At 40.1% G+C, this 71,004-nt stretch overlaps 4 protein-coding genes across 4 annotated transcripts; 3 read left to right on the forward strand and 1 right to left on the reverse strand.

Annotated features, from left to right (window-relative positions):
* Nucleotides 1–29,279: 29,279 nt before the first annotated feature.
* Nucleotides 29,280–31,402, forward strand: LOC137793204 (transcription factor LBX1-like). The gene is made up of 2 exons (XM_068589215.1): nucleotides 29,280–29,884; nucleotides 30,411–31,402. Exons 1-2 carry the CDS (start codon nucleotides 29,557–29,559, stop codon nucleotides 30,902–30,904), a joined length of 822 nt encoding a protein of 273 aa, XP_068445316.1. The 5' UTR covers nucleotides 29,280–29,556; the 3' UTR covers nucleotides 30,905–31,402.
* Nucleotides 31,403–36,818: 5,416 nt separating this feature from the next.
* Nucleotides 36,819–41,392, forward strand: LOC137793197 (centromere protein K-like). Its single transcript, XM_068589206.1, has 10 exons — nucleotides 36,819–36,899; nucleotides 37,080–37,181; nucleotides 37,270–37,326; nucleotides 38,203–38,266; nucleotides 38,527–38,573; nucleotides 38,681–38,763; nucleotides 38,889–38,987; nucleotides 39,318–39,453; nucleotides 39,570–39,623; nucleotides 40,769–41,392. The coding sequence occupies exons 1-10, from the start codon at nucleotides 36,897–36,899 to the stop codon at nucleotides 40,922–40,924; spliced, it is 801 nt and encodes a 266-aa protein (XP_068445307.1). The 5' UTR covers nucleotides 36,819–36,896; the 3' UTR covers nucleotides 40,925–41,392.
* Nucleotides 41,393–41,591: 199 nt separating this feature from the next.
* LOC137793352 (stromal membrane-associated protein 1-like) lies at nucleotides 41,592–48,903 on the forward strand. The gene is made up of 10 exons (XM_068589445.1): nucleotides 41,592–41,899; nucleotides 42,863–42,996; nucleotides 43,457–43,542; nucleotides 43,661–43,736; nucleotides 43,879–43,941; nucleotides 44,060–44,135; nucleotides 45,248–45,378; nucleotides 45,946–46,162; nucleotides 46,729–47,066; nucleotides 48,113–48,903. Exons 1-10 carry the CDS (start codon nucleotides 41,782–41,784, stop codon nucleotides 48,245–48,247), a joined length of 1,374 nt encoding a protein of 457 aa, XP_068445546.1. The 5' UTR covers nucleotides 41,592–41,781; the 3' UTR covers nucleotides 48,248–48,903.
* Nucleotides 48,904–55,853: 6,950 nt separating this feature from the next.
* On the reverse strand, nucleotides 55,854–58,960 carry LOC137792963 (keratin, type I cytoskeletal 13-like). Its single transcript, XM_068588815.1, has 6 exons — nucleotides 58,451–58,960; nucleotides 58,060–58,142; nucleotides 57,797–57,953; nucleotides 57,516–57,677; nucleotides 57,220–57,345; nucleotides 55,854–56,583 (listed from the first exon to the last, which is right to left on the reverse strand). The coding sequence occupies exons 1-6, from the start codon at nucleotides 58,880–58,882 to the stop codon at nucleotides 56,359–56,361; spliced, it is 1,185 nt and encodes a 394-aa protein (XP_068444916.1). The 5' UTR covers nucleotides 58,883–58,960; the 3' UTR covers nucleotides 55,854–56,358.
* Nucleotides 58,961–71,004: the final 12,044 nt, after the last annotated feature.

A 71,004-nucleotide genomic window follows, 5' to 3' on the forward strand; every position in this document is an offset into this window, starting at 1 on the left:
CAATAAAATATAATTATGCAGGTAAAAAAAATGAAATAAATCATTTTTAGAAACTTTCTCTTTGCGATGGGTATGTACCTGAATATTAAGATTACGGCCCTGGCAAATAGTTTTGGTTTCATTTACCAATATCTACTACCAGAAACAGAGCTGAATGAAACTACATTTGCTCAAACTGTTAAAAATGAACGGCTTCAGTAAACAGTTGGCTGGTTACTCTGGATCGGGGCTGCCCAATAGGTCGATCCAAGGTAGTGCGGTTAATCGCATTCCATTAAAAAAAAATAGACTTATTGGAAAGAGCTGGCGCCGCAGCAGGGTGCGGAGTCAAAAATCTGTGGTGGAATCGGACAGTTTTAGGCTGCCTTCAAAATATATACAGGACGTCTGTCTGTGAAATACATTACCATTGATTTTGATATGTGTTATATAAATACAATTTTGTATTATCAACCACACAAGATATGTTTTTAGATTAAACATTGGACTAATAGTCAACAATCGAGCGTTAAGTATTACAACTACACATAAAATACTTTCTTTTTTTTTTACAACACGCACTGTTTGCTGTCAGAGACAATCAGCTCTCTGTTGTGGCGACAGCCAGGCATTTCCTATCATCAGATGTCAGAGCAAGTCGGGATCAAGTCAGACACAAATCTAACCAGCATGCATTGCACACTGCGATCGATTCTGCACAGAACTGGCTCATCTTGAAGCCTATTGTCAATCGGCTCATATATATATACATATATATATATATATATATATATATATATATATATATATATATATATATATATATATATATATATATATATATATGTATATATATATATATATATATATATATATATATATATATATATATATTATTATTATTATTATTATTGTTAATGTAGATCTTTTTGACTTGGTCATAAGTAGCTTGCGAGTCAAAGAAGTGTGGCCACCCCTGCTCTGGATAATCCACAGACGCCACTGTGATATTTTTTCATTTGAACTTCTTTCCATTAAAAATAGTCCCTATTATTGTTTTGTTTCGAGGCCAATCTGCATGATTATAAACCAGAGGTAAGGGAAGAAATGCATTTTTAAATTGCTTGAATTGATCTTTTAAGGTCACAATACAGCATTGTTTCACATTAGCTTTCATAAGCGCTGTGAAGTGTGTGTGCGATAGAGAGAAAATGCACCTTCTGACCTTCCTCACTGTGACCTCCGACCTGAGTCCTCCGCTGTAAATCTTATGCTTTTTTCGGTCTTTTCATCACACATTACCCAAACCTCTGACCACTAACTTATGTGAAGTCCTCGGCACAAGCTGCTGAAAACCTGGCAGCTGCTGGCCTCCTGTGAAGGAAGACCCTCTCCATCATGTGGGTGACACCTTAACTGTCCTGCTCTCGCTCAGTGAGGAAGGCCCCCTGCCACCACACACACACACACACACACACACATACTAAACCACGCACAGCAACACACACACTTTCTCTTGTGGTGGTGAAAGGACAAACACAATGACACAAAGTGCACCCAGTCACTTTCCTTTCTGTCACAGGTGCAAATGTACGTGCATGTGTACCCGGGTGCACGTCCACACAAACGCACACTTTCTAAAACTGTTTCGGTTATTCACGCAAACTGTCTTTGAATCCCAGTTCCCACACCACACACTATCTAGACTAGCAACAGAAACAATTCTCCTTTTGACTCTCTCTTTCACACACACATGAATACACTCGCACACTGGAGCTCCACCATTATGCCTTAATGTACTCTGGCCTGTCCCTGCAGGTGACCTGACCCTTACTGTCCTGTCTGTCAGAGAGCGAGAGCAGCCAATTCAGCCAGATGGCAGCGGAGCAGAATGGCTGCGAACAACAGGCCGAGTTAATATGTAGCTTTAACCATTGTCTCCTCTGCCTGACAATGGAGCGAGCTGGGAGGGAGGAGCCCTCGCTGGAGCAGCAGCTAAAGATGGACTCGACATGTATTCTTTGAGGAGTTCATAAAAACGGAGCTAAAACCCACTTGATTCATCACTGTCTCATTTGGGCAGAAAAGCAAATGGACAGGAGGGGGGGTGATGCTGGTGTGTTCTGTGGGGAGGTTTGATGTGGAGTCAGCGGTGAAAAGTGCAAAAACACCTCAGTTTATTTGCGTCATTGTTAGCGATAATAAATACATTTAGCGCAGCTGAAATGGAAGAAGAAGGTATGTATTGTATTGAAGGGTGAATTTGTTAAAATACATTGCAATCAAATCTTCGCTCCTACAGTGAAGTTTAATCCAAAAACAGAGATCAAAGTGCTTTCTTCCCTCAATAACCGTTGCAACAACGGCCACTAACATCCCCATTGTCAGCCTCTGTTCCTTGGCGCTATCACTTTCCTAAAGATGAGGGTAATTTTCTATGCAAATGGGCTGCCGTCATTGTCCCCGCCTCGTTAATCTGGGCCTGGGCTCCTTTGACAAACCCCTCTCTGATTGATGAGGCCCTGACAGCTCCAATGTGTGCGTGCATTTTCACAGATTGACATCATCATTAAGGAGCGAGAGCAGGGCCTGAATCACTGCAGATTTACTCCCCCTACACAACCACCACCACCATGTCCTCCCCTCCCACACGCACACACACACACACACACACACACACACACTCACACACCTCGCTATAGCACACTCAAACGCACCAGGCTTGTGTGCATGCAGGACGACACACAAAAGCAGCCCACCATCCGTCTAACAGCTGAGGTTTCCCTTCTGTACCCACAGAGTCGGGCAGGCGGCAGAATGCAAAGCCCTCACTCATTGGCTGCCTGAATCTGTCATGTTGAAGTTAATTGGTGTAGGCTTTAAGCAAATTTCCAGCAGCACCCCCCAGTCATTGCACCACTTGATGGGTGAGCCACTGTCATATGGCACCTATTGATTCACCCAGGGGATGAGATGACTCCCATAATGCTCGCTATGTCAGTGTCACCCTCTTAGAGAGCGGCCGATAGCCTCTTCTCCTCGCTCGTCTGTTGATGTACATCTGAGACAAGAGTATTTTAAATCATGCTTTATTCATATTCATTCAATCTGGAGGGGATCCACAGGCTGGATTTTTAGTGTTTCAATCGGCTAAAGTCCATTTTGGAGTTCATTTGAAAATGGAAAAATCGTTACCTAATCCTATTGCTTTTGCCCGGAGCTACAACATAAGAAACATGGCGTGTGCTGGCAGAGCAGAAAAAAGGAAAAAGACAAGAGACACAAACACTGACTGAGTGGAGGCAGCTGCAGATGAGCAAATAAAGCATTCAATATTTATGACTGAAATTAAAACCAGATAAAGATGTCACATATTACCGCGTCCCCGCCCTCCTCTCCTCCCTCCCAGGCCTCTGGCCCTGACTCCGGTGCTCACAACTCTCTGCCTCTCTCAGTGCGAGTGAAAGGGAAGCATTATTCCTTCCCAGCCCAATGTCTTCAAAGACAGTAATGAATGCAATGCAGTGACCCAGAAAATGGACTTTAGAGAAGGAGAGGGAGAAAAAAAAGCAATCTTGCGTTTGTGGCGGAGCATTATCACTTTACTCCCCTCCCCTCGTCCTCTCCCCTCCTGGCCTGGTGTGTGCGTTTATATGTGTGTGCGCGCGTGTGTGTGTGTGTATGTGTGTGTGTGTGTGTGTATGTGTGTGTGTGCGTGCGTGCGCGTGTGTGCACCTGCTATTACATGTGTCTCCAAGGGCCTATGTGCCTGAGTGTGTTCCTGTGAATTTGTATGAGTGTGCGCACTTGCCTCTGATCGTGTGTGTGTGCATGCATATATATATATATATATATATATATATATATATATATATATATATATATATATGTGTGTGTGTGTGTGTGTGTGTGTGTGTGTGTGTGTGTGTGTCGGTGGCTGAGCTGAAGTCTCCATCAAGAGGGAATGGGCTCGGGCTGACAGGCAGGCCCATTGTGGGGTTAATTAAACACTTCAGGTTTAACACCCCGTCCCTGTCGTTAACCCAAACACTGGCTCATCACTCATTCCCGCCACACTTCAGTTAGAGAGCGGGGAGGTGGGGGCGTGGGGGGGGCAGGAAAGGAGGGGGACAATGGAGATGTCACTGCGGGTGGGGGTGTGTTGGGTGACATGCGGGTATCTGAGATGGTGGAAGCGGTGAGAGTTTGTATCAGAAACAGTCTTTTTAAGTGTTTTGACAGGCATAGTAAAAGGGCCCATTATAAACATGAGCTGGTATAACTAACCAGTATCTAATTTACCTTGCAGAAAAACTGCCAAAGAAGGAATCTGGCATCAGTGTTTCATTAAAGAGCTTGAGTGATTGCAGTTACATCTGTATGGATCGAGCTCCAGTCCCAGATGTTTCATCTAAACTAAGCCCACAACATTTTACACCGGCTACAGGAACTTGTGTGCGGCTTGATGTGATTCCCGTGTTCGTAATATAATAGTCGCATTGTGATAGAAAATACAGATGGGTAACTGATAAAGTGTCGTAGAACGTCTCTGAGATCCAGTGGAGGGACGAACAGCATTCTTCGAAAATATATTCCCTCATTTTGTGTTTTGTTGATGGTGGAGAGCGCTGACTAGAGGCCCCTCTGCACAGTATGACTTTGAGATGAGCGTTGACAATAATGAGAGAAATGTGGTTAAATCTTTGCTCGTCGGCTCCTTGGTTGTCTTTGCCAACCAAAGACAGTCTGCGTCAAAACTCTCATGTGACTGCAGATACAAGCCAAATGTACAAATCAACAAATCAGAAAATGACGCCAGCTCAACATTTCACACAACACATGCAAAATGATAACAGACGTTCTGGCTGCAAAGCTTATTTTTAAGATAATTTCATGTGACTTGGTGGCGTGCCGGCTCCCAGTTACTTTTTCTTTATTCTGCATGCATTAATTGCACAATCTGACACACTGATGTGCAGCCCGACACAGATTGCTATCACGTTTTCTTCAGACGAGTCTCGCACAACATCATCCTTGTTGTCACACTGTCGAAAGGCGCTGCAACACTTTGGTCAAAATTGGGTTGAGATCTGCAAAAGCCACAGGATGTTATTGATATACTCATCAAACTATTCAGTGACCTCTCGTATCCTGTATGGAAACATCTGAAATCTATTTCCTCAATCAGCAAGGGAACCTGTAAGGATTTATTGATCCTTACTCTCTTCACTGGCTTTAAGCTCAGATGGTATTTTTGTGCACCAATTTGACTTTATTTAATTTAATCTGAATAAAATGTCAGTTGTTGGGATGTCTGCGTAGTTTTCAGGCCGCTTGACAAGTTTAACCTAAAGACGTCTTAAACTTTGATTGCTGCAAATTTGGTCAAAAATACTTAATATTAATATTTTTAACCCAGGATTTTAAACTATGTTATTAGGGGCTTTAACAAATATGTTAAGTGTTTTCCTTCATTTTGTCCCACATCTCTATCTGATATTAACATGAAGATCCATTATTGTGTCAGAGAGAGGAAAGCACTAGCGTCCGCATTTTTACTGCTTTGAGGTCATGTACAACAAGATACAAAAACATATAAAACGTAAGGATAACTTTAGGAAAACTAAGATAGAAAATGTATGCACTACTCTCTTTGCATCTTGTATTTCACATCACTGATTTCAACCAATGTGACCTTAGATAAATATGTAGTGATGCATTGGTGACTCTGGTCATCTGTGGGATAAAGTACTTCTGTCTGCAGTGTAATGGATCCTCACACCACTAGGTAGCAGTAGTTTACACCACTGACAACTTAACCAGTACACTCAGTTAGCACAGAGCAGTCATCAACTACTGAATGCATTAATGTGTGAAATAGTGATTTAATTAAGTTTTAAGAGCTTAAAAAATATGTTTTATAATGACATATCTTTCCCAAATACATGAGCAGCTACTGTTAAATAAATAAGAAATGAACGAGGCAAAATTGGGTTGAAGTCGTTTGATGAATCACTTTTTGGTTAAATGTTTTCAGGATGACACACCTGAATATTCTTGAATGAGAAGTTTATTAGAGCTCATAGATTACAGATTATTTCATTTTTGGTAGATGAGTTACCATTGGTGTTGTTACCACATAACTGTCTTTCCCTTTAATGCAAAATACAATGACACAAAGTGGAAATGGAGTACCACTTTCTAAAATGCATCCTATATACCAGGCTTATAAGTAGAAAACAGTGTATTTTTAAACATTGACAATTCGTTTATTGTTCATGCTTTATAGATGGTTTGTAGTGCATGGTGTGAAACATCTCACTGTGTTGTGTTTATCTTTCTAGCTGGTATTAATGCGGTAAATGCTGGTAACTCATTAATGAATATGTTATGAAATGGCTTTCTGACTTTAGAAAAAAGGCATTAAGCCCGCAGTTAAAAGTGGTAATAAGTTGTCAGTAAATGGGTTTTAGTCCAGATTGTCTCTAGAATAATGAGTTTGCCTGCAGAAGGTAGTTCTCACAACCTGACAACCCAAAGATGTATGTCACCAATGGCTTGTAACTGATCTATAAAGCATTAGTAAATGCTTTATATAACATTAATAAAGCATTTAGTCACAGTTTACGTTATAAAGGTGTCTTGTTGGAGAGTGGTACCAGGTATTGCATCTCAAAACCTAAATGCGCGGTATAACCAATAGATTATTTATGTAAAGACAATATATGCAAAAATAGCATTAAAGTTATAGGAAAGCTATAGTATCTCTTTCACCGACACATGTGTAAAAACGTTTTTTTTTCAGCTTTACATGTTCAGGTAGTGAGGCAATAATAAAATAAACTGGGGACTGTAAACAAGTAAATTAATCAACTGAGCCCCATTTCAATGTTCTTCTTCTAGCGTAATTAAAATTAGCCGGGCAGATGTGAGCAAAGCAGGTTTACACGTCTAATTCTGGTATTCCCACAGATTCATTAATGATAGCACAGTTTTTGTTGCCATGTTGTCGTGCGTCTGTATTATGGTGCAGGTTTGGTGAGACGGAGCCTGCGCCCATGATGCAGTCTTTCCATTAGCCATTAGCCCATTAGCCCGTTAGCGCTCAGGCTGTTGGAACAGCTTGAATGTGTGATGCTAATGCTTCAGGGATCCAACCCAAACTGGAGCCTTGGCAAAAGGCCAAACAGGAGGAGTGGTGCAACAACTTCCTGCCCCCCCTCCTTCCCTCCATCCCCTCCGTCCCCCCACCCTTTTCATATTATCACCTCACACTCTTCTCTCCTTGTTTCGTCTTGTTTGTCTGCTGTGAATTCCTGTAAGATGTAAGTGCTTTAGCATCTTTAAGCTACACTTTTCATTGGACGAGCAGCTCTGTTTCATCCCAGTGCCATATGTTAGTAAGCAAGACTAATGAACATGTCTATCCAAATGCGGTGGAGATATTTTTCTCCTTCAGTTCACTCGCCGTTGCCCACCGCAGTTTATCCCCGGTTTGTTTTCCAAGCATTTCTCATAAAAGTGATTTATCAAAAACACTTAATACCGAACTGCCGATGTTTCATCCTGAATGATTCCAAAGGCTGCTGAAGCTGGTGGTTTTTATGGCTCGGGCTGAAAAGGGTACCTCTCGGGGGCATGTTGTGTTAGCTTCTTGTAAAGTAGTAAGACACACACACATACACTCTACCCCTATTGGTGTTGACTGGGGACGGGCGGTGGGGAAATGTCAGGAGGGATAGAGGTCATTGCCTTCCAAAGGGATAAACACACATTCCACATGGCTCCCTACTGCGTTATCATTTACTGCCCTATCGGACACGTTTTGCCGACTCTGAATGTATTTATATTTATAAACATATTCTTTATTTATTTTCTCCGAGGCCACTGGCGGAGGAAATGATAGTGAAATCTAACATTTGGAGAGCCATCGTGACTGCCAGGATGCAATTTGTGTTCCATCTCCGTGGAAAAAAGGGGGCCGTGATGCCCCGGGGCGGCCATTTCGTTCCCTGCAGTGACATTTTTAACAGGGTGCCTTCAGGACACTAGGGCGCAGCCTGAGCCACGGGCTCCTCGTCATGGCAGACGGCCTGCGCACCGCACCGTGGACACACTGACTGTCTTTCTTTAGTCTGACTCAATATGCATGCAGGAGCAAAGTTGGCATCGAAAAGGCTACGAACGCGGCAGAGAATCTCTATGGGCTCAAGGGATTTAAGGGTCATTCTCTCTGTGAGTGTGTCTGTGTGTGTGTGCATTTTGTCGATGGTTTATAACTTTCGTGTGTAAATTAGGCGAAGTTATGTTCTTGTTTTAGTAGCAGTCAAAAACTCAATTCATGAAACCAAACACCCCTGATTATACGGTTGATCTTCCCATCAGCTCAAGATGCTTTGTTATTTTCTTTGTCGCTTCTCCGTGTTTCCGGCGTCTGTAAACAGACCTCCATCAGTGGCCAGGAGACTTTTTACTGTCTGACTGCTTCTTTTCATTAACAATGATCTATGCCAGTGTTGTGTGAGTTCCCTGTTCTTGCCTATATTTATCAAAGCAACATTAGGAGTGTATCAGCATCAATTTGCCATCATGAAGCATGGAGCTGCATTCCACTCATGTGTGACCATTATACTAATGAGGTTAATGGTTCAGCTGTGCTTACCATAAGATGGATGCCCCCCAGTGGAACCTGCCCCTTTGTATGTGTGTGTGTGTGTGTGTCATGTGCATCTGTGAGCGTGTCGGTGTGTCTTTGCTTTTCAACGGTGCGTAGAACGGAGGAGCAAGTGAAAAAAGTTTGGGTTCTTTTCCCAACAAAGAGGCTTGTGCATCAAGCTCTCTAAGCTGGAGCCTCGTTATCAGTCGAAGCTACGTATGAATCTCTTCGTCGTCCAGAATTATATTTGAACTTCACAAACTAATGTGATGAACTAATGACTTCTTGTAGCCTATTACAAGAGGGCGGATCACTGGTGTCTATTTTTTGCTAATTACAAATGGTAAAACCAGTGAAGCCTTTTATAAGCTAGGATACTGTTTATGTCCTGCCACATGCTATTCAGTCTAAAAGTGAAACAACCCTCAGGATTGAGATTGCACCATTTCTTTAACAGATGGGATGCCTCAGCCATCTGTATTGTTGTTTTTTCTCTCCAGTGTTTTTAATGTGTTTAGGTTGAGCAATGCTCTATCTGACTCTAAAACGGTCTACCTGCTAACTCTTCCTCAGCCTCTTTAAAATAACAACACCGGGGACATTCAGAGATATGAGCCCCACAATTCAAACAAAGTGAGTGGAAAGTGATTAAACAAATAAACACCCTTGTTATTGATTTTAACGTCTCGACATAAACAATTACGAGGGCTCGCATTTGTTTGTTTTTACTTTATTTCTAATTTCAATTTCTACATTCACAATGGTATCGTGGGCCAATATTTGTTTGCACACAACCCCAAAACCACAGTATTGCTTCTTAATTAGATTTACAGGATATTAAAAACACAGTAGGTGCTCCTAAACGATGATCATTGGAGACAGTGCTGAAATAGCAGGCTATCATACATCTTTTTTATATTGCTAGTCGAACCGTAACAATATCTGTTTTTGTTTTTATAAATGTATTCAATTACCACCAACAATCTCCCAAAATATGAAAAATGTCAAATTAAGAGCGCAAATTTGGAAATACATGCTGCTGACTGTTGTCAATTTGATCATCTTCAGAATGGCGCTTTAATGAACAAAGCGAACAAAACGTTGGCCTCATTTACTGTTAATGCAGTCAAATGCTTTTTCTCAGTGGGTGCTGCCCAATAAGCTGAGGAGAGGAAGGGCATTGGGTCTCTGGAGGGGTACAACTTTAATTGGATGATCTGAAAGTCCTTTCTACCAATTCCAAATGTAAACAAGGCATGTCATGGCACATCTAACACCAAATTAAGAAATGTCCCGAAAATGCCTCTAAGAAGTTTAATAGTGTGTGTGTGTGTGTGTGTGTGTGTGTGTGTGTGTGTGTGTGTGTGTGTGTGTGTGTGTGGAGTGGGCGGGTGGGGGGGGGGTTCTGTCTTTCTTTGTTTGCTGTTTGGGCAACACAAAACCACAGATTGTCTTTTTTTCTGGAAAACAGTAAAGCAAGAGGAGATCAACTTAAGGCAGACCCAATGCAGATCTTGACCTCCACACAAGCACAAATGTCACTGTATATTTTTATGTTTAGTTTAGTCTATAAAATGTCTTACAATTGTGAAAATGTCACAACTCTCCGGAGCTCTGAGTGACGAGTGTTGTTGCACCATGAGTCCAAATCCAAAGTTACCTGATGGGCACTGACATAAAGGGAGAAGTTGTAACTCCTCTGTAGGAAGCTAAAGCACATATTTAACATGTGTGCTCACCAAAATACTTTAATTTAATAAATATACTACTACTACTACTACTACTACTACTACTACTACTACTACTACTACTACTACTACAAATACTACTCAACTAGTTGACTAATCATTGATTACTCCATTACTCCATAATCCATTTATCTGAACAATTATTTGTTTTATGTATTTCATTAATGTAGGCAGACATTGTGTTTTAGTCAATTAAGTAAATAATTATGTATTTGATTTATTGTTAAAGTACATTATATAAATTATTATCAATATTATTATCAATATTATTACCATTGTTATAATTTGTTGACGTGATTGTCAGAATGATTTTAACATTATATGAGACATATATTATAGTGTCCCTCAAAGAGCCTTGCTACATGGTTATATATATATATATATATATATATATATATATATATATATATATATATATATATATATATATATATATATATATATACATATATATATACATATATTTAAACCATGTAGCAAGGCTCTTATTAATTAAGGGAAAGACAATAAACATTGTTTTATCAGTAAGCATGTTTTGCCTGCCTCACTTATGTATCGCCATTTTATAGATTTAAAATTACTTTTGACATTTTCAAAAATGTAATTATTGGGGAATGTTGATAAATAATGATAATGAAGATACAATCACTTCATGTTCGAGCCTAACGTTTGAAATGTCACATTACTTTGCTGTAAATGCTACATCTGGAAAGTAGATCTGTACAACAGCTCGTGGAGTACAATGCTACTGTAATATAAAACAGTCAATGAAAAGCAAGTTTTAACCTCACATGACAAAAGATTGAAAACTTAAAAAAAGGAATTTAAACAGGCTAACAAATCTTCATACTTTACTTTGCCTCTTCTTTTATGAATCCCACTGACACAAACTTCAGTGCTAGTGACTCATTAACTAAACAGTAAGTTCTACTGTTCTGATATAACTTATCCACTTATAGCAGAAGAGCCTTTAATGGCACAAAACCACAACAGCAGAAAATGCTCTATAATCAGTTAACCACCAGCTGCATGGCTAATTTTATCCTGGAGGCATTTAGCACCAATGATGCTGAATTTAAATTTGAGATTATTTTTTGTTGTTTTTTTGACATTCCAGTTGTCATTTGTACTTCCGTTTTCTCTCTTCTCTGTTCACTATGCCACAAAAGCGCAATACAAACTTCACAACAAGAGATACATGTTCAGTATTATGCGTTAGAGCTGTTTACGTCCCTTTTGTGTAGCAGAAGATCTGTCCGCTTGCAGAAAAACACTGGTTACACTAAGGATAACAACAAATGTCTCCCGTGCTGTTGTGTTGCTATCCTCGTCTACATATGGGTGATAATATTGGGCCTTTAAGTTTGTTTCCCAGTGCCTCAGCGAATGTGTTGAGGAGCTGAGCTAAAGAGTGCTGAGGCAGTGAGTTAGCTTAGCCGACCCTTGGGCCTTTAAAGCTGCTGAGCACAGCACAGCACTTTGCACGCACACACACAGACACACACACACACTTACACGCAGCCCTGATAGCACATAAAAAGTTTTCAACCCCTGAAAACACTCGTGTATGCACAGCTCCATCTCAGCTGAGTAATTTAACAAGACTTATATCAACGTCTCAAGGATGTGAAATATGCAATCGACAGACAACCAATTGTACAGGAAGAAAAGTGTTCCATAAAGTTCACGCTGGTGCCTGGTTTATTGGCTCTTTTAGGATCAGTGAAACTCATAGCCAATGGGAGCGCTGCAACACAGACGGCATATTAATTCATCGCTATTCGTTAGGACCTCCGCATGTGCTAAAGATGGTAATCTTAAGTAATTTGTTAGTGCTGCATCGGCGCTTTGACTTTTTAGAGAGCTACTTGACAGCAGCGTTAGCCCCTGGGCTCCCGTCTCGGAAAAAAAAAAAACGATGCTCCAATTTGCAATTCATACACATTGGGGGAAATGTTTAATTCCATGGCCGTTATTCAACTCAGTTCATTAATTAAAGAAAAAACGCTACCATTCTCTTCCCTGCTTTCCCGCCATCTTTTTGATGAGCTTTCTTCAGGAGTAATTGAGTCCGTTAATTAGACAGAATTAGGCTCTAATTATTCCAAAGGCCCAGTGCCGGGGGAGAGAAGAAACCAAATGTGCCATATTTCACCGCCTCGCCACTCCAGCAGCTCTCACTGAATCCCCTTTAACTCTCTTTGATGTCCTCTACACCACCGGTTTCACAGGAAATGGATTAGATATCAGGCCCCTTAATTCTGCCGCTCTGCTCAACAGGAGAGCTCTTTTGACATTTGTGCTCACTTCTGCCTGATTTCAAGCCGGTGCTGCAGTAAATGCATTTCATTATAATGGGGTGTTTTATTTTCTCCAGCTCAGTCTTTATGTTATATTAAAGGGGAAGGGCATCCGTCTTGTTTATGTCCTCCCTCGGCCTCTCAGTCAGTGGCGGTCCTTTGCTATATCACATTTTTACGGTCTTACCTTAAAGCGTCCCTTTGTCACGCAGAGCCTTGGATTTAAAGATACCGAAATAATCCTTTTCAGCAATATTCAAAAGATAAGCCGTCTATGTGCATTGCACATCACTGCTGCTGTAGGAAAACCTGGCCATTCTGCTTCATGAATGCTCTAATCTCTTGTTTTGTCTTTATTTGTACACATTTCTGCAAGATTGGTGCCTTGTGTGTGCGAAAAAGAAATTACGCCCACACATATTTTGTGTGGGTCTGCAGTGGTCTTATATACACATAACTTATTTTGAATGTTAACACCTGTTTTCGCAGCGTGATTGTTTTTTTTCCTAATTTGTGAAAATCTGATTTCTTTATTATTAACACAGACAAAATGGAGTAGGCTTATTCTTACTTCTAAATGTAAACATCTGTCATTTAGGGATGTTTAAACATTCCTGAAGCTCAGTCAAGAAACCTTGAAAAGTGTTCACACAAGCCTCGTAGTCAGCCAGCTTTTTCTCTAGTGTAACTATTGATTTTAACATCACAAATTGAAAGATACTCAAAAAACAAGACATCGCAGTCTCTGCTCACTGTCCTCCCTGCTTCCTTCCTTCTGCATTAATCCAATGCTTTATTAATGGCGTAATATTGTCTCCGGTCTCTACCCATTCACAGGCCAGACAGAAACAATGCTGCTCTTTAACATAAAAACATCCAGGACACACATGGAGCAGCCCCGTGCACAGCTGCTTTGCCAGAGTCTCTCATGCAGATGTTGAATTGGACAGACCACCCTGAAGCACAGGGACGTACGATACAACGAGTCAGACTGTCGCCAAACCTGCCGTGATGGATCGGCCCCTCTCTCATGCCAACTACGACAAGTGAGGGATGGCTCGCTCCCATTGGTCCAACTCCAAGCGTTAATGGTTGTTCCCAGATTGTAGCATGAAAAGGCCCTTTAGCTGCTCTCATAAATATGGTAAAGAGGCAAAAAAAAAATAAGACTGATCCATCACAGGAGTTATGAAGGTTTGCACACACATAAGCTCAGAATATTACCACTGGAGATGTTGTAAGGAAGAAAAATACAATGATAATCGTTGATAGTAAAATAAAACACATTGTTGTGTAATTATAACTCAAGTTTTCTAATTAAAAAAATGATGTGATCCTTCCCCCTGAGTCAAACGATTACAGTGACGCTTCTATATCAGCCGTTCATAGTGCTTTGATTCAAGCTTTCCCTGATGTTCAAGGGTAAAACTGTCGCCTAGAATGAAAAGAGCCATAAACCAAGCATTGTTCAGAGGTATTTTCCTTTATTTTCTGATGCCAGATCCTGCATGTTATATGAAATGCCCCCGTCGTATTTTTCATGGTGACAGCGCCATAGCTTACTCTAAAGGGACTGGGGTTAGTTTATCCTCAACTGGTGTATTACTCTTTGAATGTCTCTAAGTTAAACTGCTGGTGACAGCTTATCAGTCAACGTAATGCACAATGCCTCTATGTGTACGGAGCAGGGGAGTAATTCAATATCCCTATATGATTCAAGGCAAAAAGAGGGAAAAAAAGATTTATGTCTCCGAAGGTGGCAAGGGACATTAATGTTGGCGGAGTCTGAACTTCCCGCAAGAAAAATGTATCCCAGACATCAGTCTTCCATTTGTAATTTATTCTAATATTAAATTGTGTTTACCAGCAAAGACAAATGGAGAGCTCAAAGACATGCAAATCTGGGGGATATCGGGGATGGGACAATAAGGACAGTAAATAATAATATTATTTTCACTATTTTATTCGTTTAGAGAAAGAACATACAGTTCATTTTTTCCGCTGAGAAGTTGTCCCTTGTTATTCCTCTCTGTTTGTTTGTTCGGCGTGTTCATTTCGTATTTTCTTTGTTTTTGCACCTCTGCTTGGCGCAATCTCTCTCCTTTTAACCATGAAATCCCACCATCATGACCTCTGACCTGCAACTAAGTCCTCTCCCTACCACCAGCCGGATAATAAACAGTGCGTTTAAGGGAACACATCACTGTGGAGTTGTGTGTGTGTGTGTGTGTGTGTGTGTGTGTGTGTGTGTGTTGGTGCGTGCCTGCACAACTTCATATTTCCCTGTTTGCATTTCCTCTGTTCTGCTGCATGTAATCTGATTCAAAACTTTGCATGTGCATCCACCAAAAAACTGTTGACTGAAATAGCACATGGAGGCCGAGCACACATGCCGACAAACAGCACACCAGACTTCTCCATCACTCCCAAACGTGAATTTTTGACTTTTTTTTATCCGTGGCACCTTAGAGTTTACGAGCCGGGTCAAGCTCATTGGAACGACCTTCTCCCCTCTCACGATTTCTGACTCAAGAGGAGAAGCGATAAGAATGGGGCGCACTTGTTTGGAAAGCTGCACCTGTTTCGCAACATGTATGACACATAAAAGCCTGATTATCTATTTTCACATGCAACTTATGGCCGATTGAAATAGTCATGCAAAACTACACCAAGCATAGGATGAAGTTTCAACTTGATCCAGGACTTTGATGATTGGTTTACAATTGTTTGCTGATGATAATCTCTAAAATCTTTCTGTCGTAATCCATTAATAATAAAATGAACAGAAAATAATGCACTAATGTAATTGATTTCATGGCACTGCCTTCGATTAAGGCACCTTAAAAGCAATTAAAGCTTAGATGTATTTACTTAAGTTGATGGCTTATTAGATAGTGAATAAAGGATTAATAATGGCTTATGATTTTTTTTCCCCCTCAATAACTAATTAGCTTCTGTACAGAATATCTTCTATAAAGAATAGAAGATATTCTGTATTTTTCTTACTTTCAACAAAAACCATAAAGAGACCAAAAGCACCAATGAATTGATGACCAATGAGTACTGTCCATGTGTTCAAGGAGGCCTCAATGAGCTGGTGACACAGTGCCACAGACAGACCGGAGAAATCAGAAAAGTATAAAGGGACAAACTAACACATTAGAAATGTTGGTCTTTTAATGGCAATTCTTTATTAAATTAAAAACAATGCTATCCTAATCCATTATGGGTTTTTTTTTTGTTCCTCAAAACAAATAATATGTATTTGTAAATGTTAAACTGAGGATTTTGGTCAGGTTGTACTGCAACTTTTTTCAAGAAAGCAAATTGTCTAGAATAGGTTTTTTTTATTATCACAAATTAGGCTATTGTTTTAAATGCCTCATTATAATAAGTAATATTAAGTTAAATTATTAAATGATTTAATGCATTGCTTTATTCACAGGAAGAAAACATTTTATTATGTAATGTTCTGTGTCGAAAACATGAAACATTCCCAACACAACAACAGGATAAAAAAAAGTAATTTGGCATACTGTTGATGCAGCAGGACACACGCACGCGAGCACGCACACACACACACACACACACACACACACACACACACACACACACACACACACACACACACACACAGGCAAAAGCTTCAGTATGCAGGGGTTTGTAAGCACAGCAACACTAGCTGCGTGGTTTCTCTGAGCAGCTGATGAAACACAGCCAGCCTCCACCTTTTAGAGTCAGTGATGAACTCCACCTAATCCAGTTGGCTAGCTTCCCTTATCTAAACATCTACAAGTGTTACTGACTAAACTAATGCCACCTAATAGCCTGTGAAAAAAACACCCAGGCTCATGTTCTTTAAAGTGGACATTGTCCAATTGCAAGCCATTTAAAATAGTCGTATCTCAAATGCACATTGTTTGCAAAGGACTTTTTGGAGAGCATGCCTGAAAGGAAAGCAGATACGTTCTTAATCCAGCTGCCACAGGAGCATCATTAATTCCTTTAATGAACCTGTAACCTGAGAAAAGTTAACCTGTGAACTTGTCATCCTGAACACACATTTTGCGGTGATTCACACAAACCTGGCTTATCTCTCATTCGTAAGGAACTGGCAGTGAAGCAGCTTTGTTTTCCGGGGGGATATGAGCGCGCTGCGGTCACGGACATTAGTGAAGGCATTAGCAGAGTGGTGCAGCCAGGCCTCTTCCTGCCATGCAGGGTTATGGTGTCACGCCTTGAGCTCTGATTGAGTTACAGTCCAGAGAGAGAAGGTCACGGTGCCTCTCCAACCCGGCTGCCACTCACATTTGCTCGGACTCCAGAGGTACAAACACTCATATGTGGAAATCACACACGCACCTTACAATCCCTCAAAGAAACCTGAGGTCATTTGAAACTGGGGTGTGTGTGTGTGTATGTTGTTTTTTGGGGGGTGTTTTACAATTGTGCCATGTTGGATCAGAGTGGAGTATTGCAGTTGATCAAACCTCAATACATTTTAGATTATGAATAAAACGTTTACAGAGCGTCAGATAGTTATCTACAACTACCAATCGTGTAACGTTGGCTTTTAATATATAATCAGATATTTAGTCTTCTTGTGATAGTTCATGATTTAATGAAGTACCCAAAACTACTGTTTTTAATGACAATTGTTCGAAGGCTGTTGTCGAGTTTGTAGCTACCTTCTTCTTGAGGAAAAGCATTTGTCGTCAGCTTAACAACCGCTAAAATGAATTCCAACAGTGAAACCTCTCAAATTCCCAAACTCTCTATATTCAGTACATTCAATGTTAAGAGTTGGGTCAAAATATTGTTACTGGTTCACGTCATAACAGACAGGAATTACAAGTATCTAAACGCGAAAATCGTTAATGTTAGACGGTTGTAACGGAGTCTGAGACGTCGTCATGTGCCAACACACCGCTGGCAACACGGCTGTAAAGCCTCTGCTGCCGTTTAGATATAATCCAATAACACAGAATCAGTTCAGCTATTTGTTTGTATCTGCTTTCACTCGTTAACAAACCCTTACAGCTATGTAACAAAACAAATCAGAGGATTTTAAAGTATGTGACTACGGAGTAGCAGCCATGAAACAATGAAATAATGTGTTCACTCTCTGAAGTCAGAAAGTTTTCCTGTGCTTTCCATTCTGCCGACTTTGTGTGAATATAGCCTACAGCTTGGGTTTTTGGTGCTGTGCCACTGTTACAATGGCCGATTCTGAACCTAACCAACCCAAACAACAAAGGCAAGTATTAATAAGAGGCAGGGTAGGCAGGTCCTGAGTTCAAATAATCTGGGAGGTCGAATGACATGTGTTTGTCGCAGGGAGAAAGTATATTTTCTAACAACGAGCATTACGCCGATCAGGCAAATGGGCCTTTGGTCCAATGGGACATTACTTAGACTACTGGTGTTTGTGCATTAAAAGGCCATCGGATCAACGGTGAGTCTTCCAGTTTGTGGCGAGCACTAAAACTGTTGAGGCACTCAGCAACTTTGCCAATAAACAGCTAACCACACACACAAAGATGCGTTATGAAGCCATGTTTTGGTGGAAATATATATGTTTGGTATGGTCATGTGGACGTTTTAATGTATTTTTTTAAAGTGAAATAAGGTTTCTAAACTAAATCCAAGTTGATCTACAAACAAGAAAACTATAAACTTTGGAGAGCCACCTCGATAACCCAGGCAGCCGACAATATTTTAAATATTACTTGGATTGTTGCTAACAAACATGACACTAAACATCTGCATCTGTTCACACAGAAGAGAAGCGTGCAAATTCTCACACTTGCATAGCCGTCTACCTACGCATACACACACACACACACACACACACACACACACACACACACAATACGATGATTGAGTTCTCTACCCTTAATAAACCACTGATTCAGCATAAGTATAACCATTGATTGGTGACTTAATTCCCCATTCAAATTATCATCCTGGGTCCCTATCCAAGGTTGACATGAGCCTTGAGCTTTGGTGCGACTAAATTATACTCCGCTCCCTGCTAGCCACCCCCATTATCTCTCTTTCTCTCTCTTATACTCTTTCACACACACAACCCCCCCCCCCCTCCTACACACACACACACACACACACACACACACACACACACACACACACACACACACACACACACGCACAAACAGACTCCCAGTTCCCCCATCTTTTTCCCCTGTATACCTCTCTCTCAGTGCAGCCCAGGTGCTGATACAAGCAGAAATCCTCCACGCCCCATCGCTCCCAGAACACATACGCACTTACAGACACACACAAGCACACATACAAAGTAAGCACACACAAATACACTCTCTCGCACACACACACTCATGCACACCACCATTCACTTCAGCTCTTCAGAAAAGCCGAGGGGAGGCAGCATTCGTCTCCTCGCTATTTGCTGTGTTAGCATGGAGGCAATATGAAACACAGGAACACTGTAGTTTTCTGTTGAGAGACAATGCTGCTGCGTGTGTACACGTGTGTGTGTGTGTCTGTGTGTGTGTGTGTGTGTGTGTGTGTGTGTGTGTGAGCGTGTGTGTGAGCGTGCGTGCGTGTTTGTTTATGTGTGTGTGTGTGTGAGAGAGAAAATAAGAGATTATCACTGTGATGCATTGGTGGCTGTAGTCTTAAGTCACCCAAGGTTGTGGCCCTTCTCCCTCAATGAGGATGTAGTGGCCAATAACGGCGCTTTGTCAGTCCAAAGACAGAGAGAGTTGAGGGAGACAGCGGAGAAGAGACAAGTAGAGGAAGAGTGAAAAGTAGTAAACAAGAGAAAGGAGGCAAAAGAGGAAGAGGAGTGGATTGAGTCTGCGATTGTCTCTGCTTCATCAATATCCTCTTATATAAATGTCAGCTGTACCCTTTCCCTCATCACTGTTTCACCACCCCACTGGCTTTATCCTCTGGTACAAGGGGAGGGACATCACTCTCTCTCATCTCTCTTTATCGTTTTTCTCCCTCCCCACTCCCTAAATCGCTTCACTCCCCCCCTCCTCTCCCCCCACCCCCCTCTCTCCACTGTGTTCCTTTCCCTCCTTTCTCTCTCCCTCTCCATGTGCCTTCTCCCTTTATCATTCTTTATCTCTCCTTCCCTCCCTCCCTCCTGTCTCTTTGCCTCTCATGGCGATGCGTCACTAGCCTGCCCCCATGAAACAAGTCAATTTTCTGCCAGCTCGGCGGATGAATAAATCTCCCTGGCTCTGCTCAGAGCGATGGGGATATTTATCTAAGTGGAGTGTGTCCTCCTCGGCTCAACGCCACTGACTTCTCGTCGAAGCCCTCTCCCTCCCCCCTTTCCCCCTTTTTTTTTTTTACAGGAGAAGGAAAAGGAAATGGAGAAAGCAAAATGAGCAATGTGAGAGGTAAAATAAAGCACAAGAGAAGGGGGGGAGAGAGGTGGACATAGGTGATGAGAGGACAGAAACAACAAGAGCATCGTGAGGAGAGAGATAGGGAGAGAATTAGGAGTTGAAAAATAAAAAAAAAAAGGTGGACAGAGAGGGAAATAAAGGAGCTGCCTCGAACAAAGCCTATAAAGCAGCAGCGCAGCGGAGAAGTGAGGCAGGGGCATTAGTCGAGGCTGCTCGGGTTTAAACGGCAGGAACAGGCACAGATCTGGATGAATGGCAGCCCTCTTCCTTCAGGCCACACTCATCTGTTGGGGAGAGAGAGAGAGAGCGAGAGAGAGAGAGAGAGAGAGAGAGAGAGAGAGGGAGAGAGAAGCCGATTATTGGGCTCGCCTGTGAAAAATACTGCATGGTGACACGAAAATGAGGACACAAAAACAGGAAAAAGAGAGGAAGAGGGAGAATCATAATCATGATTGATAGATGAGGACATATTTTTCCCTCCATAATAATAATAATAATAAAAAAAGAGCTAGGCAGGCAGCAGTAGTAGAAAGCAGATGCTGTGTTGCACTGATTAGCAGGATAATCAGCACAAGGTGAATTCATCTGGGATCAACTCATACCTCTTAAATTTTTAATGCAATGTTGTATTTTGCAGAGTAACAAGTCTGAGGATTTAAAAAGCGTTGGGCAACAGCGGGGGTGTTTGCAGGAAGGGGGTGATGTTTGCTACTTGCCACAGCATTAAAGCAAAGTAAATAGCTCATTACCATTCATTTTTAAAGTGGACTGTTAGTGTAATGAATGCCTGTGCTATCTTCTCCCGGTCCTCCTCCTTCAATATTAAGAAGAGTAATACTATCTTTCACGCTAGATAAAGTGCAAGCAAATATTTCCTTCGCAATTAAAATGGTCAATTTTGCTTATGCACAACGGGCATCATATAACACAGAGTTTTGGACTTAATTACCCACAATAGCAGTGTGATATATTGAGTATGTGGTTCTTTGCTGGGAGAGCCTGATACAGAACAAGACGCTTTTAATAAACTCATAAAGACAAGGCCAGGCCCTGTGGAGCATATAATGTGTGAGTGTGTGGGAGTGTGCAGTCTTTAATTTGTTTGCACACAAAGATGAGCACCTGCGTCTTCAGTCACACACTCAAAAAGTCACAAATGTGGACTTTTTTATTGTAAAACAAGCTCTCAGTTTTGCATGTTCATATATATATATATATATATATATATATATATATATATATATATATATATATATATATATATATATATATATAGTGTCACTCTTAAACAAACCACTTTGAATTCTTGTGTAACCAACCAACACGGACATGTTTTTCAATTATATCAGGGTTAAAGGTTGAGAAGCTGCCTAACCCTTCTTGCCCGCAGCTTTTCTGTTGTTTACGTTCTTACCAATGGTTGTCATCATCAACACTTTTATGGAGGATGCCATCAAGTCATGTTTATATTGGTTGTAAAATCAAGTGCTGATTCGGTTGAATCTGTCGCGGCAAATTCTGAATTAAGCTCTCACAAATCAGATTTGATTTTTCAAATTAGATAGGATATTAGTATATTTCCCCTTAATTATTTAATGGGTTGGTTCACCCAAATTATAAAAATATTCTCCTGAAAATGTAGTTTGTTGTGCAGCTTGTAAAACATTTTAAAATTGCATTTCACATGTATTCTTTAAAGAAACTATTTCTCAATTGTAATCTCGAGCTCTCAATGTGAACAACTTCCGTTGAAACTATACTTTTAACCAAAGAAATTGTTTCTCTGAAAAGTGCTGTCACTTTGTTTGGCTGATTATCCAGAGTAACGGAGACACAGTTTATAAAAAATGTTTTTTTTTTCCGATGTTGTGATCATCACTATTAATGCTGTATTCATCTAGATTTTATTGGATAGTGGCAGTAATTAATATGTATCTCAAAACTTGGAAAGATAAAAAAGAAACTGCTAGTGTGACTAGATGCTACTAGCTATAACTGAGAAAATATGTTTGTTTGTAATTTTGTAATTTGGGTGAACTAACCCATTAATTCCTTCCACATTAAAGTGAAATTAAATGATTTATTATCACACGGACACACGCAGGCAGCACATATGTTTCTGGCACATTTGAGATGGTACATGTTTAAGAAGGCGCTATATGTTGCACCGTGTGATATTTATGCTGTCACTGCATTGCCATGATGAATGCAGACACTTTTCATTAGAGACAAATGAAAGCTATTCTGACACAATTATGGCAAAAACAATAACAGCGCTGTGTGAGCCTCTCCATGATTGATAATATTGCAGGGGGGGATTCAGTGGTGTTGGGCTTAACCAGGCTTTCCCTGAGGGGTTTTCCCTGGGCATTAGTCAGACAAATCCCTTTGTCAACCTCTCCCCTTGCCATTTTTATTCATAAGTATTTGGCCCTAAGAAAGACATCAAACCAAGAATACAACGAGGGGTCAACATCGTCTTTGCGCAATGTTAACCTCTGCATTGATGAAGCTAATTCACATTTCCTCAGTCCAGCCTACGGGGGTTCGGAGGAGGAGGGAGAGCGGAGGGGGGGGGGGGGCAGAGGGAGGTTGCAGGGTGTGTGTGTGTGTGAGTGTGTGGGGGTAAATGCATGCATGTGTGTGTGCTTGTGCCTCCCTGTGTGTCAGCGGCCACTTTGTAGTGAGTCTTCCTCTTGACCCGGGCCCCTCCACATGGGGTTTGTATTGATAGCGTTTGCTGAAAGGAGGGGAAAGTGAATGTTGTCCGAGCTCATTGGAATGACAATGGGGGCATATGGTTGTATGCGTGTTGGGGTATGGTCATGGCAGCCACCATATTCCTCTGTGCAGGGTTGCCAGGTGCTCACGAACGGACCCACTGGGAGTTGACAAATCATACACAAATGCAGCAGTCTGGCTCGTGGCTCTCCTGCCCACCGGGGGGCTCCCTATAGCTGACTGTCTCCTTATTCCTCTTTCCCTGCTTTCTCTGATCAATATTATTTAACAAACCATAACAAGCTAAAACAAGCAAAACACTTAAGACAACTGTCAAAGCAGTGTCACCATGCTTTATCTGTTTATCGTCCTAATCAGTGCCTCCTACTTTGAACACTGTAACAAACCCCACAGAGAGCAAGAGAATAAAGATAACGTGATGTAGTAGCATCCCCTCCCACACAAAGCCACTTCTTCTGTCATGAATAGTCAGCTCCACCCTAATGACTATTCAATACAGTCTGCAGGCTGCAGATGAACGGCCAATCCACAGCAGCATCTGCTGCGGGCCTAACTCGCCAGACGCCAGCCTTGTAAGAGGGCCATTGCAGGCTAATTGAAAGACAGAGGCCATCTCTCAAAGACAATGTTTGTGTGTATGTGCATGCGTGTGTGTGTGTGTGTGTGTGTGTGTGTGTGTGTGTGTGTGTGTGTGTGTGTGTGTGTGTGTGTGTGTGTGTGTGTGTGTGTGTGTGTGAGAGGGGTGGGGAGAGGAGACCTGACAGAAAGAAGAGTGAGAGAAGGAAAAGAAAAGGGAGGAAAATAATTGACAAAGGATGGAGAGAATTAAGAAAAGGCAGTGAGGAGGAGAAAGGGAGACATTCCTCTCCTCACAGAGAGAACAGCTGACCTGTCAGCATTTGTTCCCATGCCGCCATATTGGAAAAGCCCCTATGGGCATTGAATTAACACAAACCAAACCCACTTCATGTAATTAGAGTGGCCTGGTGGTCTGAGCTTATCTTAAGTACATGTTTGAATTATACAAGCTGCGATTTGGTTAAAAAAAAAAACCCAGACTCTCTAGACATATGAGTGCACAGTTGATGAATGATTAAAGCTTGAGCTCAAGAGATCTTAGATGCGTCTCAGGTTAGAAATGTGGAAAATAAACACTCAGTAATACGTAATAAAATCCAGTTTGATCTATAATTTTACATACGAGTAATCAACGGAAACACACACACACACACATATATATATATATATATATATATATATATATATATATATATATATTTATATAAAAACAGCTTCCACAAATGAAAAACTTAAGGATTGCTGTCATTTTACATACGAGTAATCAACGGAAACACACACACACACACATATATATATATATATATATATATATATATATATATATATATATATATTTATATAAAAACAGCTTCCACAAATGAAAAACTTAAGGATTGCTGTCATAATTCTCCCCAGTTCTCCTCTGGCAGTTTTTATTACCGAAGGCGGTGAATAATTTTCTCCACTCTGGCCACCCTGAATAACACAATCCTTCAGCATCACTGCTTACTGTGTTTTATTGTGCAGTGTAGATGAGAAAGGAAGAACATTCAAATGAAGCACTATCTAGTGCTGCACTATGACATTCATAGGGCAGAGCGGGGATTCATCAGCAGCCTGTGAATATAGAGAGCACTGCTCACTGAGAGCATGTGGAAGTGACTCCTGAACAGATTGTGAGGGGATGAGAGAAAACAAGGTGAAACTGGTTTGGTTAATGGTCAAAATCATATCCGATGGCCACATATGTGTCATTTTAAAGTGTGCTTTCTGTAAATTAGGATTTGCTTATGTTCAGGCTGCGCCAACAACAAGTTTACAGGCCCCAAACCACACCAGTATGATCAGGGGGCGTGCAGCCAGTCTGTTACTGGCTGGCAGAGGAGCAACCGCTCCACCAGGTAAGACACAGGGAATGAATGTCATCGGGTTCAGCTTCAGGTTTCATTATCATCACAGGGAGAAAAACAATGCTGGCACCCTCTCAAAATTACACAACATTGGTGTCAAACTATTTATTGAATGAATGCTTCTTTATAGTATCCATAGCCGTGAGAAAATGTGCATTACTTCAGCCAGAGACCCATGAAAAGGTTCTTTAAGGAGAGAGTAACTCTGCATTACACACTCCCCATGGGGTAACTCCAGCACTTCTTGGGAGGCTGTGCACCTGTTTTTGCTTTTCCCTGCGTGGGGATCCTGTCATGTAAATTTATATACTGTTGTGTTTAACTGAATTTAAATGTTTCTTTTTATTTATGATTGCAGGTTGTATGCAGCATTGGAAGCGTTGTGCAGTGTGTGGAGCTGTCTATGTCTTTTTTACAATCAAAATACAGCAATATCTTTTAGTTTGGCGAGAGGTCGAGTGGAGGAGGGTCTTTTCTTAAGGGTTAGTTCACCCAAATAAAGAGAAAAGTGAATTTAGTCAAGTATAATACTGAACTTGAGTTTTTCAATTTCCTTCTGCTTTGAGCCTTAACTTATTCTCCATTATATTTTACTGGGAAATATTGTACTTATTACTCTGCTACATTTATTTGACGGCTGTAGCTGCGAGATACTTTGTAGATTAACGATTGTATTATTGAATAGGAAGCATTTTTATACAAAAAAGGAACCCACAAAGCAGTTAAAATAAGTTATACCTCAACTCGCTACAACATTAAAATGCTTGTGCTCTTTTAACACTTATATTTTTGCACCTGGTATGCACGTTGTTTGGGGTTTATCCTTTGACATGTTGACACTTTAAAGTTTCAACATCAACATCAGTCCACAAAACAGTCCACATCCTGATCTCACTTTGGTCCAGTTTTTCTATAATCATGCAAAATTGCTTCTTGAATAAAAGAGGGATATATTTGCCAAAGTCTTTGAATCGTGCATCTATGTTTTTGCTAACTGAAACCAAGAGTTATGTTTTACCTCAAGCGAGCTGCACAGTGGCCACCCTGCCCCATGTAGCAATATTATGATAATACATTTTAAAATGTTGTAGCAAAAAAGGAAAAAGTCAAAAAATGTGCCAACTGACAAAGGGATATCACTTTAAATCCATCTCGCTAACGTTAGCCACCATACCAGACCAAATGAGGTGTATTTGGTTGAGCAAAGAGTTTTATAAGTCAAATAAATCCCTTTTTTTATTTTTCAAAAGTCACATCTCTGTAAAGTATTTGTGTTGCACATAATTCTTGCTGGGAGACATTATTTTGTCATCACTGTATATGTTGTGCATTTCAAACCATGCAATGGTCTTGACTTCACAAAAATGTGGTTCTGAATCAGAAGTCTGGGAGGAATATTTGCGCACACAAAACAAGGATTGCATGATACCACTAATGAGAGTATTTATTTAGATTTGGTCAAACTCGCACAGCAAAGAGCTCCCAACCTGAGAGAAACCCGTCAGCTGAGCAGCACAGTGCAGGCCAGGTGGTAATGCTGCTGCTTGTATGATCCACTGTTCCCGCAGCACTGGCACTGCGAGGCAGGAGAAGCCGGGCCGTCAGGGATTTGTCAGAGGCCTGTTATTACATCTCTAGTCACATAAAATATGGCCGCCTCTCCAGAGATCCCACTGCTAGATAAATCCTCTCTCCTCCAACCAGACTGGCCCTCGCGATGAAACCACCCAATTGTGTTCCTCATCCAGTGACCTCTGGTAATGACGTGTGATTTATACAGTACGCGTTTTAAACTGAGAGGCACATCCAAACCCGGCTATCTCTCCCCCCCCCCCCCCCTCTCTCCCCCCCCCCCTCTCTCTCTCTCTCTCTCTCTCTCTCTCTCTCTCTCTGTGTGTTTCTATATCTGGTGTCATGTGAGATAACAGACAGGCCTTTGGGAGAGGGACGACATGACACCCATCTTTGGGGTCTCATAAAATGGCTACAATGTGGATAGTTTCCCCTGCAGCTGTCTAATCGCAGTCTAAGCCTGCAGTGAATGCTGTGTCTCCTCCTGCATGAGGTCACTAACACATATCGCGGGGTGGCACTTTAAGCTAACAGACCGCAGTGTGGAAGGCCTAAATCAACACCTGGTTGGGAATAAAAAGGGGGCTTGAGTTCTGTAAATACATTTAAGTGGCAGATTACAGGAGTGTTGTGAAAATATTTCACCACTAACCCTACTGGATTATCATAACTGCTTTTTGAGAGGTTTATTAATTAAAAATCTTTCAATCAAAGACGTCCACCACAAGCTAGACACCAGTAGGCTTCAGTATGAGTGAATGGTGTAAGAGATAGAGTGGTTCTCTGGACAGCCAGTGACGTGGTTTGTGCTGCACAGTCTACTAGTTTAGGAGATTAAGTTCTGTGTCTAAAGGAGAGCTGAGAGGCAGGCCGTGTCGTTGACCTTGGCAAGCCAGACACAGAGATGATGACACACCTCGACAAATATCTCTCTTTAATAAACAGGCACCAAACACCAGTAACACAGCTCAGGTGGCTGGAAACGCACACATTTTTTGTGAAATATCTTTTAATTTTACAATGTATGCTCCTCTTATGGTACAGCCTGTGTGCTTTTCAATGAGTTTAATAGTTTGGATAATTCAAATTAATTGTCATGTATAATATGATATTAATGTTGTTGTATTTTTAATGCTTATGTGTTTGTTTTAAACATATTGCCTCTTAGACGATAGATATATTTTTTTGCCCTAATAAGTTGCATGAATTAAACTCTAACTTAAACACATCTAAGTAACTTTGAATCTGGATCCTTAAATTGGCCTGCCATATTTTGTTACATTTTTTTTTTTTTTTAATTTAAAAACTGTTTTGTGAGAATAATTGGGAACCTGTAAGAATCTCCCGGCAAATGTTAGAGAAACATGTTCAAAAGCTGATAATATTTCAACACGACATTTAGATGAAGAGTTATCTCTAAAAACATCAGCAAATAAACTGCCTTGATAACCAGATGAAGTTCAACTGGACACAAAACTTCAAAAGCCATTTTCAAGCAAACTGACAGCCAAAGATCTCTTCATAAAAAAACTCATACGTGGTGAAAATGATGCTTTTCTAACCGAAATGTGACATTTGGTTTGAAAGTAGCCGAGAAAAATAAAAAGTCTCTAAGAAACTGAAACCTGTGTTTAATGTCACGGCTAAATGCTTTAGGAGCTAAGTGACTCCAATGTACATGACCTGGATAATTAAATACATACAGCCATCTCACGCTTTTAAAATAATATACAGTATTGGAATATTCCAAACATATAAATAACCCACCAGGCTAAATAGAAATATAAAAATGTGATCATGCATTTATCCTATATCCTCATCATCCTCATCACAATCATCATCATCATCCTCATCATCATCACTATGTTGTAGTTTTTTTCACGCAAAGCTAATCATTGCCATATTTACTTAAAGCATCCTGAACATATATTTTTAAGGTGAAAAAATACGATGTCTTACAATTAAAAAAAAATATGATAATAATAAAAATAATAAATTGCTCAAATTGCCTTCATTTATTTTTCTGCAGTACATGTATCGACAATTTTGTACACATTTTGTAAATTAGATCATACATTCAAACTGAAATGTCATGAGATTAAAAAAAACTACCATTTTCTTTCTTCTGATCGACATTTAAATTGTTTTCGTTTTGATGGAAGAAGAAAAAATCATATATTTTGTCCTGCTGCGTAAATTTGTTTTCTTATGCAAATAGCCTGTCGCCAATTCTTCAGAGCAGCACCAAAATAAACTCATCATGTCAAACCTGGAGGACGCACGGAAATTTGAGAGGAGATGAAATATTTCTCATGATAAAAAAAAAGGAGCCCTTTCTCCTGAGTTATGGCCCGGATTTGGCGTTGCTGAGAGGGATGCATGCTGCTCCTTCCCTCCTTCCCCAGAGGAGGTATCATCAGAGCTGATATATGGCCCAGCTCTACATTACCTTTATAAAACAAAGGATCATCCACGCTTTCGGTCGAGGAAAAAAACTCTTTCTGACTATCATGCGACAGCTAAACGCCTGCGTCGACTTGTCTTTTGCAGCATCCATGATACAAAATAAAAGCATAAACTCCTGCTGAACTAAAAAACTAAGTTTTACACATAAAGTCGCTTAGCAATACGGATAATCATCTATTTCCTTATCTTTCTTGCTCTTCATCGCTCTCTGCTTCCCTTCATTTACCCCATAAACCCATTCTGGTATCTCACCACACGACTAAATTAGACCAAAGATGATAAGAGCACAAAGCATTATAATAATTCCGCCGGGCTCCTCCTCCTTCCAGCCATGCGTCCTAATTAATGGGACACCCCCAGTCGCAAAAAGCCCCGCACTGGACTGCAACATAGTCAAAGAGTGAAAGGGAAGAGGGCGAAAGTGCCACTGGAGATAATTGATTACCTACCAATCAATGATAACTTGTTAGTAATCCTCAACTCTTTGGACCTCGCCATTTTCAGGGAGGCATCTCACTCCTGCGGACTTGCTGCTTCCGAGGATCGACACTCTGAAGACATCCCATTTTGGAATAAGATTTTCTTTTCTTCATTCTCTCCTCGGTGTCTTGGGGTTTTTTGTACCTCCCCAAACTGTTATGTGACTTTTTTCCTCAATAGCATCGCTCGTTTTTAATCGACGACCATTTCAACGAAGTCCTTTACAAACTCTGCGCACAACCCATGATGACATCCAAAGAAGTGGCCAAATGTGATGCAGTGGAGAACAGGAGGCGAAGTCCGCTGGACCATTTGCCGCCTCCTGCCAACTCCAACAAGCCGCTTACCCCCTTCAGCATCGAGGATATCCTGAACAAACCGTCTGTGAAACGAAGTTACACAATTTGCGGAACAGCTCATCTAATTTCGTCCTCTGAGAAGCACCGTCCGTCCAGCATTCCTCTGTCCAGCCGGGCTCTCCTCAACCAAACCTCCCCGCTCTGCGCGCTCGAGGAGCTGGCCAGCAAGACCTTCAAGGGGCTGGAAGTCAGCGTTTTACAGGCTGCAGAAGGTACATCTCCATCCCAAAAAACACAGTTTAAATTCACCGTTTTAATCTGACGCGTTTCACTGTTTTTTTTTTTCCTTCTTATTCACTGGGCTGCACCAGACAGAAAATACCCATTTGGTTTCACCTTGTATTTCAAACCCTGTCATGCAATTATTTCACACAATGTACTGGTTTAATAGCCTGAGCAAATATGTACACGAATTCATATTTTCCCATAAAATGTCAGATCGAACAAAGGCGTGTTCATTTTCTGGGCTGGCCTAAATAAATCGCCACCGCTTTTCTTTAATAATAATCAGGGTCTCGTGTGTCTTGCGCTCAATATTTCCCAGTGGTGTCTGTGTAATATTATTGTAATAACCCGGTCCCATAAGAGCTAAAGGCTTTACTGTTTCACATATAGGATCACGTTCATTGTTATTTTTTGCATTAAGGTCACTTTTACGCACACACTGCAGCGGTGCAGAGGAAGCCCTGCACCTGAAGGAGTCAATGATTTTCACTCGGCCTCTGTCTCTCCTCATAGGCCGGGACGGCATGACTCTGTTCGGCCAGAGAAGCACTCCGAAGAAGCGTCGGAAGTCTCGGACGGCGTTCACCAATCACCAAATCTACGAGCTGGAGAAGCGCTTCCTGTACCAGAAGTACCTGTCCCCGGCCGACCGGGACCAGATCGCGCAGCAGCTGGGCCTGACAAACGCGCAGGTCATCACGTGGTTTCAGAACCGGAGGGCCAAGCTAAAACGGGACCTGGAGGAGATGAAGGCCGACGTGGAGTCGGCCAAGGCCATCGGCCAGGTCCCCTTGGAGAAGCTCGCCAAGCTGGCGGACCTGGAGAAATGCGCCAACGGCACGCTGGGCCACCCGCGAGTCGATTCCCCCAAGCGGGGCGACCCACGGGAGCTCGAGCTTGTTCAGAAACTGCGGAACTCGCCGCTGTCTCCGTTCTCAGACCACACAACTAGTAAAGAGTGTTCAGAGGACGAGGACGAGGACGTGGAGATTGATGTGGATGACTGATGGCGCGGGTCGAGAAACGAAAAGACGATCAAATAAATCCTACCGAGGACTTGTAACTTACTGCTTATATTGTATACCATATCTCAGAACATGTACCAAAATGTAATGACTTTTATATCGACACAGATAGACCTATTCATAGTGAAGCATGAACACAGAACAAGAAATATGCAGTGGTATTTTACAATGTATTCATTAGAAAACTGTTACTTCTTGCAATCAAAGCAATATGGTCTATAATGACATGAGTAACTTATTATTTTTTTACACTGTCGGCCAACACACACACACGCACACACGCACGCACGCGCGCGCACCCACTCACCCACACACACACACACACACACACACACACACACACGCACACGCGCGCACACACACACACACACACACACACACACACACACACACACACACACACACACACACACACACACACATCTGTTCTGTCGCTTTTGCTATACGGCCTATACCCTCACACACCACAATGAAAGTGCTCCAGTTTGTCATATTTTTTTGCATGTAAATGCATGATTTGATTTGTGATCATCTATTTATTTTTACAATTTTTTTTATTTAATTGTTTTTTGTGTTTTCTGTGAGTCAAATCGCAATTGAGTCACTTTTTCACTGCCGGTTCTTCTTCTTCTCCTGCTCCTCATCATCTCACTGGACCCCTTGACTTCACCTTTGGCGTCCCGATGCTGCGGTGCATGATGATGATGATGATGATGATGATGATGATAATCGGAAAGGCTAACTCGGACATTATGCGTTTTATGGGAATGCTCACGCGACGGCGAGAAACAAAAAATAATATTGCGGTGATTTTGACAAGCTATAGGCTACTTTTTAGATTTATTGTTTGGATACAATAGATTTACAGTTATAAATTTGTTATGTTTTGTACACCTGTAAGTGCCTTTCTAAAATCAGGACATTATTTGAACCAATGCACAGACTGTAATGTATATAGGCTACTATGGGAATAAAATGGCTTTTCTGAATATATCTTTTATGTTGTAATTATTGAATTAACATTGGGTTTTTTAAATTGTAGACATAATAGCAAGGACTTTTTTTCTATAGTGAGGACCAAAAAAAAATTAAAAAACACGCTCTCTCTGCCAAATCCGGGCGTGTAAGCCCATCAAAGCGGCCTGTTTAGAGTTATTATACTGAACTATTTTGTTCCTTTGTGTCCTTTTCTAATAGGATGCTCTAAACATTTTGTGGCCCGGAATCTCACATCTCCTTTCACATCCTAAATGCGTATCATGGCTTCTTGACCCTTAGACGTGTTTCTCCATTCGTGGAAAAAATTTATGTGAGAAACACAAATCTGGTGCCGGGGAAAAAAAGACGAGGATGCCACAAAAACACAAAGTTTTGGGCCAGTTTCTCCGGGCCTTTATAGACCTTTTTTGTTCTGCGGGACTGGGCCGTAATTTTGAGCGTAAAGCATGAAAAGTGGGGACAAATGAGCAGCGTTCCCTGATGGGACGAGCCACAAAGGAGCAGGGCCGGTCCCCCGCAGGCAGCAATACTGAGACAAGTGTGTCCCACCGCATAAAAAGGACGCAAACGTTTGGAGGCCATATGGTTTTTGAAATTTCCTCACAAATTTAGACAATTTGATGGATTGAGTTAACCCTCCTTTTAAACAGTTTAACTGGGTGCGAACAAAGGCCATAATGCCTACATAGACTCTCCCTTCATGAGGGCATCTGCGGCTATTAATGTCTAGCCCTTTTCTTTGCCTGGCGTTTTGAACAAGTCAATGAATTACAATGAAACTGCCCCTTTTTTGTGAGCCGCTTGTCTTTCTCTGCTTTTTAGCTCTGGAATAATATGTTTGACTTCTGTCCAAGAAGGTTTTCTAAACAAGAAATGGATTTTGTTGGAAGTGTTTTTAATGTTAAGTAGGGAGCCATAAAGAGTTTAGACTGTGACATTTATGCCAAAGTCTGGTTAGGGAGTCCTTTTGTTTGTTTTCTTCTCATCTCTTTTTTCTTCTTCTGCCTCTTTATTTCTTTTGTCTTTAAGGAGTTTAATGAAGCTGAAAACATGATGTGAGAAAGAGAGAGTGTCCAAAGAGGAACTCAAAAGGCTACCTCCCGTTTAACTCGCTTTGTTCAAAGAAATGATAAGTAGGGCTGTCTTCTTGTGACTTGTTTTATAGTGTGGGCTTGTTCTTTATTTTATTTTTTTTACTAATAATTTAGGACAACCTGAATAAGTTTATAGACTTGCAAGCACTTGATATGGCTAAAGCTGTTGTTAAATCTATTGACAAATTATTCCTAAAATGTATAATTCAGTAAAAACCTAACTTTAATCCCCCTATTTAGCCTTTTAAGTAGTATTTTATTAATTGTTTATAACACATTATAATGCAATTGTAAGCTAATATAATCGTTTATTAATGTATTTGTCAACAACTCAACCTCCATGTGCACTCTTATAATGAAGGATGGAGTATAAACAGATAATTATCGACAATGCAGTAAACACTGTTGTAATAATGTAAAATCTGTTTCATAGGAGAAGTTGGAGTTGTTAACTAATACTCACCATTAATACACATTTTAAATATCTGCATACAACTGCATTATAGTATACATAGTGTGTAACCATTTACGTTTATGCTTATTAATTATGAATAGGGGGTAAAGTCTTGCCTTTAATTTATATTTATTCATGTTTAGTTCATCTAAGGTAACCTCGGTTCCCTCCAAAGAAAAATATATATATTTCCAATTAGATTATTTTCTAAATTGACTTGCAAATATAAACATGTCAATTCAAAACTAATTTCTATAAACTAATTCTTTGTTTTGAGGCGTATATCACAACACTGTGTAGTTCTGTTGTGTCAGCCTATTCTGAAGCGAGCATATTTATGAAGGGACAGAGTGTTAAGGCAGGCTAAGTTTATGGATTTCACTTGCTTATTTTATGAGGGCTTGTCAGGAGGCCCAGCGATAAGTAATACTACAGTCTGTGGGACCACTTCGTCGTAATTAATCTGGAGGTCTTAAGTGTATTTCAGTATTTCACTTCAAGATGGAAAAAATCACTACTTCAATCGTCCGGAAAATTGAAGTTTGATGCATGAGTCCCTACTGAAACAATAGAACAGCCCTCTCTCTTTTCATCTCTCCCCCTCCCCTTTTTTAACACAAGCTCTCTCTCTCTCTCTCTCTCTCTCTCTCTCTCTCTCTCTCTCTCTCTCTCTCTCTCTCTCTCTCTCTCTCTCTCTCTCTCTCTCTCTCTCTATCTCCCTCTACATTATTATTATTTGCACCTTGTGGAAAAGTGTCTCAGGTGCAAAGTGTGAATTAATATCATTAAGGACAAGCTTTTAAAAGCATTAAAAAAAATAAAATCATCGAAATTATCATCAACCATCCAAGTATTATAATTCTTATTCTTATTCTTATTAAATAAGTATTAAAAAAGAAGATCTGTAAATTACTTTATATTTGCCTGGATTGCCTGAATTGCAGAGTTTTAATCATAGCCTTCCTGTGGAGCCAGTTAATACTTCAAACTTCAATTTTACGGGCGATTGAACTAAGCATGTTCCTGACAGAATTGATGTATGTATTAATTTCCTTTAACTGTTGATTAATTAGGCTGCGCTGAAGGCTCAAATGGAACAGTTTGTTTGGAAATTTGCATATTAATCAAATTCTAGTTGATCATATAAATAATCCAGGCTATGTGATCTTTGGGGATGTAGCTTGAAAACATATACCAGGAAATCAGTAAACATGTAAACTATGATGCTGCTGCTGCAGCATGTCCACTGTATTTAAAGCAGACAGTCAGAAGAAAGAGGGTTATCACCATTTAGACTAAATTGTTCATCATTTTGCTGCAACAAATATTCTGCTATTGTTACAACCACAGCAAACATTTATGCTAGTTTGTCTTTTAGATAAAGAGAGAGGAGAGAAAAAGAGATGCCGGATTTTGAACATTTTGAACTTTCAATATGTAAAAAGAAAGAAAAATTCAAAGCATTTCACAGACTGCCGCCTTGTGATGTGGAAGTGTATCTGCCTCACAGTGTTGGTGGCAGCAGCAGCTTCAGCTCACAGGCAAATGTAGTTTGGGGATGATAAATACTGGAATGATACAAAAAATGGTTTTATACATGTTAAAACAGCATAGACACTATGAGTCAGGAAGAAGAGGCTATACAGTAAACTGGAGTTTTATAGCAGCAGAGCATGTCTCCTTAAACATCGTTTGCTGCTTGATGATAAACCACCAAACCAATCCTTTGGTTAAAAGAAATGAGGTCAAAACTGCATTGACATGAAGAGCTTAGTTTTTTTTTCAGCAATGATTCAAATCAAGAAATTAAAGAGAAGTTACATACACAAAAAGGTAATTTGTAGCACATGAATACAATTTATAATATATTATATTACAGACAAATATGGGTGTAGATTTTAGAAAAGAAATAAAGAATGCAAACATTTTATAAATATGAGCTGAGGTGGAAAAGTTACAAGGTATAAGCAATGGGCATTTTCATTTCTTAGTGGCATGGCGCAAAAACACCATAATAATCAGATATATTAATAAATAAAGTCAAATGAATCAGTGGTGTCTGTCAGATCTGGAAGGGTAGATTCATTATTTTAATTAAATGTGTCAAACTACAGTATGCTGGTTATGAACAAAAGGTTCATAACATAGACAAAAAACGCAGGTATAGTGGAAGAGGCAATGCAGATGATGACAAAATTCAAACTCCAGTCAGCTGCCTGACCTCCAGGAGACAGAAATGCAGAGACACCTGCTGGTGTTCACAGGACAGTGTACCCTGAGTGTGTGTGTGTGTGTGTGTGTGTGTGTGTGTGTGTGTGTGTGTGTGTGTGTGTGTGTGTGTGTGTGTGTGTGTGTGTGTGTGTGTGTGTGTGTGTGTGTGTGTGTGTGTGTGTGTGTGTGTTTGCATTTTAGTATAATAAAATGGGTAATTACATACAATTATGAAAAAGTAATACTACAATAAAAATTGATACTGAGTTGATGTTAAGGAATTATAAACAGATTTGATATTAGACACATTGTGCAAGATTTACCATCTAACGATGAGAGGAAATGTAATGTATATTAATCCAAATTGGTGAACACATTAGACTAATATAATGAAAGAAAAACAAATCACTGCAAAACCAAAATAGTCAATGTGTGTGGGGCATATTTCTATTAGATTCTATATGTGTGTGTTTCTATATTCTATGAAGCAGGGATGAGAAAAGCACTGACTGAGTTTTGATCTTTTAATCAGCCAGAGTTAGAAGTATCAAAGCACTCCACAAGTCGCTTTACTTAAATGAATACGCAGAACTATTATCTCCAGAATGTAAATGAATCAACTGAATGTGAATAAGCTCATTTGAACTTGTTGGGTAGTTAACTCTGTAACAAAGTATTTTATTTCATAAGATGGCTAAATACTTTTGTATGAAAAATCTGTAGCTTTATAGTAATGAGCTATCACATAGTAGTGTAGTGAGGTATATATGAAGGGTAAAAAATGCAATGCACTTTCCCTTTCCCTATTTATTTAAATTGTGTTATTTTAACTGTCTACAATTAGCATAATCTTTGCTGTGGCTTTGTTGGAAAAGACCTTGTTGTTTTATTCAAGAAAGAAAACAATAAAGACCTCAGTGCTGAAGAACTGTGTTGATTGACACGGTTTCTGCTTTATGTTGTCCACAATGCCAGATTGGTCATCACAAGCAACAGCTTTCTACTCACTGAGTCGTTTCACCTGAAAAAAAAGTTTAATCTGTATATCAGTTTTGAAGACCGCGCTGAACATGCGCAGACCGGCGCAGCCGCAACGCTCCTCAGCACTCCCCATCTGTCGCAGACGTTACGTCATCAGTATTGGCGGTTTTTTGAAAAAGGAGCGTTTGTTGTTGTTTTCCGTGTTGTGGAGAAAAGAGAGCGAAATTCAGATATTATGGTAAGACTGGGCGTCTCACTTGTTCACAGCAATGTAAAGTGAGATGTTTTCACATTAACTGTCGAGAATAGCGGCCCTGCAATGCCAACTTTTTGTTAATGTGTCACGAGCCACAACTAGCCGACAGCTAATAAAACCTCAAAGTCGCCACTGTTTGTGTATTTCATGTGTCGTGCTCAGGCTGAGGTGAAGCTCGGCGGCCAGGCGACAGCGGAGCTGTCAGAGGCCGCTCAGAGTGAGCTGATGGACCGGTGTGAGGAGCAGTTCGCTCAGCTGGAAAAGGTAAACTAATGTTTAACTAGTCCTTTCCAACCAGTCTCTGCTTGTGCAAAGAAGCTGCAAACCGCAGACCTATTCCTTTGTGTTGCAGCTTCAGAATGAGATTATACTTTGTGAACCAGATTCCTGCGAGATGCCTCAGCAGCAGGTGAGATGATTGCACATGTTCATTGATGATCTTTTCAGCTAATATGTATTTTCTCAACGTTACCTTGAAGTTGCTGTTGCTTTAAATTGCGAACAATATCTTTAAAACATTTTTTTTATACAGCCTTTACTGTACGCATAATGTCCATCAAAGGTTTATACAGAGGCAAGCAAAATAGCCTATTCATTTGACAGTGGAACTGCTTGAACAGCAATAAAAAGTTCATCAAACCTTGCCATTTTAGCACCACAAATTTTGAAAACGTTATGGTTTAAACGGATGAAACTCAATTAAAAATGTGATAGAGCTGTTAAAAAGGCTTTTTCTCAACAGCGGACATAACAGATAACAATGGAATTATGTTATAATTATGTTATAAATGTTTGCAAATTATGCAGCTTTTCAAAGTTGATTCATCCTTTTTGCATCACACATACTATGCGTCCCTAAAGGTATGACATCATAGAAACACAAATACCACACTGCCTCATTGTGACTCGTACTGCATCTCCACTGGAGTTTAGCTGAACTAGTCCTCAGGCTAACATAGCCTGCTTCAACAAACTAGAACCCCTGCATGCTTACCTGCCGGCGCAGATGTACTAACTTCCCGTTAGAACATCACCAAATCTTCCCAAGCCTTGTTGAAACTTAAAAGTATTTCACCACACCAAACTGAGATGATCGATATCCAGTGGAGGTTTTACAATCAGCTGGCTTAAAGGTAGCTATTCACATTTTATAAAACTATTGTTAGCTTGTTTATTTTACATTAATTAGGTGTGCCATTGGTGTGTGTAAATAACTTAATAACTAATCAGTAGCCTTTATAAATATGATGGCATGTGTTTATCTGTGAATATTCTTCTTCAATAGGCAATAAATCGACTGATAGCAACAGAAGCTGAACTGAAGCAGTGGCTGACCGTGGAGCCAGAATGTAAGTCCTATCTTCCCACTGAACCTGTAACAGTAATGAAATATAAGTGCTTACCACTGCAATATAAATACGACAAAATGGTACCAGTTCCTCTTAAATCAAAATGTATTTTCAGGCTTTGTAACTTTATAAAATGTTGTTTCCAAGCTTTCACATCATTTTAAATTGTTATACCTGCTGTATCTACTGTTTGCTATTACAACATTGGCATTTTATGAATGTATTTATAGTGTTTGTTCATTTATTTTTCCTCTATCCAGTGCTGGCATCAAATTCAGAAGTTTTACTTAAAGCTGGAAAAGAGGAGGTATGTCTGTGCTTAATATGTAACATTGAAGAATGTGTCTCATAGAAATTCCTTATTTAGATTCACTTCTAGTTATCCAATCCTTTTTCCCACTTTGTTTTCCTTAGATGCTCAAGCTGTGCTCTGAATTGGAGATGGTTGTTTCTTGCCATGAAGCAAAGAGAGACAAATTAAGAGAAACTAAACAACTGTGGGTACACTTTTTAGTAATATTGTAGACTTTAGAGCATATACACTAGATGTTTCTCATAAGTGAATGGAAGATACGTTTCATTTGTTTTGCTCAGTGTATTGCTCTGAACTTTTTTTTTTTAGTGAACAGAAGTGGTTGGAGGAGAAGAAACAGGTGCTGATAGCTGCCAATGACCATGTTGAACGACTTCAAAGGGAAAAGGGGACATTTTCAGAGCGCAGGTGAGTGTCATGGCGATCACACTAAACCAGAGGAGTTCAAGCTGTGAGGTGTATTTCCAGTAGAGGGCAGCAAAACACATTATTTTTTATCAAAAAAGGGAGAATGTGAATGCATTAACACAAGTACTTGAGTTAATTGTGTAAATGTGCCAGATTCAATTAATTAATAATTTTCACATACAGCTTGGTGGGCAAGTTGATGGCCTTCAAAGAAAACAGACGACAAGAGCACAGAAGCACTCAATCTTACTCAAACTTTACTTTGAAAACTGTACGTATGAACCAAAATGTGTGTCTGTGTGTGTTTGTATTGACATGTGCATTCCACAGTATATTGCAGGACACAAAGGTGAAAATCCAGAAGATGAAGGTCTACCAGGAAAGGTTGATGGAGTCTCTGGGGGACATACTGGAGAAGCACGTCCCTCTCCCTCAGAATGAATCCAGTACAAACAGGAAGAACAAGGTGCAGTGGCCTGTTCTGTGTTTGACGATCGTCCATGCTTTCGCAGCCTGCTACCATACCAAACATGTGCTGTTAGTACCACTGTGCAGATAACCATCTTTTGTTTCTTCTTTCAGAACATTGCCCAGGAGCTAGATGAAGACTTGATTTCACTTAATGAAATTCTTGAGGTGGGTTGTGATGCACTACATAATCAACTTTGATGTCCAATTATGTTTCCTTGGAGTTAAGTAAAAGCAGTATAATTATGATCATATTACATTTTAATACAGTTGTATTGCCATGTAGCTTTTCACTTTAGAATGTATCTTGTTATTTTGTTATTACTATTTTTATATATATATATATATATATATATATATATATATATATATATATATATATATATATATTTATATATATATATATATATATATATATATATATTTATATATATATATATATATATATATTTATATATATATATATATATATATATATATATATATATATATATATATATATATATATATATATTTATATATATATATATATATATATATATATATATATATATATATATATATATATATATATATTACAATACATCAGTGGCAGGCCATGCTTTTCGGCCATAGGCCTTCAATGAGTGAAATATAGTCCACATCAGTGCTGGACTGGGGGAAAAAACGGTCACACCGACCCGCGGAGCCACTCCACGGTGTGACGCGGGGGAAAAAAAGAGGAAACTCTGCAGTTTAACAATGCGCGGGGCCTGACCCACGAAGCCACTTCATCCACCAGCGTGGACGGCTGCAGCACCTAAAACTATAAAAATGTAATTGCTTCTCTAAATATGTTTCAACTTACCCTATATACTATACCATATTGTTTTTGTCAATGACAGTGAATAGTTACATCTTATCTCCTCCCCTCCCGTCCACTTGAATTTGAGGTCTGTAGATGTTTAATAAGGATGTATGGTTGTCATGGTCCACAGCTGTCAAATCTGCCAACTCTCAGTGCTGCACATGTATTTTAGTCAAGTGGTTGTATAAATAATTGCAATTGTCTCAAATTGTCTCCAATATGTGTGAAAATACTTAATGTTATACTATTTTGTTGGCCATGATACAGCAAATGTGCATAAAAAACATCCAGTGTTTGAGTTTGGGAAGGCCCTTTTGTCACGTTATCTCTCTCCTTGCATCTCATTCCAGTGTGGATTGTCAAATCTATCGAATTATATCATTGTAAATACAAACCTGCATACTCTATATAGATTGTATCGCCTTGCACCCTCACTTAACATTAATCTCCCTCTGTACCCCTACAGCTACTCATGAACAAGGTCCTAAATACACCACACGACCCCTATGTAACCCTGGACAACACATTCTGGCCACCGTACGTCGAGCTGCTGCTCCGCTATGGCATTGCAGTAAGGCACCAAGAGAATAACTACAAGATCCGCCTGGAAACCTTTTGTTAAGGCAGTGGTGCATTAGACACCTTGAGTACCACGTATCTCCTAATGTTTTTAATTTGAGTCAAATTGTATAGTGCCATCAACTTGTATATTTATGTTGGCTTGTATGAAGAAGAAGAAGAACTGAGAAAGATATGAGGTTTTAGAGATATAATGAAGTGTAAATTAATACATTTGCAAATTACCCAATTAGGGTTTACAAGTAAATTTGTACAGGGTAACCCTGGGTCATTTAAAACATCAGACTAACATCAGTCTAATTTTTGTGTAAACTCGTATCTTTAGGTTGATTTTTTTAATCTTCAATACATATTTCCTTTGATCCTATTTTCATAGCTTTTCAAGGGCAAGATTGAATGTGAAACTGAAGTTTGAATTTATGACTATATATTTGGGTTCATTTAAAGATGTTTGAGCTGCTTATTATGTTGCTTTTAAAAGCCTAAAGGTACCCAAGTGTTGAATTGTTATTTGTATGTATATATGTTCATTAATAATAAAAATAAACCAAAAAAAAAACACAACTTCTTATCTTTCCAGTCATAATTATTAATGGGGACTGATGGATAAACTTGTACTGCAGATAATTCTTTTTTTTTATCTATGAACATGTAAAACGTATTTCACGCGTAACGTCGTGCGTCAGAGACGTCAGACCCGTCGACCAATCAAACGCATGCGCCGCGTCAGCTTTAGCATTCCTGTGGGCGGAGAGGGGATTCCGGTTCCGGGTGTTTTCACATCTCACTCCGAGGCGTTCATCACTCCGACTATGGTCTTTTAACAGAAACGTAATTACATTTACGACTGATTAAAGTAGAGCTGTTTTATATTAAAGGAGTCCAACTAAAGCCGTCACTATGGCGACCCGCTCGGAGAGAGAGAAGGCCCAGAAACTCAACGAGCAGCACCAGGCCATCCTGTCCAAAATGCTGAGAGAGGAAGACAACAAGTACTGCGCCGACTGCGAGGCAAAAGGTACGACACCCACACTGTCGGTTTTTGAACAATTCAACTTCACGGAGTTCACATTTTCACTCTGAATCCGTCGCGAGAGTCTGCGTCGGTTAGCAGAGCTAACTCGCTCGTGTGTAACTGGCTCGAGCTCGTCAGCTGACATCTCTTCCCCTCAAGCTAAACTAAGTGGCTAACTAGCAAGCTAACTTCTCTAAATCTACGTAAGCCTCCCGCTCTCACTTCATGCCGCCTTCAGCGCTTTGGTCGGGTTTTACAAGCGTTTAACAGACTGGGGCAGGTTCTCCACAGGAACTTGTTTTCATGTTGGGTCATCGGTAAAGAATGCAGAGCTGCCTTTTGGCACTTTAAGTCACTACAAGATCTTGCATGTTTTTTTTTTTATTTCAGAATCAGAAACGTATTATTGCCACGTAAGTTATTACAAACGAGGAATTTGTCCTGGCGGAAGGTGCATCATAAAACACAACAACAACAACAACAACAACAACAACAAGGAATAGTTAACCGTACAAGTGGAAGTATAACATTTGGATAAAAAAATAAGTAAAGATGCAGTAAATAAGTAGCAATGCAAGTAAAATAAAAAAATAAAGGGGTAACGATCAATAATGATTATAATAAGAGTAAATGTAAAGTAAAGTGCACAGAATGAGGTAATGAATGTTGAAGTGACAGGTGATGAGTGAAGTGGCGAGTGACTTTAAATGTGCGGTGTGGACAGTTGTGCAGGAGGGAGAAGGGAAGGTCCAGGGGGAGACGGAGTCAGTCAGTGGGGGACCCGGGCTTTGTTGACTGCTGCCGGGAAAAAACTGTTTGTGTGGCGGGAGGTCTTGGTCCTGATGGACCTCAGCCTCCTGCCAGAGGGAAAGGACTTGAAAAGTTTATGTCCAGGGTGAGAGGGGTTTCTTCACACATCTCTCAATAATCACATCATATTACTGTTGTTGTTTTTTGCTTCATCAGGTCCAAGATGGGCATCCTGGAATCTGGGAGTATTTATCTGCATCCGGTGTGCTGGCATCCACAGGAACCTGGGAGTGCACATATCCAGGGTCAAATCAGTCAACCTGGACCAATGGACTTCAGAACAAATGCAGGTATTGTTTTGTTCTCTATGTACTTTGGTTCAATGACAGAAGACGATGCTTTTAGTCATTATTAAAGTGCTGCGGTGAGACATCATTGGAGATTTATTTCAGCATCCTTTATTTAGGCAAATCTGTTATCTAGTGAAGAACCGCCTTTTCTCTTCAAAGTCTACGACCTGTGGCAAGACTGCACATTTATTATAAACGGGTACTCTCAATAATTTAGCATTGTGCCTCAATAAACTTGGTTGACGGTGAGAGATACAAACTTTTAGTCCCTTGTTTGAGTCAACTTCAAGCATACCTACAACTCCCATAATGCAAATGTATTGGGTCTGTCACTTCGCTGCATTGATGTGGAACTTACCATAACTGCCAGTTTTCACCTTAATGTTTACTGATAACATGAACATACAAGTTATAACTATAGAAATGATATTTCATGAACCTGTCTTCTTTCTTTTTACAGAGTATACAGGATATGGCAAACACCAATGCCAGGCAGCTTTATGAGGCAAACCTTCCAGAAAACTTCAGACGACCTCAAACAGACCAGTATCCTTCACTATCAACAGACAGACTTAAAATAACTTGAAAGTGCAATGCTGTATATACTGACGGTATTCTTTTTTATACTTGTTCTCACCTATCTTTCTCTTAACTCTGACCTAAGAGCTGTGGAATTCTTCATCAGGGATAAATATGAAAAGAAGAAATACTACAGCAAGAATGTGACCAATGGGAGCAGTGTATGTATCCAGTTGTGTTTATACTAAATAGCTAGAATGTACATGATTTTAAAAGTAGTGTACACACTTTTGTAGATGAGTGGCTTAAGCTGGCATCAGTTTTCCTGATGTTCATTTTGAGTTTCTTTTGGGGTTTTTTCAGCCAAAAGATGGTAAGAAAGAGAGGGAGCCAGACAGAGGCAGCAAGGTGTCCTCCTACACCAAGGTAAAGTACTCATTCCTTCATGAGTAGAGCTGTTGTAGGAACATGCTCCTCATCATTTTTTGTCCTATATGAAGATGTCCTTACTGATTTTATTTATTTGAACTACAATTGCTTTTAGAGTGAAGAGTCAAGGCCAGCTCCCAAAATCAGCCCCGCTAAGACTTCAGAACCCTCCGTGAACCTTTTAGGCCTTGGTGAGTATCTCAGCGCTTCATGTACTGCTGGAAAATAAAAAATATTCTGAAATGTGCCTAATAAATGTGCTGACTGAGTCAGAGATATTTATGGAATCCGGTTAAATAAGTTTTCAGCTTGTACTTATTTTCCTGTTATTGCCGGTCCAATAAATGAATGGAAGACTATGAACTCATTGAGCTTCGAGGGTTTGTGGACTAATGGTGCTATTCAATTTCTTATTACTGATTTGTATTTAATTTGACTGTATGTGTGATGGGTTGCCTGTAACGCTTGCTTGGTGTAGCACGCTGTGGCATATTATGGCAGTGATGGTATACCACAGGGCCAAAACATGACTTTCTGTTTGTAGCTTGTGTCATCACCGTAAACTGGCTCAATGTGTAATAATCAAGCAGTTACCCTTTCTCTTGGTTTCTAACAGCTATGTAATATAGCAGTTACTGTGACTGTACATCTGACAAGAAGCAGACAAAACTAATCTGATCCGCTGTGTTATCAATACCGGTATAAGAACTTTAATGAAGTCTGTTGTTCTTTTACGTTGCTGTTGAGGCAGTGAACCACGTAGAACTACAGGTTGTTGTTCATTGATTGATTTGTTTACTATTCCAACTTTCTTTAGATGAGATGGTGATGACATTACTGGCTGAATATGCATGTCTAGGAATACATGTGTTATCACTTCATTACAGCAATTTAATTTACAGTTTAAAGTAAGATGACTTATTTATGCTACTGAGGGGCATCGCACTATTTGGTTTTGTGCTCAATGAGGTAATGAGGGCCAGCAAATATATTTTTTATTGGAATAATTCATTGTGTTTACTGTGCAGGCTGTTGTGCAGCTGTGGGAGGGTCTTAAATGAATAGAGCGATGACACGTATTCTCACATTAGCAAACATTAGCCCTGTTTGTTTTACACACCGTTTCACGGTAATTACATGGGTTTTATTCATGATCTTTCATTCTTGTGAATTCAGATAGAATGTCTTTGGGACTGTTGGCAGTGAGTTATGTCAAAACAGTCCAACACTAACACTTGTTTTCTCTAACTGTGAGCTCTTAATTTATTCCTGTAAAACCAGTTTCTTTACCTCTCCGTCACAGACGTACCGGCAGCTGCATCAACTAACAATGGTAGCACGAGCACAAGCCAGAACAACAATGACCTGGATATATTCGGCCCAATGGTATCCAACCCCCTCCCCTCATCCTCATCTGCAGCTCAGTTTTCTCAGGTAAAATCCAGCAAGAAGTTCCCTGTTCAGATTTAGTACTAATTTCTGAATAATGCTCTGTAGTGCTTGACAGTAATGGTTGTCTAGTTGTACAACTGAAATTAAGTGTGCAGTAGAAAATAAAAAGTAAAATGATAACTCCCAGCATCAATAGCCTACAAGACAGAAACACCAATACAAGAGACGATGAAAGAGGCATAGACAGAAAAGGAATGCAGCTAATGAGGCAATCAGTTGGCTAAACATTTAAATAGGACTGCAACTTGCGTATGCCCGTACGCATTTATTTATACATTTGTCTCCTTCATTTGTTACAACCTTGATTGAGTATAATGGTGATAAATGTATTTTCACTCCATTTATACATAAAGAAAACTGGGAAGACATTCTGTCAAATAGCTGATGGCAGTATGACAACGAGGTCGTAAACTCTAATCAAATGTAGTTGGGTTTAATGATGAAATCTTTTATTGATGATGATTTGTAGATTCGTTAAAAACCTGTGCAGTGCAGGTTTCAAATTGAGTCACTGATGTTTAGTTCATCTGAAACATTTCCACCTATCAGGTGAGCTCCGGTAACACAGCTGGCGATCCGACACAAGCTCGAGCAGCGGGGTCAGTGGGAGGCGGAGCCAGCTCGGGGTCGGGGCAGGGGGACCTGGACTTGTTCAGTGACACCAGTAGCACCACTAAAACCGAAGACACGGCCAAGAAGCCGCTGTCCAAGGACTCCATCCTGTCCCTTTATGGAACCAACAGCATGTCCCAACAGGTGCCCGCTGGTGAGGACGCAAACATAACAATGTGATAAACAACCCAAGTCATGTTCTTGAATTGTAATGTCTTTGAGACATAATCATTCTCTTATTGTAATGTCATTTATATTACATTTCTCTAATCCTAAAGCATTGTTTATGTTTCAGACAAATCTTGATATCACACAACAAAAGAAGTTTGCCTAAAATTGGGAGACATTTTTTGTTTTAAATCAGGAACTACTGATAAGGAGGAGAGACTGCCAATCTGACCAGACATTTAATTAATTCCAACTTTTGCCACTTTACTCTGTCTTAGACTTTGAAAACACCTGGGCTAGATTAACATTTTCCTCACTGAGGTAACGCTGGGATTCATGTGGTGAACAGAATCCATAAGGAGCAAGTAGATGCATGCTTGTATGTCCCAACACTGTCCCTCAGACCTGTTGTAACTTCTTGTCCTAATCAACAGGTTCCTTAAACAAACACACAGCCAAATATTTAACTAGTTTTGGAAAACACTGCACATGACAGGACAGGTGATGCATAACATTTTTCCCTCTGTTTTGCATGTCCCTCTTCCCCCTCAGCTGGCATGTTCATGGGCCCCTCCCAGATGCAGTTTCCTGTCCAGGCCACGGGTGGTTATCAGGCTTTCCCTGGCATGGGCACAGCCATGCCGCCTACAACAGTCATGGGTGCCATGATGGCTCAGAGCGGGGCAGCCATGATGGGGCCCAGTCCGGGAATGATGGTTGGGATGACGATGCCTAATGGCTTCATGGGGAATGCGCCAGCCACCGGTGTGATGGGCATGGCACCGAGGATGATGGGACCACAGGGCGGTGCGTTGCCTGCAGGCATGGTGCCTGCTCAGGGCATGTACACCATCCAGCCTGGCCAGCAGGCTCAGTGGAACATGGGTCAGGTATGGAGAGCCATTAAGCTATGTTGATTACTGCAGCATTGTAGCAGAGTATTTAAAAAGCAACTCTACATTCAATCTTGCTCTGTGTGCATGTAGGCTTGCTTATGGCAAAAATCATGATCGTTTCTTTGGTGAATATTGAGATCACGATTTATTAACACGATTAATCACTGACTTTGTAAACGTGTCTGGAAAGAAAATGTTAGAGTTAAATGCCTCGATCTTATCTGGTGCACTTTGAGAGCAAAAAATGAGACACTATATCTATAATTACATTCAACTATAAACACTTTGGTTGTATATACATGAACGGTGATGACACAGTCAAAAACATGGCACACTCGCAAAGCATGGTAAACAAGATCCATGTTTCAAGACTGCTTCGCTGGGGTTTTCCGACATCGGCACACTGAGGACGGTCAGCTGCCGTTGGCACTTGTGCCGGGAGAATGAACAGGGAGAGAGAGGAGCAGCAAGCACTTAAAGGCGAGCTCAGGGCCAGGGGTGCTGTAAACTAGCATAACCTTCACCCCAGGCCTTTCCAAGCCAACCTGGAGAAACTTAGCCCTGAAAATAATCATTTGGTGCTAATCTTATTTTCATAATCATCAAAAGTCACTGAAATTCAATAAATTGCACAGCCTTATGTTCATATGTGTCTGTCACGTGTGATTTGTTTTACATGTGACCACACCCAGCTAGGGTGATGAATTTCACACAAGTGCATTGTGAAGTTACTACACAGGATGTGGACCAAGCATCCAGCAGCCTACACGGGTATAAAAAATATATGGAGCAGCAATAATTGATTCCTGAAAGGAGACACCCAACCAAGGCCGTAAATGGTCTAGTGAAGAGGTTGTGCAGGAGGAGCTTTGATTTACTTTCAACTTGGACTTGTATTGTTTAGTAGCATGCTTTTACCTCATGTCTCAATCCGCCTTCAGAGATCATGGACTAGTTTCAGGACATGGTTGGGTTTATAATATATTACAATCCATGATGTAATACTCGAGTGTTGACGTAGATCTCTCTCCCATCCTCAGGTGAATCAGCAGATGTCAGGGTTGACTCTGAACGGTGCAGGTGGCCAGATGGCCTTTGGTCAGCCTCCGTCAACAATGGGTGGATGGGCCGCCGCAGGATCTGGCCAGACTCTGAGCACACAGCTATGGAAGTGAGCCTTAGAGCGGGTTGATGGTTGGGCAGAGTAAGATTCAAGGTGGCAGAAGTGCAAAATATATCTTGTGCTGCTTTGCACCTCTCTATGAACTGATGCCCATTTCCATCGCGGACCAGCCTTCCGAACATGAAATTGTATCTCCTTTTTTTTCCTTCTCCCTTTCTCTGTCTCTCTTTCTCTCTATTGTGTGAGTGAATTGGGAGTCATACAGGATTACAGCCTGGCAGTTTCTGCCTGTCATATGGTTTTTGATCATAACTTTTATTTTCCTTTTTTGGAAAAATTACAAGGAAATAACAGTCCCAACAAAAATGATATTGACATATCAGAAAAGCTGCAGGACCAGTTACACGAGCTTTTATTGTATCACTGTATTATTATAAGAAAATATAACATTTAAATGAATAGTATTTAATGGGAGAAGATGGGACTATCAAGTCTGTCAGTACTGCTCCAAAATGTACAGCGCTGTATAACCTTCTTTTAAAGTACTTGTGGTTCCCCTATAAAATTAAAGTCATAATAAATGATTGGCTCTGATGTGTCTTCTATAAATAAATATTCCTGCAGGGTCATTTGTATCACCTATACTTGCCTAAATTCTGATCCAGGATCTCACTTCACCACCGAAACTAACTGACAGTAATATACAACATTAAACTCATCAAATTGTGATATTGGGCCTTTGCAAATCACTCGAAGAGCCTCATAGATCTTAGATTGTTTAAATAATTTGTTTACAAAGGTGTATTGGTCCAACATAATCTTGTCATACGGTTATGTTTGTGTAGTTTTCATGCTGGTCCTGCCCTCTAGATGGCAGTAGTGTGCCTTGGGAAGTCTAGCAGGATGTAAAAGCTTCACAGCATGAATGTGATATTATGTGACATATTTGCAGCGCATTAAAAGGTTTAGCAACTATTTGCAAACAGTCAGCACAGATAGTTGTTGAGGCATTGAGTACTTCTAAAGCTCAAGAGTTTTTTTGTTTTTTTTTGCTATGTCACATGTCTGCTTATAGAAAATGGAACAAAATAAATGTAATTGACTATTTGCATACTGTTGAGTAGTTGTTTCCCTTCTATCAGTGCCAAAACAATTAGCCCCCTTTCACCTAAGTTTGACAATTTTGAAAAGCATGGTAATTCAATTTTAACAAATACAATTATGTGCAACAAATGTCACAAACCACCTGCAAAACAAGTTGCCAGACTGAGTGAGTTTACTGTACTATGACATTTTTAAGGGCTATGACATTCTTTTCTATGAAATACTATATTTTATCATAGTCTTATGATATTTAATAACATACTATACATATATTATTTAGAAAATGGGTCTTAATCTCGGGACCCGCGAGCCAATATTTTGTGGCCCCCTATTTAGTCTAAGCCTTAGCACCTTGTTGTTTTTCATTTTAACAATATGCTCAGTTGAATTTTATATATATAGTATTTAAATATTTAAAAAAAGTTGTGCTATTGACTGAATTCTCTGCATGGACTGTCAGATGTCCAGGTAGAGGTGCTCAATTAATTAGTGAATTATAATAAAGTAATATTGATCAACTTTATTCTTGAACTAATTAATAATATTAAATTAAATCTAAAAATATATGACCTTTTAGTCACATTACCGGATATTGGTTTAGAAAGAAAGGACAAAAAAAAGAAGAAAAATAATAATAGTTTTCTGGCCTTAAGTAATCTGGTTGCCCTGAAGCTTTCATATTTGCATTTTTATTTAAATAAAACACGCTAAACAGAGCCTTTATTCATTCTCTATGGCAACGCTGAAATCTGCAGATGTAATATATCTTTGGCCGCTCGAGGCGCAGTGGAGCTGTTTTGAGTTAGTCTGTTTCTTCAGCATTACCACAGCTGTTTGACCCCTTCTCAGCGGATGTGAAGAGTGTCCAGAGAACGTTACAAATGGGACTTATTGACTTGCATCGCAACAGTGATCTAAAAGCTAAACTCAGAGAGGCACAAGGAAAACCAGACATGACTCGACAACTTATGAGAGAATTGCCTCCATGCTTCCCTGAGCTGACAAAAGAGATCAGTGGGTGATGTGCCTTTTTGGAAGCACATATCTGTGTGAGAGAGTTTATTAAATACAGTACAGGTCCTTGATGCCCATCATGAAGCTGTACTCAGGGTTTCCACTGTGACCTCGATCAGGGCCAATGTGGCTCAGCTGTGTGAGCAGAAGCTGCCAGGCGTCTGGCAAAAAATAGAATAAAGCACAACTGTGTTCAAGGATTGCACTTGTGGGTTTGTTGCAGTTTCAATAAGTTATTAAAAAAAAAAATGTGTTAACTGTGATGAAAATATGTTATGAATGTAAAAGTAAATAAATAAGTAAACTTTCAAAAATATTGCACTGTCTGTGCGGCCCTCTCATGCAATCACAATACATGGGGTGGCCCCAAGCCAAAATGAGTTTGAGACCCATGATTTAGAGCATACTATAACCTTTTTTATGACATTTCTATTTGACAATCTATAATATGACCTTTAATGACAAGTTAAAGGTGTACAATCAATCTGTCAGGCATTTTTCATTTTTATACATACGCACGTGGTGGTCAAACAAGCCAGAAATTAAAAGGAGAGGTAGCTGCGTTAGCGAGAACAAAGCAGTGAAATAAAATATTTTATGATTACATGCATTTTATAGTTGTAATGTGTGTCCCTGTTAGTAAGCAAACTTTAATGGGTTTAATTTGTTAAAGATGAGTCAGGTGGGTGGACAACGTTGCGCAACAACAGGGGCTCCCGGGAAGCTGCAGGGTGCAGGTGAGGGTGCTGTGAAGCTCACGTGGCCGGACTGACTTTCCAAGCCTAACCAGAGGTCGTTTCTACGCACCGCTGCGGAGGAAATGCCCATGGAGAGGAGGATCAAACCAGACCACCTAAAATATTGTGCTTCATTATGAAATATGGCAATATGAAATACTTGTCAGCAGGCCACTGCTGTCTAAGTAACTGATTAGAAATACTGAACAAAATATAGATTGTGTTTGAAGCAGTGGCGAGCCGTCAGGGCCTTCTCCGCTGGCCTAAACACTATCACAAAGTTATAGCTATTTTATTATTTATTTATTTTTCACAAATACACTACATGTATTATAATTATGTTCCCCTACTAGCTTATTTTCTCATTGCACAGCTTCCTCTGTGGCTTTGCCTTCAGCCGCTGAGAATCTGTTAAGAGCGCACAATCGCATTTTTCCTCTATTTCTCTGGTAGATCAGTGGCTTAAACTACATGGAGAGGCCTTCCAGCCACCTACTGGAAAAAAAAACTTATTGTAGGACTCAAAGTCCAACTTTTGGTTTTAGTATTTCTGATACAGCAGGAGACACATGTAGCTGCACATGAAACCACGTTCATGCAGTGCATGACCAGGGACAGTGTTAGACAGGTCGAATGGAGGCATCCTGCCACACACGAGCTTAGTGTGGGGGGTGTTTAAAGGTGACAGTATTAGATTTTGATGTATTTTTTTCTTTTGACCAAAGTGTTAGATTACATATCATATTACATATTACATCAACAAGGTGCAGCACATTTAATGGCACAGTGCCATTTATTTTCTATGGGTTTAATGAGGAGTCTAATCTGTCTAAAAGTCGTCTATCATGTTGACTATAACAAACTCATTTCTAAACGTACAGGGAACCAGCACTTGGTGGCAGTAGTGCATTAGTTGTTTAAAGAAAAGGGAGTTTCAGTTCAGTCTGTAGCCAAAATGAACTAACTCTCACTGGTCTCTCTGTTTGCTGTTCTGTGCCAATATGTGCATATTGTTTTTTCAATTCCTGTCCTATTTGTTTTAATGTATTTTCTAGTTGCCCTTATTACATTTAATCACTTATGAATGTAGCTTGTTGTTGAGGTTTTCCCCTTCCTAACAATGGTTAGAAAGTGTTAAATACAGAGCATCAACTTTATGATTACTACTGCCTTATTAAGGCGCTTTTGTTATATTTGATTATGAAACTTTTGGGCACATTCACATGCAGAATTTGGAAAATCAGAGTCATACTGTAGGTGTTTACAGCCAGTAGCAGTTTTGTAGGGAAAATGTGCCTCACTCTACCTCTGAGCGGTTTGGATCAGTAGTTCTTTCATTGAGTGTTTCTCTCTGGCGCTGTAATAGGGATTTCAACATAATGTATGTCTTTAAAAACACACAATATGTATGTACCCAATGCATGCTGGGATATGCTCCAGCACTTTAAAAGTGAATGTACTTACTTTTAAAGTCACTACATTAAAATGCCACAGATTAAAAGCCCTTTGTGTAAACTCTCTCTTTCACGATAGCGCTGATCGTATTTACAAAGCTACTCAGCCCTGCCCAAGTAAGTCCATCCTGTCTTCAGGATCCTGCAATTGTATGCAGTGTGTGCTTCATCAAACCAGCCTTGCAACTCCAGCCTTTTACCATCCTCCATTTCCAATTTAGAGCCACATGCTTTCTTAATAAAGCAGAAGCCAATGCTGTGTTTATGGTGAGAATGGACTCGCAGGAAGACCAAACTCACAACCGTGCACATGGAAGAAAGTCACATCTATCTCAATCCTGGCAGGGCCTGAAAGCCCCTGAAGTGTGTTTGGTCCAGTTCCACTCTCTACCTCTCAACTGTTCCTACGCCTCACTGCAGCTCATGGGCACAGCTTGAACACTTTCACAGTAAGGTTTGATGCCATACTGCGTCTCAGACCTTCCAGCAAAGAGGTTAGGCATTCCTCTCAGCTTGTGTGTCAAACCTAACACTGCTCCAGAATAGAGTCCGCCAGTCGTGTGAAGAATGTTCCTTCTCTCCACATCAACATTCCTGCTGATATGGGCGTCGGCTTCTGGTTCAACCATTGCAGATATGACTAATACTTAACTAAACATTTCACTGATATGAAAGCTGAAACTAAGAAAGTCCACATGGAACTACAGCAGGCCCACGTTCAAGTGAGCTTTTGACATTCTTCAAAACAGTCAAAAATGTATATATATATATATATATATATATATATATATACATATATATATATATATATATATATATATATATATATATATATATATATATATATATATATATATACATACAAACATACAAAAACTGAAGCAAACAACCATGCCCTGCTTTCAGTTGTTGTGCTAAACTAAGCCCAAACTGGCAGCTTCATATCTAGGATACACATATTAAATTAGGACAAATGTTCTCAAGAAAGAAAATGAGAGTTCCTCCCAAGATTTCAGACTATTTTCCTTCTTTATACAGCATTGATTTTTGTATATGTCTGAATTTTAAAACGCACTGCAGCAATAAACTCTTAAAAAAAACATGCTGTGACTTGCTTACAGGTTTTTAGTTACTGGTTACAGGTTACACACATTGTCCATATCACTGTTGTTTCAATAGTTGCAAGAGAAAGCAGAAAAGAGAAAGAATCCAAAGTATCCGGAACTTGTCATTAATTGAACTGAATTGAACTCTGTGGAAAGTATTCCCAGACATCAGGTACGTAACCTCTTCTTCTTTCTGAATTATCCTTCAGGCTGTCTTTGATGGCAGACAGCCATGACAGGGAGAAAATACAGAAATGTCTGCTGACAAATTGGCGCCGCTCCCTATCATATTCTTTTGTGCAACCACGTGCAGACAGTCTGCCTATTCATGCTGTAAATAATGAACTACTCCGTGTCGGCTTCTTTTGCGTCTTACCCTGATCCCCTTATCTATTAATCCATCATTAACTTACATTTTGTCACAGTTTATTTCTTCATGATGACAAGCTTAATATTACACCCAGAGGCTCCTGAACAAATTGAAGAAAATCCTTTTAATTATGTGGGCGAGGTGCTGTCAATCATTCATAAAACTCACAATAAAACGGATAACTCCAATTAGAAAAAGAAAAAAAAAGGGAAAAAGCAGACAGTGAGCTTTGGAAATCAACCAGCTCTTTAAATTCATCAATGTTAAGCTGCCTTGATGGAGAAAAAAGACTACAATGACGACAAGTAAATGTAGTTCGTTATCAGTTACAGTTATGTGCAGGTCTATTTCACACCCGCGCTGTCATTTTTACAAGATACCGAGTGTTAATATCTGAATGTGTTCAATTTGGACAGAGCCAAGTTTGCACTTTTCCGGTCCTTATGCTAAGCTAGGCTAACATCTCATATTTAGTACACAGACACACAGTGGTATCAACCTTATCATGTAACACTCTTAAAAAAATTAAATTAGCCATATTTCCTTTTTTTTGACGCCGTGCAGTTCATTATTGAACCCCGAATCCACCAGGAATGCCTTTGTTCATGCTAAACTGTTTATTATGATGTCATCATAATCCACATCATATGCTCTGGTCTACTTTTTCGGATTCATGTAATATAGTCTTTGTTGACATGCATGTTCAAAGTATATGAACATTGCTGTGCATATGACCTTCAGCAGTTGTACCGCACTGTATCTGAAACAGAAAAAACGGAAACAAGTATATATATAAGGCATATTTTATACATAGGAAAAGTCTTAAAAATACAAAATGCACAACATCTAAATACATCGAACGTGTCACCATCAAAGAACTTCATGACATTTGCTCTGGACTTTAATGTTAAATTACAAGCATAACTGGAAGGGCTCCGTCATCAACTATCATAACAGTGTGGAAGAGACGCCGGTGTGCAACAAAACAGGTCCAAATATGGGTGAGTGAAGCTCCTCAGAGGGCGGTGGATTTTGCAAGCTGATCCTCTCTATAATCTCTCTCTTCTCCAAAACCGACATTACACCATCATTTGAGAATTATGAACTCTTGACAGGATTTCACTGTAATTTTAAAAGCTGTAACTGCTGACCTGGACAGAGTGCAAAGGCTCAAATGTTACTCTCTCCTCCCCACACACCACACCAACATAACAACTCCCTGCCTCTCTTTCACACTGAACATAACATAAGAACATAACACGTATATATTAGTTCATCATCACCCGAGGAACTGCACCCTACATTTTATCATTACAGCTCATTGGTCATTTGCAATCAATCATCGCTCATAAAGAAGGCAAAGTTCAGTACTGATAGCACCTGTTTCCACACAGACTCTCTTTGTTTAGTCAGTCAGTGTTTGCGTTCCCACTCAGTATTTCTATCCTGAGTCCCGCGTGTTCTTGTTACCAGGTGACATGAGTTACATTGACTTCATGTGGCACTGTGTTGAAAGCCTCCAGGGCAAAGGTTAGTCAACCATTTGGGTGTGTGTTGTTTTAAAAAAAAACTCCTCGGGCCAAGGCCTGAGGCTCATTTATTTTATTTGGTCACAGATGACTCTTTTCTTTTTTTGAGAGCATCAAGTTCAACATCCCTGTGCGGTCATTCCTTAGATTCCCTAATGCTTTCCAGTCCAGAGCTCTTAACCATTGTTCACCTTTTCCTGACAACAACCCCGGTTGTGTAACAGTTCTGCAGCCCACCTCCCAGAATGCAACGTTGCCATGACGACTACACAAACAGAGCGATGTTGTTGAGAAAGACGTCGTCTGTTTTGCTGAAAGATCATAAAAGTCACGAAACAACGCAATTCGTGTCCACTAGCAGATTTATTGCTCAGACAGGTCACACACACTCACACACACACACACAGGGGTTTCTTTTAAAATTGCAAATGTTGTAGATTTTAACACGGGCTTCACTTTTAACATTTCTTAGGTTTTTTCAGTACAGTTTCAGTCGTCTTGTGTATCAGATTTTATTGGTGTGTGTGTGAGTCTGAGTCCAGCTCGTCCTGCCAGTTGGATCTTCTAGCTGGAAGTGCGCACAGTGGTGGTTGTGGTTGTGGTCTTTGAGCCCCCTGTGAAAAAGAGAAGAAGAAAAAAATCAAGTTGGCATGACTTCAGGCTCGTATTTCACTGGCTTTACTGTTATGTAATGTCTCGTAAAACACGTTACGTACCTTTTGGTCTAGAATGAGGGAAAGGGAATAGAAAAGTAGAGGAAAAATGAGTGAATTGACGCATTATTTTCTCGATGAATTGTGCATTTTACTTTAAATGATCTCAAATGGCCATGCTCCTGTATTATTGTGTCTACCTGGTCTCCTCTGTTTCCAGCAGGCTCCTGTACACTGAGATCTCCTGCTCCAGCCTGGTCTTGATGTCCAGCAGCATCTTGTAGTCGTGGCCCTGGGCCTCGATGCTTCCGCGCACGTTGCCGAGGTCAGCTTCAAGCATGTTGATCGTGTTCTGGAAGGCGGCGAGCATGGCGCTGTAACGCCCGTCTGTCTCCGCCAGCGTGTTCTCTAGCGCCCCTTTCTGTGGACAGACGCAAAGAATAAAGGCTCTGATCATCACACACGCAAATTGAGACATAGTTTGACGTTCATACTTGCAAACCTGTTTACTGTAGTAAATCTTTTGTGACAATTTAAAGCTACAGTCTGGAACCACGCCCTGGATTATATGTCTGACAGACACAAAAGCATATCTATTTTCCTAAAGCATTATCTCTTCTTTGTTAGGGAATGATTAGCAGAGGCATATGTGCTTGGTGTTGAATGCATGTGTCTTTTAGCTGTTCGTCCACTGTTATTCAGGAGTATTGTGCTTCCAGCAGGGAGTGTAACATGATTTACTTCAGCTGGGAGATAATCCATGGGAGTAGATTTTTTGGGTTCAACATTCCTTTAGCTTTCTTCAAGCTCTTTAATGTGTTCCAGAAACTGAGCCCTTCCCTCCCTTCTCCACAGCTCCCATCACTCTTATCTTTCTCTCCCTCCCTTCATTCTTTCAATAAAGCCTCTTTCTGTTCCCCTCCCTTATGCTCTTTGGCCCTCTGTCTCTGTCTGTTTCTCCATTTCCTCAGACAAGACAACGATGGAGGAATTTTTGCTCATATAAGGCAAGATCAGTGGGATGTTGAACAGATGCTTTGTTTAGATTTTTACTCACCATGCTGAGCTGAGACTGCAGCTCAATCTCCAGGCCCTGCATTGTGCGCCGCAGGTCACCGATCTCTGTCTTCGACGTCTGGATTGTCTCTGTGCTGCTCGCCACTTCTTTGGAAAGGGTTGTGGACTAGAGCAAGAAGAAACAGACACGGTTGTTAAGAAGATGAAGAAGTCTTGCTGATTAACCGTCTTAGTTCCCAAGATCATTATGTTTAATTATAGGTTAGACATTTGAGGGAGTAAAGCCAGTCATTTGCAACGTGTGGGGTTTGATTGTTTATGGAAAAGTCTTTTCACCTTCTCATTAAACCAGCTCTCCTGCTCGCGGCGATGTTTGTCAGTGATGGATTCGTACTGGGCGCGGATCTCGTCCAGGACTTTGTTGAGGTCTACCTGGGGTGCGGCATCAACCTCCACGTTGACTGTGCCAGTAAGCTGAGCGCGCATTGCTGCCAGCTCCTAAACAAAATATATAGAATAGAGGTCAGCATTATGATCTATTTGCAGCATTTCAAAGACTCCTGATTCATGTTCGCACAGTGCGCATTGATCATTATTATTAGAGTATTGATCATTACCTCTGCGTGATTCTTCTTGAGGTAGGCCAGCTCATCCTGCAGACCCTCAATCTGCATCTCTAGGTCAGCCTTTGTCAGGGTGGTCTGGTCCAGTAGACGCCTCAGGTTTCCAATGTCAGCCTCAACTGACTGGCGCATCATCAGCTCATGCTCGAATCTGATTAGTTTTTGAGAGTAGAGAACAAACATATGAGACAACTGCAACCCTTAACCCCTTTTGAAGATGAAGGTAGGGCCTCAGACATTTGAAGATTCCTGCTTACTTGGTTCTGAAGTCATCAGCAGCCAGTTTGGAGTTGTCAATCTGGAGCAGGATGTTGGCATTGCCGATGGTGGCGCCGGCAATCTTTAGGAGAAGAATAAAGAAAGTTATCAGAGGGCAAAGGCTCAAAAGAGATAATGCAGTGACATAGGATAAAGATTGGTTTGCTATGAATTATACACTAATATGTCAGTTAACTTCCCATGCAGTGCTTCTCAGCTACATCACCTTATGAAGTCCCACAGTTACAACACTGCCATATTGTCACGCATGCTGCCGACACACTTTACTTTGCATGACCCTTTTAACATCCTCCCTTGATAATCATTAACAGCACAACAAACATTTGACTTGTCTGGATTTCAGGTTGCTGGGGCAGTCACTCGCTATACCTTGTCCTTCAGGTCGTTGATAATGGCCCAGTAGTTGCTGTAGTCCTTCTCTGCTGCAGGCCCCTTCTGCTCGTAGTACTCTCTGATCTGCACCTCCAGCTTGGAGTTGGCCGCCTCCAGAGAGCGGACCTTCTCCAGGTAGTTGGCCAGGCGGTCATTCAGGTTCTGCATGGTGGCCTTCTCGTTCAGGTGCCCGGTGCTCTGGTCCAGTGCGCTGGACAGGTCAAAGCCCATGCCGCCTCCCATGCCGCCTCCCATGCCACCTCCATACCCAGAGGAGAGAGTGCGCACGCTGGAAGAGGAAATACGTGGGTTTCCTCTGAAGCTGTATCCTGACACACTGTGAGCCTTGTGGGGAGCAGAACTCGATGTGTAGCTGCGGCTCTGCCTCACCATCTGGGGACCACTGCTGATGCTTTGGCTGTAAAACATGATGCAAGGCTGGCTGGCTGTCTGCTGGTCAAGAGAGAACACGAGGAGAAAGGACCGTTATACAGCTGTGGACTGTAGCAGGACTGTGGAGTATGATAAAGAGTGTCCGGCTCTTGATATAGTGCTGGACCAGGGGCGGGTCTGGCTGGGGGGAGGGGCATGGAGAGGGTAGGAGGGAGTTTTCCTTTACAGTTCAGCCAGGAGCTTGGCACAGCCTCCATTTGTTTTCCTCTCAGGACCAGGGTCCGGTTTCTTTCCACTTCTGTGAGGAAACTGTTATGGAATGTGTGTGTATGTGCTAGTGTGTGTTGCTGCTTCGGTGTTTGTGTGTGAGGCTCTGTTGGTCCGTGGGGCTCTCTCGGAGTGTGTTATTAGTGTGTGCTTGTGTCTCCATCCGCATGAAGACTTGCATTCGCTTTGACATATACCTGCAGTCAGGCCTTGATCTCCACATTCATTTGTATCCTAATGCAAATAGAAAAGGTGGGTTATTGTTTTAACGTCCCACCATGAGTCAACATTTATATTAGGCTGTTTGCAAATAATATCTTTCATCAGTGTGAACCATGATGATAAGACCGCGTTACAGTCAAGGTAATCCAAATGAAACATTTAATCTCACAGTCATGTACATTTACTCACTGGTTTGCAATATGATCATTTGCAGTAATTAACTGTTTTTACGCCAGCAGTTACTAAGAGGCAAAAGAGAATTGTAAGAGGTAATTTGATTGCAATGGCATTGAGGTCGACCACACAATGAGCCTGTAATTACTTAAGTTGTTACTTATTGACAGCTGCATGAAGATTGTGTAGCCTTGAACCACAAACCAGGGTTGTTTTTCATATTTTCAGACAAACCCATTTAAGGGAATTCGTCAGAGTCCATTGTTCACCATATCACACTCAACATCCCCCCTCAGTCCTGTATCCTGTGTGTGTGTGTGTGTGTGTGTGTGTGTGTGTGTGTGTGTGTGTGTGTGTGTGTGTGTGTGTGTGTGTGTGTGTGTGTGTGTGTGTGTGTGTGTATGTGCGTGAGTGCACGTCCTCCACATCTCAGAGTGGGGCTCTGGCAAATTTCCCTGCTCTTTTAGTGTAACATCTGCCGTCAGCTGGGGGGAGGTGACAGAGGCACATTGGGTGACTTCTCAAACGTAGAAGTAAATCATGCTTATTATGTACTGTGTGTATACTCTACTGTATTTACATAAGGCATTTTCTGACTGGAGGAACCTTTTCTTAGTCCTAAGAGCTTCGTTCTAAGAATCCTTCACCTTTTTGTGGAGGAACTGGCAAAGAACTAGAAACTAGAAACAATTGTTGTTCTTAAAACGGCACATTGAAAGTAGGTTCCCTTCCAGCACGAGAGGATCCATGAGTACGGTGATTGAGCATGAGCAAATGCAACCAAAAACCAGTTAGGTGTTTAAGCCTCTGCTTAGCAAGCTAACCCAGTAGAATAAAGGCTAAACCAGTAGCATGAAGCACATTCACTGAGCCGAAGACACAGATGTACACTGAAATTGCAAAAAGTATGTGTGCAAGCTGTGCTGAATGGTTTACGTCACTTCAGCATTCCTATTGGTGGTGAGAGTGCAAACATAAAAAACGCTGTGAAGGTTTGTAGTGTACCAGGCTTCGATGGGTGGTTCCTCTCAGTCCCTGTTTGGTCCCAAAACGCCTATAATCTACTTACAGAAATGGAGATAGATCACAAATACTTAGATAGACAGATGGAGCATCTGACCCCTATTAGATGTGTGAACTGTTACAACGTGAACTCACAACATGACTGTCAGTTTGACAATGTTTCATACACATGTTGCAGATTGTAGCAGTCAGACGAGTCTCCCAAAACTAAAAGAAAGTCGGCGATGCTCAGCAGAAAGACTGACTACACAGCTAACCTGGCTCTGTCAAAACACCTCTAAAGTCCTCTAATCTACAGGTTTTATCTACAGTATGTTTTATGCAGACAACAAACTTAAGTATACAAATAATAATATAGGGAAATAGTTGTCAGATCTTTTCCACTCTTTGTGCTAAGTTTAGCTAAGCTAACCGGTTACTGGCTTCATGTTTAGTGTCACTCATGAGCGTGATATCAATGTTCTCATCTCCTAGCATGTTCCCATACGGGCATAGTGTCAAACTCTAAGTGGCCCACACAAATCAAAGTTCATTCCTGTCTGTATTATTCTAGACTCTTTGAGGACTTCTATACATAGTTTTCTCCATCGTCTTTTTGAAGGGAAACAATTCATAAGCCTCTTGTGGTTTGAAGAACTATATGTGTAGGCCAAATGCCAAAGACCAATATGTTCAGTATGTGGGTCCCAAGGTTCTCTTGCCTTATAGGAGTTAAAACAAGTCACATCAAGTTTATTTGTGTAGACTTTAATCACTGTTGTGTATAATCCCAGTAGGCCTGTCTGCACCCACATTATGAAATCAGAGAGAGAAAATGACTGATCCAAACTAACACCCCTCACTGAGAACAAGAAGAGAAAATCAGTGGGGATAAATACACAAAACCCTGGAAGGTGCTGCAGCTGTCTCGTGCAGAAAGGGGGAAAAACTCTGGAGACACGTGCAACATTTACATCCAGATGAGTTTACGGTTTGTCGGCGATAACATGCAAAGTAAATTAGTTAATCGTAGTTCTGGGGAACCTCTTTGTGCTGAAACCTCCTTTCAGCCTAATAAGTGCCAATTGTGGCACATGTGCTGAGAAACAGGCAAATACCTTGCTGCTTGGTGTGTCTTCTAAGATGTAGCTTTGTGTGCAGAACGAAGACAAACTAGAAAGAGCATTTCCTGCTGAAAATGCGTTGGAATGCAAAAAGCTGAAGCTTATAGCTGAAATATTTGAAAGAAATAGCTGAATATAGCGGAACATAGTGGAATATAGCTTAAATTAGCTAAATATAGCTAAATATATTTGAAAATGAAAGAATAGCTGAATATATGTAAAAATAGCTGAATATATTAATATAGCTGAAAATAGCGGAATAGATGAATATATAAATAAATAGCAAATCATTATTGAAAATATAGAAAAGGCAAAATACCTACTGAAACATTTTACAGTTCAAAGTCATTTAATTGAACTGTTGAAAATTCTTGTCGTTTAAATTTATATTTGGAAAAGTTGAAAGGAAAACTGCATCATCTAAATCAGGGGTGTCAAACATACGACCCGGCCCGCCACAGTGTCCAGTCCAACAGAAGAAAAAAAAAAAATTTTTTGAAAAATTAAAATCTGTCATAGGTGGGGTTTGAACCACTGACCCTTTGCTCCTAAGGCGGAGTTGCTAACCACTGATCTACAGGTGCAGTTGGTGAGAGACCTGATATTACTGAGTGTCTACAAAACCATCCGTCAAACCTCAACGTGAACGTCAGTGACGCTGTTAATCCTGACGTTTATAACCAAAGTGACCTGCACACACGCGCGCGCACACACACACACGAACGTGCACGCGACCATAATAACACGTTCACGCGCGAGCACGGCCGTTCATGTGCGCCACCCGTTCGCGTGTGCGGCCGCTTACGTGCCTGCTGCCTGTAGATGCACAGACCAAAGGGCTGCTGCTGGGGACGGACCGGCTCTCCCATTCAGTCGGACCTCAACACGTCTTATCTGTTGGATTCCTATCGACCGCAGTTTACGGCAGAAGACAAGATTTCCAACGTTTTGAGCTATAAATTATGTCCAAAGAGTATACGGTTTGGAGTAGAGAGCAAGTTTAAAATATGTGTATCGCCAAGTGCCCTCGCTCTGGAGTATTACGTCACTGCTCTGAGCTGCCCAACACACAATAATGAGAAAGGCAGAAAAGGTGCGGAAAAACTATAAAACGAAAACGCCGACAGTTAAAACAATATAGGATATATCGAAAAGATGAGTAATACAATAACAGCAAAAACGTTTTGTCAACATTTTAAAGGTGGAATGGTGTCTCTAGCTGGAGGCATGACAGAGCCTTTCCCTTTTGAAGTTGAAGAGTTGAAAGCGGATTTGAAGATGTTCTTCATTGGAAACCATTCATTTTTTTTTTATAAAAAGCTGAATAATTTTAAAATTTGAGAAAATATGAAAAATGTAAAAGCGTAGATTAATAGCTAAAGGTTTTGTCAACATTTGGAATTTTAAATATTGTCTCAAGCTCAATGTATGAAGAAACTGTAAACGTTTGAAGTTGAAGATGATTTGAAGATTTCCCCATTGGGTCCCATTATAAAAAAAATCATAAAAAGCTTAATAATTCAAAGATTTGAAAAGTCAGAAATATGAAAGGTCTTAGCCATCGTGTCCTTAGGTAACTGAATATTTTTATAATTGAACTTTTTTCTGTAGCTGAAAATATGAAAGAGTTGAAGAGGTCCAAAATACGGATGGAAGAAATAGAATAATAACTAGAAAGAGCATTTCCTGCTGAAAATGCGTTGGAATGCAAAAAGCTGAAGCTTATAGCTGAAATATTTGAAAGAAATAGCTGAATATAGCTGAACATAGTGGAATATAGCTTAAATTAGCTAAATATAGCTAAATATATTTGAAAATGAAAGAATAGCTGAATATATGTAAAAATAGCTGAATATATTAATATAGCTGAAAATAGCGGAATAGATGAATATATAAATAAATAGCAAATCATTATTGAAAATATAGAAAAGGCAAAATACCTGCTAAAATTTTACAGTTCAAAGTAATTTAATTGAACTGTTGAAAATTCTTGTCGTTTAAATGTATAATTGGAAAAGTTGAAAGGAAAACTGCATCATCTAAATCAGGGGTGTCAAACATACGACCCGGCCCGCCACAGTGTCCAGTCCAACAGAAGAAAAAAAAAAGTTTTTTTTAAAAATTAAAATCTGCCAAAGGTGGGGTTTGAACCACTGACCCTTTGCTCCATAGACGGAGTTGCTAACCACTGATCTACAGGTGCAGTTAGTGAGACACTTGATATTATTGAGTGTCTACAAAACCATCTGTTAAACCTCAGAACGTGAACGTCAGTGACGCTGTTAATCCTGACGTCTATAACCAAAGTGACCTGCACACACGCGCGCACACACACACACGAACGTGCACGCGACCATAATAACACGTTAACGTGCACGCGCGCGGCCGTTGAGGCGCGGGCGCACCCGTTGGCGAGCGTTTACACGCGCGGCCGTTTCACGTTAGTGGGCGTTTACGTGTGCTGCCGTTCACGCGCGAGCACGGCCGTTCATGTGCGCCACCCGTTCGCGTGTGCGGCCGCTTACGTGCCTGCTGCCTGTAGATGCACAGACCAAAGGGCTGCTGCTGGGGACGGACCGGCTCTCCCATTCAGTCGGACCTCAACACGTCTTATCTGTTGGATTCCTATCGACCGCAGTTTACGGCAGAAGACAAGATTTCCAACGTTTTGAGCTATAAATTATGCCCAAAGAGTATACGGTTTGGAGTAGAGAGCAAGTTTAAAATATGTGTATCGCCAGGTGCCCTCGCTCTGGAGTATTACGTCACTGCTCTGAGCTGCCCAACACACAATAATGAGAAAGGCAGAAAAGGTGCGGAAAAACTATAAAACGAAAACGCCGACAGTTAAAACAATATAGGATATATCAAAAAGATGAGTAATACAAAAACAGCTAAACGTTTTGTCAACATTTTAAAGGTGGAATGGTGTCTCTAGCTGGAGGCATGACAGAGCCTTTACCTTTTGAAGTTGAAGAGTTGAAAGCGGATTTAAAGATGTTCTTCATTGGAAACCATTCATTTTTTTTTTATAAAAAGCTGAATAATTTTAAAATTTCAGAAAATATGAAAAATGTAAAAGCGTAGATTAATAGCTAAAGGTTTTGTCAACATGTGGAATTTTAAATATTGTCTCAAGCTCAACGTATGAAGAAACTGTAAACGTTTGAAGTTGAAGATGATTTGAAGATTTCCCCATTGGGTCCCATTATAAAAAAAATCATAAAAAGCTTAATAATTCAAAGATTTGAAAAGTCAGAAATATGAAAGGTCTCAGCCATCGTGTCCTTAGGTAACTGAATATTTTAATAATTGAACTTTTTTCTGTAGCTGAAAATATGAAAGAGTTGAAGAGGTCCAAAATACGGATGGAAGAAATAGAATAATAATAATAATAATAATAAGTTTAATAAAGATTTGAAGAACAATAGTTGGAATGCTTGCAGCATTCCAACTAATAATAAAAAGTTTAATAAAGATTTGAAGAACAATAGTTGGAATGCTTGCAGCATTCCAACTAATGAGCGAAACGGATGAGTTCATGTTCATGGGCTGGAGACCAGATGGGTGACTTCTCTAAAAACCAACCTCATGATTCCCCCGCACGGTTGACTGAAATCCCCTCGACAAAGACACTCTACCACCTTGTTTTTTTCATTTCTCTTATTTGTTGTTTTAATGCCACCATTTATATTGTGTTATATTATAATTATGGTGAATGAGTATGACTGTGTTTACAGCTTCTTATGTGATCTTCAAACACAGATCAAGCTACTTATTAGGGTGTCAGCCGGTTAGAGAACAAAGTCTGTGATAATGAATATTTACTCAAAGCAAAGGGCCTGCACGACTTCCAGTACCTGCGAAGTTTAATAAACACACATGCGGTAACCACTGATTTAGAACGTTAAATCCTATAACTCTTTGAGAGCTTTTCATCTAACTTCATAGAAATCTTCAGTTGTCTATACTTGTCCTTTTTTATGCATTATGAGTAATAAACGGTATGACCGACTACTCCTAAGATCTTACTGCTTACTGACACCAATTACTGCTTGAAGCTAAAGATAAGATTCCTCAGTAAACACTAATTTGAACTTTAGCCAGGGCGAAGGGGGAATATATGTCCAGACTAGACACCTTTTACATTGATTTTTCCTTTCATGGGGAAACGTGTTAATTATTGTCATGATGTAATGTATTAATTACAGTTCACTCTACTGTATTAACAAGGTATGAAACAAATGTCGAGTGGTTAGATATTACAAATCTGTACCAAATCACCAGTTGTTGTAGCCCGGAAGCTCGGTGAAGTATAGACTCAAACTGAACTGTAACAGGGATGTTACCTTCAGCAACATGACTTCCTCCATGATGTTTTGTCCTAAGTTCCTTCTTTAAGCCGTAAAGAATAGAGGGATGATTTTTATTCAATACCAAAAGTCTACTGTTTTTAACTGAAGCCTAGCACCTTGTCTCAAAACAATGCTAAAAGTATCCCCTGTTTGTTTGCAGCATAGCAACTACGAGGATGGCAGCGAGTATATGTCACCTCTCATGCTTGAATCTCGTCTTTTGTCTTGAAGTCCGGATGGTTTGGATTCCTGCACCTAAGCGTGGATGAGTATAGTGTCCTTGCATCGGTTTCATCGTGCAGTGGGAATGAGAGTTGTCTAGCGTTCCCATGTCTTTCACAAACCGGCCACTTATATTTTTTTTTAACTTTACACATGAAAGCGTGTCAATTTGACAAACCAGTGCACCTTTGTTCTAGCACATTGAGGTTTGCAGATCCTACTCCCAACAACAATATGCAGCTGTTGATTCCACGTTTTGAATTGTGACGTAAAGGACACATTCTCATCAATGTAGATGAATATGATTTGAGTTTTGCAATGCGATGCAACTTTTTTAAATCTTATGTGATTATTACAACACAGTGTGGACAAAGTGCTCTGCTCACTGCTTCTCCAGCACTGAATCTGAATTAAGTGCTCCACCTCAAAAAAAAACTGCAATGTGTTTGTTTTCCCCTAAAAATTTACACTCAATGAAATAAAATAAAAAGGTGCAATCTGTCCAATACTTTTGTTTTATGGCCCAAACTGATGGAACCAGATCAGCCTCAGCTGTACCATGTGTTAAGTATGTGGTGAGCATTGTAGCATGTGATGGTAGCATTTAGCTGAAAAGCACCACTGTAGAAAGGGACAAAATGTAATGATAAAATCAAAAGGTTATACAAAAGTAAATAAATAAATCAATAGATTCAAATTATAGGTTATAATAATCACTGTGCAGCCTTTTAGACCACATTATGGAAAAATTGGCACAGCAGGTCGCCAGAACCTCTGTGACCTTGTGTCTGAGGCAATGCTAGAGGGTTTGCCTCTCTCTGTGTCCTGTGAATCAGTTCCAAAGTTATATGACCTTAAGGGAGAAGCCATTTCCCGCTGTTTGAAAAGTCAATCAGTCTTTTCTTGCCTGATCTAGAAATGTATTTCGAATCATTTTCAATGACCCGTTTACAGAGAAACAGACATAATGGTGATATATATTTTTAGAATATATATATGTATATATTATATAGTAATACATATAGTATATATCTTATACATAAATATAATGTTGCACAAACAGCAGAAAGAACAGCTCTGTGCTGAGTTAGTAACTATGACTCACAGATGTGAGTCTGTAATGGAACAACGCAGCCCTTGGAGCCTCCTCTTGAGGTACCACACCCCTCCAAAGGCATTACCAAATCCTGCTCACTGATTCAGCATGTACTGTGCAATCATATCCCAGCATGCAACACATTTCCGACAAAGGTCCTGGACTGAATCATTGACTGAACACCGCAGTAAAATATAATGAAGTGTGTGTGTGTGTGTGTGTGTGTGTGTGTGTGTGTGTGTGTGTGTGTGTGTGTGTGTGTGTGTGTGTGTGTGTGTGTGTGTGTGTGTGTGTGAGAGCTTTGTGTGTTCCTCCTATCTATATGTGGGACCAGTTAGTGCAGACGAAGTTGAACATTCACCTGCACATTGAATTATCAGCTGTCCATATCTTTTATTCAACCACTGCATCTTGGGCGGAGGAAAGTGTCAACAGACCTATCCCGGCTCATTCGAATAGTATTTTAACTTACAGAACAAAGATTGTTCTGTCTACTTTAAGTGGAAAACTGGTGCTTTTGTTGGAAGTTGATGAGTTGTTGTTGAATCACATGCAGTGATACAAAGTGTATCAGTTAAAGGAAGGTATCATAGTATGGTGTAATAAACTGCAAGTTATAACAATACAACATACAAAAAGTTTATCAGTCAGACGAGAGAAAAAGACTACGTATTATTACGGTTCTCAGTACAATGTCTGAAACAGATCATCCCAGAGCCGCACCCTTCCTGAGAATCACAGCTAAAGTGCACCATCTAGTGAAAGTCCCTGCAAAAAAGGCCTTTACTTTGGAGATGGAGCTCATGTTCTGTGCAGGATATTGCCATGCCACGCCCAATGGAGTTGTGAAAATTGTGAAAAGTCAGTGTGAACCAACCTTTTTTCAGGAAGGAGAATTTGATATTATCAGATCTTCACAGTTAATCAAAAAGTAAGTCGACGGTAAAGACAAATATGAGACTCAAAGTCCAACACTGTTGTTTCATGACAATTATAAGATGTGTATTTCTTTGTTACATACAGGCCAATACAACACATGTGGCTTTTCATTGCAAACAGTCACACATGTACATACACACATGACAGCTGCAGAAAGTGTCTGTCGGAGTGACTGAAGGAGTCCTGACTGCTGGAGCGAGCAGAAAAAGAAAGCCAATACATTCTTAGTGTCACATGATTTTCTGTCCACTTTGATCTCTCTGCCCAAAGTGGGAGTGGATAGCTGAAGGGAGGTGGTGATTACTACTTCAGCATCGGTTCCACTGTTTATTATCTTCATATTGTTCTCTTTAGCTCACCTGTTTCTCTACAAACTGAATCGTCTTTCTAACCAGTGGAGGATAAAACAAACCCAGAGATGTGTGAGAGAAATATCCTAATATGTAATAAGAAACTATGTCTCATCATCATTTCCTTAGACTGAGCTGATCACTGTCTCTTTCCTGGGATTAATCTGTGATTATTTTGAATCAGAACTTATATACACAAAATTATTTTCACTATATAGTGAAATATATACACACACACACACACACACACACACACACACACACACACAGTGAATTATTGCATACAATTAGAATACTGACGTGATTAATTATTCATTTTTCACATCCTGTTCATTTTGGTCAATTTGTAATCATCGTTTTAAAATTGATGTAAAGTAAATATTTTGCTCGTCAGTGTTAAAACTCCCAATTGTATCAACTTTGCAATGTTGAAAAGAAACATGAACATCAGAGTGAATGCTACTACTTTGTCACTTTGTGTTTCTGTTCAGTTGATATCTCAACTGCTATAATGTTGATTCATTATATATTCTTTAATGTGATTCAAATGACCAAACTACAAGGTTCATTTCATGAAGTCTACAAAACGTTTTAGTACATACAAAAACTGTTTGAACAAGCTTGAGTACATAAAGGAGCGTTGCTGCACCTGCAATGCCTCTAACCAATGCAAACGCACGACCAACGTCGATTATCTTAAAAAAATAACTTGTACAAAGGTCTTCAGGGTGTCGGTGTGGCACAGAAAAAGCAAGCAGAGCGACATTCTTTTGTCTCCAGTGTTTTAAAGAACAAAAGATCTTTTCTCCAATAATCGGAGGAACAATGGTTGAAGGGATTAAGGTGACACTGAGAAAGTTGTTTTACAAGCCAAGCATGTCCACTGAAGCATTAAAAGGCTGTTAATCCTGCAAGGGTTTTAAGACAGAAAGTTAACGCTGAAAAATGGATAAGTCAAAAAGAATCAACATGAAAAATAGATCTTATTGAAAAAAAAAAACACATTGCTTCCATGATGTATACAGTAGTTGTTAATATAAAATCCAATTTAACCTTGGGTGGTCAAAACTCCGAAAAGACTGAAAGAACTTGTGTTGACACGAGTCAATGCTTAGTATTACAAGATAATTGCGCTTTCCCCGGAGACAGTTTGACGTGTCGCAACAAGAATAACTGAAGAGTAACTCGCATTAATCCACGGCGTCATGCCTGCTGTCTAGCAGTCACCTAACAGGCACAGAGCCAGCGTCAATAAATTACACCTGCGATGACATTTGAAGTCAAAATGTCTGCTGTGAAAAACGTCTACTAGACAAGGTGTCATCATTGTGTTACGAGCATCAGACTGTACATATGACTTTTTTTTTATTTTGCTGTATAAATAATAGTAATTAGATATCTAGTCTTGCTATACCGGATTTGCCTTTTTGTGATGAAAACTCTTGCAAGATACAACTTAAATGTTATAGAAATCAACAACTTCCAGTCAAAGACTGCAGGCATCAAAATCATTTTACTATGTGTTATGTGCAATGTTTTAAGAAACACTAAGACTATTATAATATGCAATCAAACCATCAGTCGTCCCCTTTCAGGCCTCACCCTGCTTATCAGTGGGAGTGCTGAATGAAGAGATATGCAAAAACAACAAAGGAAGGCAGTCAGGCAGGATGGCTCTGTTCATGACTGAGATAACTTGAAAACACATGGTGATCATTTTCAACTGGCATGGGTATGTGCTTCTGTCACGTCATGAGCTGCTGTGACCATTTTAAAACAATAAAACTAGCTGGTACCTTTTTTTTAAGTTGGTTGTCATCAATTCGTATTGTTTCCAACATTTCTAAATGTTTCAATGGATGTAATGAATGCCAGCGATGGTGGGGAGTACGGTTTTCCCAGTGAAACAAGTTTAGTGTATCCGTAACTTGTCAGGCTTGTCCTACAATACAATCTAAAGAAGACTATCACGTCTGTTGTATTTATTCAGTCTCAGTGTTTCACCCTCTATGCTGCAATCCTAGAATCAGATCATCAAATTGCACTGGTGGAAGAACTCAGACCTTTTCTTCAATTAAAAGTCTAAATACTCTAATGGAAATACTACTTACAAGCAAAGGTCCTGCAATCAAAATGTTACCTTGTACAAAAAAGTACAAAACATGATCAGCATCAAACTGTACTTTAGTACGAGCAGAATGTCTTGTTTTCAGACGTACAAACATCACAAAATTATGAATAATTATTGTATACACCGCTGAAATGTTGCAGTGTGGAGCTGATTCAAACAAATGTATATACTGTGTAATCTTGATTTGCAAAGTAATTTGAATAATCAAATAATTGTATTGGGAGTAAAAAGTAGAATATTTATCTCTGAAATGTAATGAAATACAAGTATGAGGTA

Source organism: Clinocottus analis, unplaced genomic scaffold (genome assembly GCF_023055335.1).
Source record: "Clinocottus analis isolate CAN_PGR_092001 unplaced genomic scaffold, fCliAna1.0.p SCAF_22, whole genome shotgun sequence".
Taxonomy (NCBI): Eukaryota; Metazoa; Chordata; class Actinopteri; order Perciformes; family Cottidae; genus Clinocottus; species Clinocottus analis.

Excerpts from the sequence above, each read along its gene's own strand:
- LOC137793352 (XM_068589445.1), top strand. The coding sequence starts at position 41,782 with ATGGCGACCCGCTCGGAGAGAGAGAAGGCCCAGAAACTCAACGAGCAG. Across the intron at positions 41,900-42,862 it reads CGCCGACTGCGAGGCAAAAG|GTCCAAGATGGGCATCCTGG; the intron begins GTACGACACCCA and ends TTGCTTCATCAG. Across the intron at positions 44,136-45,247 it reads CGTGAACCTTTTAGGCCTTG|ACGTACCGGCAGCTGCATCA; the intron begins GTGAGTATCTCA and ends TCTCCGTCACAG.
- LOC137792963 (XM_068588815.1), bottom strand. The coding sequence starts at position 58,882 with ATGTTTTACAGCCAAAGCATCAGCAGTGGTCCCCAGATGGTGAGGCAG. Across the intron at positions 58,143-58,450 it reads TCAACGACCTGAAGGACAAG|ATTGCCGGCGCCACCATCGG; the intron begins GTATAGCGAGTG and ends CTTCTCCTAAAG. Across the intron at positions 57,678-57,796 it reads TCAAGAAGAATCACGCAGAG|GAGCTGGCAGCAATGCGCGC; the intron begins GTAATGATCAAT and ends TATTTTGTTTAG.
- LOC137793204 (XM_068589215.1), top strand. The coding sequence starts at position 29,557 with ATGATGACATCCAAAGAAGTGGCCAAATGTGATGCAGTGGAGAACAGG. Across the intron at positions 29,885-30,410 it reads CGTTTTACAGGCTGCAGAAG|GCCGGGACGGCATGACTCTG; the intron begins GTACATCTCCAT and ends CTCTCCTCATAG.
- LOC137793197 (XM_068589206.1), top strand. Across the intron at positions 37,182-37,269 it reads AGTTCGCTCAGCTGGAAAAG|CTTCAGAATGAGATTATACT; the intron begins GTAAACTAATGT and ends TTTGTGTTGCAG. Across the intron at positions 38,988-39,317 it reads GGGACATTTTCAGAGCGCAG|TATATTGCAGGACACAAAGG; the intron begins GTGAGTGTCATG and ends TGCATTCCACAG.